This window comes from Uloborus diversus, chromosome 9, assembly GCF_026930045.1.
Source record: "Uloborus diversus isolate 005 chromosome 9, Udiv.v.3.1, whole genome shotgun sequence".
Lineage (NCBI taxonomy): Eukaryota > Metazoa > Arthropoda > Arachnida > Araneae > Uloboridae > Uloborus > Uloborus diversus.
Window position 1 is genome coordinate 87,876,553 of NC_072739.1, and position 72,089 is coordinate 87,948,641.

Here is a 72,089-nt window from a genome sequence, read left to right on the forward strand (position 1 = left end):
CAGTACTCTAGTAACTTTTTGTCATCTTTTCTGTATTGTTTCATGGCATCTAAATCCCTGGAAAGAGTAATTACAGTCATTTCGGCAATTCTTAAATTTTGTATAATTTTTTAACTATTAAGTGCCACAGTTACGAAGATAAGTGCCACAGTTAGGCGTTGATAAAATAGTTTTCTAAGCCTGGAACTGCTGTTCTTTAAAGAAAAAAATTGTAACAATTCATGCTGATTATAGCCCGAAAAGTAGGTGTCTACAGCAGATGTATGATTATTAAACTGGATTTAAGTTACGGCCATTATTTTTACGTATTGTTGACAGGGAACATCAAATGAGGCAGTAAGAAGTAAAGGGATTAAGTGACCATTTTAAACCTATGAGTGAGACGCCTTTAAAGTTTCGGTCTTAGGATTTCATTGAAAAGTTTTCCGAAATCAGCACCTACCAGTTCTACTCATACTTTTTCTGGCCCCAAGACAGAGGAGATGTTCACCTACCATTTGTACGAGTATCTATATTTTTTAAATTTTGACACTTACATCTCTTTGTTTCTCACTGCCTCATATGATGTCTTTTGATTACCACTCGTTATTTGCCAGAAACTTCATATGACGTCCTTCGATAACCGTATTTAATCAATGTGGTATTATATCTGTAGCAGGATGGCAAAATGTTACACACAACTCACATTTTCAAAGTTCAATGAACCAAGAAAACTCTGAAAATTTTCTTACTAACTTTCCAGCAGCAATTCAAAAGTTATTTGTAGCTGCAGATTATTTTGTATAAATAAAAGACTGACGTAAAAACTAAATTAAAAAATGACAACAGTTTGCCATTTGGCTACAGATTCATGTTGCCGTTATCGTTAATTTAACTTTGTTATCATTAAAGAAGTTGGCGTTCAATGACGAAAGAAGTTTGAGTTTCCAGTATGGGCGCTTTGAGTAGAACAATTTTGATTGTGTGATGACTACAGTCGTTCCAGGTTAACTGGGCGCTTTCGGTTAACATGTGCTGCCTCAAACTTTTTTAAATATATTTGATTAAAAAACGAGAAGACCTATGCTATAATACTCTCCTGGCAAGGTTACGAAATAAGTTTTCGACCTCTATTAGAAAAAAGTTTGCAATATTGCTCACAGAATCAAATAACTCTGAAGTTATTGCTTGGAAGCTATCATCGAAATTTTTGAAAGTGCTTTTCTTATCCTTATATATAAAATAGCCAAACTCACTGATCGAGTAATGCTCTGCTAGTGTCACCACACGAACAATGAAACTCTCGAGATAGCATGAGTGACGGCATTATTTCATTGTTAAATATTTTATTCCTATTTCTTCCCATTGACAAAGTTCAAGACTTTGAAGTTAGGTCACGATACTTTTTTAACTTATTAAATCGATCTTAACGCTTTGCTCTCCGAATTTTACTTCAATTTTGTCACCAGTAACTCTCAAAGCTTTGGAATGTTTGTTTGGATGGGAGTTCAAATGTGAAGCTTTTGAATATAATGTGTGGGGGAGAGCTATTGGCTTATACTTTGGGGGGGGGGGATTTACCAAGTCCTACTTGGCGAAAGGAGTTTCCGAAATAGAAAACGATATCGAAAGAGACTCGAAGGATCTCCTGAGATAAAACTGATGTCGAGTAAAATTCGACAAAGGAGTTACAGAGAAGAAAATTATGTTGAGTGAGACTCGATAAAGGAGCTCCTGAGAAAAAATCGATGTTGAGTGAGAGTACAAAAAAGAGCTAGAGCTTCCGGGGAAAACTGATGTCGAGAGAGACTACAAAGGAGCTTCCGAGAAAGAACTGAAGTTGAGTGAGAGTATAGAAAGGATCTGAGTTTCTGGGAAAAAAAATGATATCGAGGGTGACTACAAAGGAGCTCTCGAGAAAAAAACGAATAGCGAGTATGCGAGTCCTATACGACGTAGAAATTTAAGTTTCTGGGAGACATGCTTGTGTCTTCCTTGCTACACAGTTCTAAAACTATTGGTCATTTAAATTAAAATTTGATGATAGAAAAAACTAATTAGTTAAGTAAAAAAATAATTGAAAATTAATCAATATATAATGAAAATACAAGTTTTGCTTGGAATTCTTTTGAATTACTATAAATTTTGAAAACACTCACATTAGTTTGAACATTGCTTGAGCAGTTTTCGAAGTCCTATGAAGAAATGATTCACTTTTGGCCCTAAAAAAGAAATGAAAACACAAAAATTTTGCTAAAAACATCATTGAAATAATTGTTACCTGCACAAAGTTTAGTTTTCATCACCAATGCGTTAGTGGCGTAAAAACGATACATTCAATAGTAACACATCCTTGAAATTTCATAATCTGGAAAAATATTCGAACTACAAGTTTGCATTATTAATTTAGACAACAAACAAATCACCAAACACCTCATCGTAATTTTTTTGCGCTTATAGTAAAATGTTAGATTAAATCATTTTAAACTACCTTATTGCCTAAAACCAGGATTTTCTCCAAAGCTGTTTTTTTTTTAAATTTATTTTTTTTTTGCGTTTTGACACTTTAGTTGCCGGGGTGTGATACACTAACACATTGAATCAGATGAACAAGAAAATGAGTTTAAGTATTCTTTTTTCAAGCTGGGACAGGTTCTTATTAATCTGCATGAAGTACAAGGTACAAGCTGAAAGCCATTTTAAAAACACAAATGCATTATATTTCTTTTATTAAAAAAAAACACTTCATGTATAAACCAATTTAATATGAAGCAGACTTCACGCTATGCATTCTTTATAGAAATTCTACTTGTCGATATTCTTTATAGGATTACATCAGCTATTCTTAACCGGTGGTCTTGCGAATCTGTACCGGTCCGCCGAAAATGTTGACCGGTCCTCAGATTTGAGACCGAAAAAAAATTGCTTAAAAAAATAAAGGAAATAAAAACGAAAGGAACAAGAATGAAAACACCAACATAATCTTACGCCACATCTGTTACCTGAATTTTGTGATTATTTTCAGTAATTATGATTTTTCATAATTATGTTACGATAATTGCTTATTTTTTTCTTAAAATTTAAATATTTTCGGTACAGTTCTTTGACAAGTGAAGTCTTATTTTTCGTTTATTATTTGTAAAAAAAAAAGGAAAAGCCTCAGTCGTTCGAAAAAGAATTTCACAAGTGTTTAACGGTCCCCGAAATAAAAGTTTTTTTTCTGCAAAAAAAGTGTTCGAGGGGGAAAACCTTACCAGTTGGTAAAAAATCATGTTTTTAGCGGTCAGCGAATGGTTTTTTAACGAAAAAAACGAAAGAAAAAAAATAGAATTAGGAAAAACACCACAGGTCCGCGAGTTTTTTTCTAAAGCTCTTGCCGGTCGCGTGGATCCAAAAAAGGTTGAGAAACTCTGGATTACATGAAACTAGCTGACCCGTGTAAGCATCCACTCTCGACAAAAATTCAAAAACCCGGGTTTTAAGTTATTTTTCGACTGACATCAGAAACGGGACTTGTTTATTTTTCGCTGATAGCGGTGAAAAATACTTTAAACTGACTTATTACTTTTTAAGTTTGATGTAATATCGTACCCTTAAAAAACACCCTTAAGAAATATATAAAAAATGGTACTGTGATTTATCGTGCTCAAATATTTGTGTATTTGGAGTCAATATTATAGCCAGCCCTACTGCTGCGCCAGCGATGTCGATCCGTGAGGGTAACCGATCCTCACTTTGTCAATCCTGATCAGCCAAACGTTTTTTTTTCTCATTTTCATCAATTTTCTTTCATTTTTCTTTCTTAAATTTCTCTGATTATGCTGTCCAGAGACGATCATCAAGTGCTGATCGGGAATCCAGTATTAGGTCCATCCGCTGTTCTCTAATAATGTGCGAGAAAGCACTTTATGAACATTTGACACTGAACATGAGATCCGTTGTCGGGATTGGAACCCGAGGCCTATTGCGTGAGAGACGTCCCCTCTACCGACCATGCCGTGGGTGGCACAACTGAAATCATTTTTATATGTTTAAGCTTAACAATCGAACGAATGAACAGTGTAGGCAGCTGAATCAACAATATGTGAACAATTTTTCATTGTTGCGTTGGACAATGCGTCACAGAATTTCAGCCGAAAATTTTATTGTTCCTTATGCTGCCATCTAGCAGCTAGATATACAAAAAAGAGCTAATGAGACATATTACACGCAAAAATTAAAATATTAACTTCCATGCCTTAAAAAAAACCACGCCGAATAGAGGCTATGAAACCCTTTAGGTATCAATTTCAGGTTATTGCTTATGGTTACTTTCTATACAGTGTTATTTTGGGACAATCTTCGATAATATTAGGGGCCGGTGTTTTGAGAATTTATAAGAGAAAAAGTATCTGAAATCAGTCGCACCCTCCGTGAATACTTTCTGGATCCGCCCTTGATGCCCCTCCTCCTGTATCCACCCCTGGATACATGTCCCTTCTTTTAGAACACTTTTAACACATATGGGAGACTCCAGTCGTTTTTTTGCAGTTGATTTTATAGAAAATCTCGTGGCAGAAGCCAACCGCTGCCGGGCAATGGACGATAATTCAGCCAGGGTATTTTATCCTTTTTGACGACACTCGTGAGAAAGCAGTTGAAATTGCATTTATAAGAAAGTGAGACCGTTACGAATGTGCCCAAATGTGTTCCCTACCTGCTCTCCAATGTGCCTCAGTAGGTTCTCAAATGCGGTCCTAATTATAATTTGAAAATTTTGGGATACATTTGGAGCATATTTCAACAGAACTTTTTAAGGGAACATTTTGGAAAATATATTAGTGCACACTCGCGCAAAAAGGACAGATTTTCTTAATTTAAGTACAGTTAAACTCTTTGTACGAAATGTCAAAAATGCACGAGTTTTTTCGTATTAGCCGTTATTCGTAACAACCGTGAATGAGTGATACTGAGGAAAAACTAAGAAATGCTTATCTATATTTAAAAAATATTACTACCAATACACACATTGTAATCTAATGTTCAGAAAAAAAAATCACTTTTTTCTCATAAATGAATGTTTTTTGGAAAATATTGAAAAAGGATGATAGTCGAGTATCGCGGAATAAGTTTTATTCCACATTGGAAGTTGAACAGTTTTTTTTCTTTGAGTAAATTGAAATGTCCATAGGTAAGCAAATTTACGGGCTTTATTTTCTGTGAGCTGATTATACTTGGGGATGATTACACTTTTTTTAGACACGTTTTTGTGGTACTTGTTTTGAATTTTTTTTTTCTAGTTTAATGTATAACTTCAATAAATATAATGTTTTATTTTGCTGTTTTATACTCGCATGGTCTGATATTTATTGACTGGTATTCATTACAATTTATCTCTTTCAATACTTTTTTTTTTGGGCAGAGGGCGGCAATTCGAATTTTTGTCCGGGTCTGCAAAACTGTTAGAACCGGCCCTGATAAAGATCTCCCATTCTTTAAATAAAATTAGGTATATTAAATTGTTTTTACTATCATGTACCAAATGCTAGTTTTTAGTGATAAGGAAATTATAAAAATGAAATTGCGTTTTGGTAGATCCACCCTACACACTGAAGATGTTTTGAAGCTATCTGTAACTTATTAGTTACAGCACAAGTGCTTTTAGAAAATAAGCATTTTTAACATTTGTTATATGTACCTTTTGTCTGTTCAAAAATGTCTATTTGTTATTCCGTGACTTGAAAAAAAAATTTAGTGCTTAAACAGCAAGATCTTTTTACAAAACTTGAAAATATTTCATGATATTAAACAATTAAGGTTTTTATTTATTTTTTTCAAGTAAAGTCCAATATTGCCAAATGGTTGAACAGTTTAACCATAAACTATACTTATACTAAAGTGATTTAAGCAAGAAATAAAAGTCAAACAACATTTTTAAAAAAGCTTAAAGAGTCAGGTACTAAAGAAATAAGTCTGATCATGGTTTTGAGAAAGAAACTAAGTATTTTACCTTACATGTTTCAGTATTCGTTTACCAGAGCCAGGATCTGCTTCGACAGCTGGAAGATAGGACGTGATTTTAGCATTGCGAACTAAATGGATCGGAAAAATATTAGATAAATTTCAAGAGTGAGGAAATTTTTTTTTCTACCTTTTGGTGGTGGAGATTTTGTCGCAGTTTCGTACACAGCAGATTTCTTCACCGTCAATGTTGCAGATCTACAAATGAACTGTAATATTGAAAGATTAGGTTAATTAGTACTATGAGAGAGTAGCTACTCAATTACCTCATTAATCTCATCCCAGATAGAACGCACAACGTTTTATAAACGTTTTAAAATGTGGGCACAAGGTTAACCTTTTTACAACGTTTATGAAACGAATGTTGCTACCTAGGAATGATTGTGACATTGACAGAATTTTTAAATTGCGTTAAGAAGCTGTCTGTAAATGATGTCACTTTTTTGGGGCACTTTTTGACCTCTCATTGTGTCACAAAGTGTCACACTTAGCCTCATTTTCTTCCCCTTTGTAACATGTCACGGTTTTTTCACTTGCGTATTATGAAAAAGCGTGGGTGTCTTTTGTTATCCCCTCCCCTTGTCACAATTTCACCAATCCCATACCCTTCACTGCGTGACATCATTTGTGAACGTTCCCTGGTTATTTTTTTACTGTAATAACAATCTTTACTTTTCCATTCCAAAAGATCGTGGGTGTAACGAATCTGTCTCTGCATCTAGCCCCAGAAGATTTCATTGCGAGGTCTTTGTAAACATCAGGATCAAAAGCTGCTGACCTGAAAAATGAAACAGCAATATTAAAATCATCTATTAAAAAGGTGAGCTCCACAACAGATTCCCACTTCAACAGCAAACCAATGTTTGGCTTTCCTTGTATACATATTTTTTTCCAGAATATTTTCATTTCTTTACGATTATGATTTAATTTCTGGCGTTTCCAAATCAGTTGTTGACAAAATGAAAATGCGACTATAAATTTGAAAATTTCTTCAAGATGAAGTAAGCTTTTCTTTGGAGCAAGTGCCTTTGTGCTATCGAACGGTATTTCGTGTTCATTTTCATTACTATAACTCAAGAAGTAATGCTACGATTTAGATGAAATTTGGAAAAGTAACACTACATGACGGAAACTGACGTCGATTCAATTTTAGCGTTAATTGCTCTAGGGGGGAGGGGGTGATTTTTTTTAATCATTTCGTGAGCTTAACTATATGAAAAATGTAAAAGATGAATCACATAGAAATGTTTTCACATACGATTGCTTCCAGAAAGCTTTTCACGTGATTAATTTTGTTGGTAAATGATCGGAGAAATCTCAAGCAATTTTTTTTCTCTTGCGATCTTTTAACAAATTAAATTCGTTAAAATTTAAGCAAGACTTGAAATGATTTTCATTTTTTGATTCTGTTTTTACGAATAGAAAAAGCTTAGTAGGTACGATCATACATAAGAGATTAGAACTCATAAGAAAAATAACAAAGTTTTGGGATTGCCACAACATGCTAGTTCCATTTCAAATCATTGTCATAAAAGTTTACTAACATTAGCTTTTACGTTGCACTGTGAAATCTGCGTTGCTTTAAAAACTATTTCATAAAAGATGTTAAAAAATAAAATGTAATCGACTTACGAGTGAGAATGGTTTGAGTAAGGTACTATAATTCGTGCCGGATAATTTTTGCATAAGGTGCCACCTTCATTGTTTATAACCTGAAAAGGAAAACAAATCACAATGAAGCAATGAATCACGCTAAATTTTGAGGTGCTTATTGGCTACGAGTAAACCGATAAGATGACTGGTTAATGAGTGAAAATTTATGTTTGAAGCTCTTAGAAGCAAATGATTAAAATGAGAGCATTAAAATTTTGAAAATAACTGATACAAATAGATGAAACTACAGTTGGGGCAAACTTAACCTGGCAGCATTGATTCGCAGATTCTTAATGGTCAGCTTAAACGGGAAAATAGGATGATCCCGGGTAATCCCCAATTACTACGCGTCTGGAGTAAATAATTTAATTTTTATTTAAAAAAATAATAAAACGTGAAATATTGCTAGAAGTCTTACTAGTTAGAACGTTTCACTTCCGTACAACTACACTTACTGGATTGAAATATGCTGTCAGTTTATAAAATTAAACATTTTGAAACTTTCAACTAAACATGTAACGATGGGGTCCTAAATATTCATATATTTACAACGATTTTCGTCTCTTAAAACTGTGCTATTTGTTATTTTTTTAGTTTATACAAAAATAGTTTTTGATTAGCGTCTCCATATCCATTGCAAATATTAAAATTAGCTACAATGAGGTATGCGAAATGTTGCCCCTTATAGATAGATCCCTGGGGCAATTTTCGATCATGTTCATTTCTTGTTGAAAATATCATCAGAAAAAATCTGATGCGGACACCACATTTCCTTTGTGTTTTTAAAAATTCAAAAGAATGCGGAAGTGTACAATATACGCACGTTAGAAGCAATACTTATTAAATGAATGATTTTTAGACATTTTTCTACAAAAGCGTGCATAACCCTTCTTGATGAGACCAGAGTTTTTTAGGCCTTTAATTTCAGAATTTCTCCTGGGGAAATGTCCCCTACCCCCCAGGCACCACTTTATATATATAAACCAAAGATGACTGTCTTTCCGGGATTTCAATTTCAAGCAATTGTTTTTAGAAATCTTTCCTTTAGAAAATTCCAAATATTCATTTTTCTAACTAACTAACGAATAAATACCTTTGTGCTTGAAAATTGAATGAATTACCAACATTTTAATGCACAAAAAATTGCAAATTACTGCAGATACGTGTTTCGGGATTCCTTGCAACCCCAAAACACGTGTCTGCAATAATTTGCAATTTTTTTGCATTAAAACGTTGGCAATTCATTCCTTTAATTCTTTTTCCTCTTGATATTAGCCTCTTCCCCAGTATTTATGGTAGCAGTTGAAAAGTCAATTTCAACCTTTTAACGAGTGAGAATGCAAGTTCTGTTGAGAGCTATAGACCCATATCTTTGACATCCTTCATCTGCAAACGCTTGGAGGGACTTACCTTGGGCAGATTAAATATCTATATGTCCAGTAATGGACTGCTACCTAGAGAGCAATGCAGTTCTAGAAAAAGCCATAGGAGCAGCACTGGAAGGGGGGGGGGCTGTAATAGGAGCAGTTACTAATCCAAGAGCGTCTAAAACTAAATGGCCTAGCTCTGTCTGATGTCAATACACAGAAATGGAGAGTCGGATATAGAACTGAAGAATTTTTGAAAAATATGTTTCAATGTTTAATTTTTAAAGAAAATTTGTGTAAATTTAAGGGAATTAAGGCTATTGTTGAGAAAACCATTAGTTCTGTCTTCTAACTAAGAATGTATTTTAGTTGTATTACTCTTGCTAACACGTATAAATTGAGGTAATTTATCTTTTTTTAAAAATACCCAGAATTAAATATGAGAGTTTTAGTATTTTATAACTAATTATAAATTATGAATTGGAAATTATCAATAATTAGCGCAATAAATAATAAAGTCTAAAATTATTTAGCGACTTAATGAAAAATGTGAAAGGCTCTAGTGCAAGGACATGATCCCGCCCGAATCGGAATTCTGGCTACGGCATCTGTATTCGATATACCGAAACATCAGTATTGCAATCACTAAGACTAAGTTAGTACGGAATGTTTTAAAACATACTTCAAATAAACTCCTCAACACAAACTTCAGGATAGAATTGACCCTCCCATACCCAAACTCTTACTAATATTTACACTACACTTGTATAAACTTTTGCAAAAAAAGTATAAGACTATCTCGAGCCCAGAAAAGTCTCGGGAAAAAGAAAAACAAAGAACATAATGCATCTAAGTATCATGTCACACAACTAGAGCACCCGAAACTAATAATACGTGTACTGTAGGGTCTTATTTTTGTAGTAGATAAGTCCTTAACAAACCAGAGTTAACCAGTGAATGAATAGTTCGTAATTTAAGAAAGTAAAACAAAATGAGGTTTCAAGAGTTTTTTTTCTCAGATGGATTTTCAATAGCAAGTTTCTTATACATTTCCAAAAAGGAAAACTTACTAAGAAACGCTGCGTTTGTCCACTGTATGAGGTGTTCATTCATCGGGTTGGTACTTGTTTCGTTTCAGTCCTCTACAAAACTTGACGTAAAATATTAAAAGTACTTCCATTTCTTTACATTTATTAATTAAAATGTTTTCACTACTGTCACATGCTAGTTTTTCATGTCATGATTTTTTTAAAAATGAAATTACGCTTAAATGTTCATTTACTGGCCGGTCTACCCTATACAGAAATACGTTCAACTATATCGACATAATTTTTTTCAATTCAAAAAGCAATTGGTGCTAGATTGTATAGTTGCAGGAAAATAAAAATTGTTCCGAAAAAGATAGTTATAACAGCTAGGCAATATTTCCTGATAAAGATCAGTGCCCATAAACTTACGATATTTTGCTAGTGAAAGTTTAAATTTTCTGCACTAAGGAAAACAAAAATATTTAATTTTGCGACTAAAAATTTAAAAGGGGAACAAAACTGAGCACCCCTTTTCAGTGACATTTTTTGACTGACAGAACATAAACTTCAGATATCTTTTTAAATTGATTGAGCATCAGATTTAAAGATTAGAACTAAGATTCCCTTTCAGATGTACCATTAAAACGCGATTCATTTGTTCCTTTGAAGCTTTTATTTTTAGGGTACTATGTAGTCTTAACCCAATAACATTATCGGGAAACTGTCCAGTTTTGCTGTTTTACACGAGTGGTGAAATTTCTTGTATTATTGAGTTACTGTTAAATCGACTTTAACAAGCAATTATAAACTATTAAAATTCTTACTTCATACAAAAACATTTGCGATAGTTGTCATTTTACATCATAAGAAACGCTATTTAAAACAAAAATGATTCACTGCGAGTAAAATTATGCAAAGGAATACTTATTTACTTTAACTTAAACCTTTTGAGGACCACGGGTACATGTTACCTCTAACTTCAAAATTTTATGTCATTGAATATAAACCAAGAGATAATTTTTATTATTGCCTGATGCTCATGTTAATGTTGCGAAGTTTGCATTTTGTTTTCCTGAAAACAATATCTCAACATGGATTAAAATTTGCAATAGTGTGACTAATCGTAGTTTCCGTATTCCAACCAGGGGCGCTCAAAACTAAATGTTTTGGAAGAGTGGAAATTCTCAATTTGGCGAGTGGAAATCCAAACTTTGAAGTATTTTTAAGGAAACTGACATTCGAGAATTTTAAAACTGCAATTATATTCTCAAATTGGCCGATCGTCGAAAAAATTTGTGGAATAAGGAAATTTTGAAGATCACAGGGACTTTTCATCGGGCCGCTCTTTTTTGTAACATTGAGCTAAACGGGCCACAGGGGTCTGCTTCGCGGGCCGAATGTGGCGCACGAGCCATAGGATGGGCACCACTGAATTAGACGATTAATCTCTCAATAAATTATATTTTTTCCTTGTTGCAGAGACATTAGGACTTTAATAAAAAGAAAAATTTTAAAAATACACTATATTTTGGAACCATTGTAAATTAAATACATGTAATGAAAACATCGCATTCTTTGTCATTCTTCCATTTTTATTAAAGACACTAGAAAGTCGCCCGTCAAGGTATGACGGGTGAAATTTGCTTCTGCTCTTCTACATTTCAACGAAGCCATTGCCTATTTGGCGATATTTTGATAGTTGAAATCTTAACCCTAACATTAGTGGACTAACCCTAAACTCCAGAAGATAGCGTTAGTTGTTTTCGTTTCTTTATTCCCCTGAAATGACACAGTCTTACCAGTAAAAGAGTTAAGTTACCGGATCGAGTTCGGCCTTGCCACGATGAAGCCTTTCCCTGTATGTTAAACATTACCAAAACACATTATCAAACATGACGCGGTGCGAGTTTGTTAAACACGCTGGTTACTCGATCATCGGCTATTATTTATAATCACTGATGTCCAATTGAATGCAGTGCAACCTCATTTGTCCGGACTAACCGAGACCAAAGGCATTCGGATTATCGCAAATCCGGGTAGTATGGACAATAAGCAAAACAAATCCTTAAGTAGACTTGAATTTCATTACGATAAAAAAACCATATTTTGTAACAAAATTTCCTATTGTTTACAAGACATTAAAAAAATCAAAACAATTTTTCCAATAATCAACAAAGAATTGATCCAATGTCTTCTAGTTCAAACGCATGTGCCGTTTTATCGCTCAGCTGCATCATTATAGCTCAGCTGCAGTGGTGTTTGTTAAATTGCCGTTATTTATTTTACAAACTATGCAGAAGGTGCATATTTAATCAAAATGAAAAACCAATGTTCTTCGTACTCAGTTACCGCTTTGCTATTATAATTTAAAATTATGTATACGGACATAATTTTTTTAAAGCTACAAATTTGACTCGGATAATCCAAAGATCCAGATATAAGAGGACCGGACAAAGGAAGTTCTACCGTACTGTCATTAATTTTCGAAATTTTTCCATGTTAAAAAAGCTAATCAAATATTGGACATCTGTTGCAATTTTGTACCTCTAACGGACCACATAGACACAATGTCTAGTTAATGAATGAGACATTAACAGAATCTACTTAACAAAATTTACTATACCAATTTTCACAAAATATACAAGCTATTTAATACTTTTGACCATAATTTCTATACTCGCTATCATAACGCTTAGTCCTTAAAGGGCTAAGAAGATCGAGAATGATTCTGAAATCCATATAGATTGCCATTTTTATTTTGCAATTGAAATGTTCAATCCTTAAAAACCTTTTCTTAAAAACTAAAGGAAATGATTCACTTAAAACATTACGTTACAGATTAAAGTCTGAGAACTCACCTTTATTTTATAATCCTTTTCAAACAGGTATTTGCAGTAACTGTACATTTTTAGATCCTCCTGAAACACAAAAACAATTTTACTTAACACAGAGGTTTTTTTTTCCACCTTTCCAATTGGGCTTCATAACCTTATATACAGTGCAACTTAACTCGGCAAGCCTCCCCCCCCCCCGCTTCCCCTCCCCCATTATTTACAAATTCATTTTTTATATAATCCAAATAAATTGAATTAACGGTGGTAATCCATATATCAAGACAATATTTCTTGTCATTGAAGTGATTGGATCAATGCACTATGTATCAGAAGTTTAATTTTACAAAGGAACTAAGTTCCGTAATGCACTACAGTCGAGCTCTTATGACGAACCATGATTTAACGAGAACTGTGTTAATGAGGATCTCGATTTTAACGAGGAAACAAAAAGGTGTATGAGAGCAAAACCCGCTTGAAACGAGCAATGCTTTTGTGATTCATAAAATTTCTATTGATTTCCCGCAAAATGTATTTTTGTTGGCGTCAATGTTTTCACTTCCGATATACTTACATATTTCCGATTATATTGCGACTCAAATTCAAGCTAATTCAAACGAAAAAAAAAATCAATGACGGCGACATCAAAAATTGTGAAGAATTTGAAACTGATCTACCATCAACATACTTAATGTCTTATGATATGCAGAAAAACTTCAACCGTTTAAATCTGGGGTGAAAATGACGATGATATTGAGTCAATAAATAAGGATATGAGTCAATGAAATATCCTCGAAAGACATCAATAACGCAAGAAAGACAGTAAGACCTCTTCTCAATGATTAAGACAGTTAATATACGAATTAACCAACTTCTTTGCCACTGTAATGAAATTGAAAACAAGCAAAGCAAGTGTAAGAGTTTATGATTTTTTCAAGAGCCCGTTTTTTACGAGCACTTATAATGAGCAAATATCGTGTTCCGTTCTATCTCGTTATAGCCAGTTCGGCTGTGTATTAAAATTCAATTTTGATCAAAGATACTCAAAAAATGGAAAATTCTGAACGAAACGTAAACCGAAAACATTTCTTGAAAATTACAACCACCAGCTTAGTAGAACGTGGAGTTAATTGGATGGTTTTAATTATTGCGAGACAATTACAAGTAAATATCTTTTGGTACAAAATTAAGTTCTATTTTATACAGGGGCTTGGGATGCAGATTTTTTTCTTCTTGAAAGATATGTTCTGTTTAGGTTAAACTTTGATTAGTGAGGTGAATTTTCGTAATTTAAGCAAGAAGATGGGGTGTATAAAGCCCTAGCATTATTTTTCTTGTTCCCACCACAAAATTTTGGAAATTGAAGTAGAAAAATGTTCAATGATTTTTTGAATTAATATAAATCCACTCAAACAGTACTATAAGACACCTACGTATAGGGGGAGTTTGATCACGTTGGTCCGCTTTCCTACTTTGCATTTTTATCTCAAACAATTTAATGAGCAGATCAAATTCCTACAATAAGTTTCACTAAACATTTCTTATCCCTGATTTTTTGAAAATTAGGAGTTCTGACTTTTAGTAAATTAACTTTAACGGAACTTTGTAAAGTGGACCAGCGTGCCCCGTGCCTCGGATACGTTGAACCGCATTACGCAAACTATTTCTATTATTTAGAGGGACAGTATTGCATACTATTTATCAAACTTACTTTCTTTTGCGTGTAGAATGTAAAACAAAGTTTAAAGATTAATATAACATTAAATTGATTTTAATTGATAAACCATCTTGAAATAAAAACAGCAATAAGTATTCACCCATTTAGTATATGATCAGTTTTTAAAGATGAAAAGAAAGCCCTACAAAAAATGAAAAAAAAAAGAAAAAACTGCAGATAATGAACTAAAAGAACTTGCTTAAGAAAGGAGTTCAATTTATTCACTGCAATTTTGATGAAAACAGTTGGAAATAAAGTTGCAAAATTACATAGCACTACTGGAATAATACTTTCTGAAATAAAATTTGTTCAATATAACTGTACTATGATTTCGTTACAGGATTTGTAGGACCATGAATGTTAATTGTTGGTCATGAGTTGAAATGAAAAATTCCAACAGCATTAAAATAATCGAGATCGACCCAACGTGCCTGTGATCCAACGATCCCAGTCCCCCCTTCCCCACGTATAGGGCCATAAGTAAACCAGGGGTGACCCCCTAAGCCCAAAGGCGCACCCCTCCTAAATATCGAGAAGACCCCAAAGCAAGATCCCCCGAAAATGAGCAAAATACCCCTCAAAAACATCCCCTGCAAATTTCAACTGCGCAGTCTGCGCCATGACCCCCCCCCCCTCTAGGTGGGCACCCCTGAGTAATATAACATTAAAAAACATTTGAATGCTAAAGTTGCAATTCTTCTGAAATGCGAGATACTTCATCGCAGCAGTTATGGGTTTTTTTCTTATATGATTTATATAAACGTACATGGTGAAAGTTCTATTTTACGTGGCAAAAAAGAAAAAAATCCCCATAAGTTCTGTGAATGTTAAAGGAAAACACATAAAATGTGCTTGAAAAACTCGAATAGTATGCATTTAACCTAAATGAAATCAAAAAACACAAATTAAAAAATATCGGGAAAAATAATAGCAATGAAATCTTACTTCATTTCCTTCTGCTGTATAATGATTGCTACTCATTCTCTTCAAAACTTCAACAATATGAGGACTAGATATATTCACATTAAAAGACACTTCTTCATAATCCGATCCGTTATCGCTTGTAGTAATTTGCCTGACCTGATACCCATTCTTCTGATACGTAATATCACCAACATTAGCAACATTTAGTTCTTCAAGCGCTTCTCGAGCTTCTTCAATTGAAGATTCTAAACTTTTTCCGCTATCTGTAAACTTCGAGGATTTGACTTCAGTAAGTGCCACAGACGATGACCCAGGATTACTACACTCTTCCTTGCAAACTGTTGGATCTTTAATGAAACTCTTGCCATCGTCATTTCCAGAGGTAGTTTATAGCAGTTATAGGGTCGGAAATTTCATCTTCTAGACGTTCGGCAAATACTTTTTTCACTGTTGCTTCGGCAATATCCTTACTAGGATCTATTATATTTTGTGACACATTATCTATTTCTTCCCTTTTCTTGCGTACAATCTTTCAACTCTTGATTTTCTTGCTCATTATAACCAGTAATTGCAGCCGACAATAATGCGTCCTTCTTTCTAACAGATAATTCCGCACTTTCGTCCTGGGTATTGTCCAAAACTGTGCAACTTTCAGCAATTAGTTCTTTGCATTCCAAAAGATTTCCATCTTTAGAAATTACAAGGGAAGAGTTTTCGCTTTCCGTTAAGCAAACTTCTTGATGTTCAGCAAGTTGAATTTGTCGTTCATGCAGTCGCTGACTTGATGTCTCTGTAGAAGCGTCATTTGTTGATTCAAGCAAATTAGCTAAAGTTTCCAAATTTTGTTCGCAAAAAGAAGAGCACTCGGGCAATGAAGAACTTTCTGCGATGATTAGTGCATTGGGTTCAGAAGAACTCGATTCCACTCGACTAATGGAATGTTCCGGACTTTCCTGGCTTTGCGAATCATCAACTTCTTTCGTGATGCAAAGATCTGTTTCAGTATTTGTAGCACATTCACTAGACCTTTCAGAATAGTTATCGGTATTGGAAATTTGTCCTTCCTCCTTTGGAGCGCAAGCAGTTAAATTTCGTTGCTGATTAACTTCATCTTGTTCCATTTTATAATATAAAAAGTTAAAACCTTGCACTTTTAAAAACTGGATTTAAAAGGTTAAAAAATAAAAATCCCCTTTCTGCGATTAGCACTGCCCAACTGTCTAAGACTCGCATCTGCTTGGTCATATTTAAAACGTTCTGTACTTGCTGCCATCTGATAGATATGCTAATTTTTGTCACTTTTTTTAAAATTATTATTCTCTTCAGGGAACGTTCGGAACAAGGAACGGTTGCACCGATGACACAGCTAGCGTTCGGAAACTTAAAACTTTGACGTCATCTATACTTAACGTCACCTACCAGTGTTCGGAAATGCTTACAGTCATTCTCTGGCAGTGGGCCCGGTCGCAACCGCTCTCACCCTACTCTCAATACGTCTCACGCGGTTAGCGAGATCACATGATACTTTTTGGCAGATCCGGTCGTGTTTCAAGTTTTACGCTCTCTTTGATTGGAGCGACGTCTGCTGCTAAATTAGCATTCAAAACACAGCTCACCAGAAAAAACATCAGTGACGTCATAACCGCAACCTTACTAACCAAGCGGTGTAACCGGTGGATTGTTTCTGAACGCAGCCTTATTTATACCAGAAGCTAAGCCGCATCACACACACACAGGACCACTTACAAAGCGCTTTTGCCTCCAGACCAACACAGGAAAGATTTACAAGACAAAGAGAAGGAAATAATAGCTAGGGAAACGAACCCACGAAATCCGTTATACAAAGTAAAGCTTCTCCACGGAGCAGTTTAGATCCCTGTTTGTCACTTAAGCATACGGGAATACTTTAGGTACATCATCATCACCATCTTTATTATTATTATTATTATTATTATTATTATTATTATTATTATTATTGTTATTGTTGTTATCACTATTATTATTATGACTGGTAGCAAAAACAACGTGATGTTGCGGCGCCCGTCGTAGATACTTGAGGAGATTAGCAGAATAATTTTGGATTAGAAAGAGTTTTTTTTTTTTTTTTTTTGCTTTCTGCACAAATCTGTCGAGTTTAAAGCAGTTCAAAATAAAATATAATGAAAAAGTAAAAATGAAGAAGGCTTCTAAATCTATGCAGAAGTCCTTTGAGGTTGAGAGGCCAAGAGCACTTGCTCCGGCAGCTACTTGAGGCTTTGCATTTTATTTTGAAGCTTCAGAAACTCAATTCTTTAAGACCTGGAGCTAAAAAGCAAAATATTACTTCAGACCACGAATTTGAAAGCACTTTTCAGACGTACAAAACGACCGTTTTTCTATGTTAAGAAGGTACTTAAGCTGTGAAATTTGATAGAAGTTAATTTGAGTTTTAGGAGTGAAACGTTTAAAGCGTTTTTTATTTCTTTAAATTTGTTATACGTATTTGTATCAAGTTCTTTTAGTCTTCTGGTTAGAGTGAGATTTTAATGTTTTTTTCTAAATTTAATGTGCTCTTTACTGAAACTATTTTCTACTGGAAGTGGTGCGTTAGTTTTAATTTGTTCTAATCATAACGTGTATTTTATTTTGATTTTGCTTAACAGACGCTGTAAACCTTCGTGAATCAAATAAGATTGTGAGCAATCTTCGGAGGTAGTGAACGACAACGAGCAGAGAGAGAGGAGCTCCTAGTAAGTTCAGTGGAGTTGATACACACACACACACACACTAGTGGCGTTCCTAGCATGGATGACACCCGGGGTTATAATTTGTGGTGTCACCCTCCTCTCCAGAGGGCCTGACTAACTAAAAGTCAGACCCTAGGCCCACGTTAATTTGGAGGCCCCCTGAAGACTCAGCAGTGGTTGATTTACAGGTGTAGGGCCCGTTGGAATGTATTTTTGGGAGCACTTTGTCTATCACAGAACCATGTATAAGTTATTTATCATGTGCATTATAAATCTTCTTTGAGGCCCCTCATAAATGTGACGAAGTGAATTCGTTACTGGCTGATTGAATAAAAATTCCTCTATAAGAAAGTTTTTCCAATTAACAAGTCATAATTTTTTATTATTATTTTAAAAATACATGTATTATTCATATAGTTGTAATGCTAGCATAGTTCTTTGCAATTTGGGGCCCCTAGGCCGATGGGGCCCCAGGCCCAGGCCTAGTAGTCCTGTGCGATAATCAGGCCCTGCCTCCCCCTACAAACTCAAAAAAAAAAAATGTTCTATGCAAAAATGAAGACATGAAATTCAAACAATTTTCAAAAACACCTACATTTGTGTAAAACAAAATGTTAATTGGACTAATGCAGAAAAGACAAATAAAAATTATGAACGGTTTTCGTGTAACTTGCCCTACACTCAAATGTGCAAGCTACCCAGAGGTCAAAAAAGTAAGGGGGTGTATGAAATTGATCTCCCCTCAATTATTTCAAACTTATCTCAAACACAGGGAAAGATAATAGGGTTTAGTTTTTTGTGAAAAATGGAAGTCGCTAATAGATCTAAATATTGGCAATATGAACCTAATCCTGAGTAATTCACTCCATGGTGCGGGGTGGGAAAGAAATGCATCTTTACAAGTTCTTGGACTTTTGCCTTCGGAGCCGTACTTCAAATAAAACTGAATGGATGAAAGAATTCCAAAAAACTTACATTTTACTGCTGAGTCACACCTCAAATCTACAAATTCCAATTGAAGTTCATGTTATTTTCATGGAAGTTTGATGAATGATGATTTGCTTTCGAGTTCCATTCTCAAAGTTGAAATACAGTGTGTACCTAACTATTCATCCTTGTTCTTTATGCTTCTTGGTATGAATGAAAAATCTAAAAAGGTAGACTTAAATTTAATCAAAATCATAACTTTTAGGAACACGGTGAAATCACCTGGTTGCAGTTAATTCTTGATTGCAAAAAAATAGAATTTGTCAGAAACAAACTCAAGTCGTGTATTTCTTCTGATTATTTTTATTTAATTTTCTGGCGCAATATACAGTGTAGAGATTTTTTTGAAAATGTAGGAAGACTTCTGTGAGATAAAGTTTTTGATACTTTTTCCTTACTGATTTCTTAAAAATAAAATGTTTCTATATTTTTTAACAACTCTTATGCTAGTTTTGTTAAGAATAGAATATGGATCTTGTTGGTAAAATACCCATACCGAAACATTAATTTTAATTAATTAATAGATCCCTATTTCATAAAAAAATCGAAAGTGTAAGAGCATTCCTGGCAGCCGATGAATGAAAATTTTGATTTTTCAATCTCAATTCTGTTTCAAAATGCTTTTTTTTTTTTTTTTCAGTATTTAAAAAATTAAAATAAAATTGAGTAACTTTAGTTTTCAATCAAAAAGAAGTAAATGTCAAGGGTTTCAAACAAACTGCAAAAAAGTTGATCTGTGAATCATTATGGCATGAGTAAGAATAAGATCGATTCCTCTATTTTTGTATCACCACGTTATCTCTGAATCTCTACAAAAGTCGTGTGATTTGCAAACTCAATTATGAGCACAACGCACTTTTTAGGTCTCCCAATAACTGGTTATTCCCGCCTACGCAGACAGAACGAAAGCTTCGCAAAGAACTGGAAAGTCTAGTAAAGTTGTGGCAAAATGGTGGCAACATGTCGGATTTACAAGAAAATGTCCCCCAATGGAAAGGTACTTATGTTACTGATGATTTTTTTTTTTCTTTTTTGTTTTCGTCTTATATTCTTGAACGAAGTTATGCTGTGTAGAGAGCAATTTTTAACGCTCTTACAAATGTATTTTATGCATTGAAAATCGGCGCCTCAAAATTTTAGTCAAAGTATATTCACACTTTTTATTTAAATATAATTTAGCATCGTGAAAGATGAGAGAAAAAAAGCAATTAGAATTGTAAAAATATTATGTTAGAGTGCTTTTACTTTTTTTAAATTCAAAATATCCCACATTCTAAAGATTAAAACGATCTAAGTATCGTTCACATCTTTTCTTTCCCTGCCGTCTTTCGTCTTCGGCTAAGAAAGTTTGTTTTAAAAAAATGGAATTACTATGGAATTAACTATTTTGCACCCCCCCCCCCCCCCACTGCTTCCGTACATTTCACTCCAACGAAATGAATTTTCTTCCTCGCAAAAATGTCAAGGGATATTTTCACGATTTGAAAAAGAAAAACTAGCAATTTCTCTGCCTGTGTATCCATATTCTTAAGAATCGGAGATTTAAAAAAATATATTTTGTACAACCCATGATTGTTTTATATAATGCGCACACACACACCAAACAAATAAAATTGCTAATTTAGGTCTGATGAGGACAGAAAAAACGATTATGTTGCTATCCCCCGGAATTTTTCCGAACTAAAGTGCTGAAATTGTAATTTTAGATTATTTTTGTTTACATTTGGAGAGAGCTTACCAGTCAGAGTTTCTCTTCTAAGGAGGGGCAGTCGCCCCTCCCTGCCCGATCTGGCTACGTCCATGAATCAGTATAAGGCTTACTATTTGGAGGAAAATAAAAGTCTTAATTTAGAAACACTGAAAATGAATATTAAGTTAAACTAATACCTTTCGCGCTGAATCCGATGCAAAATAATGCAAGTTCTATAAAGGTACTGAAGGAGAAAAAAAATTCTGCTTACTAAAATAAATAAATATTTATTTACTTCATTATTTTAGATCAGAATGGTTTTGAATATTTCGTTTTAAACATTTACTGCTCTTTGTTTCAGTTAAACAAAACAACTCTACTCTATATGATTAAACTACTTTTGCTACAGATTTTTCCAAAGCTCACACGCTTCTGGCGGAAGGTCGCATGCATCTTTTGGTTCTGGAAAGCGTCATATTAAAAAATTACCACAGAACAGACCATTCATTGGGGGGGGGGGGGGGGTCAACTGCTTTGAAAAATTAGTGCTTTTATGTATAAGTAAGCGTGGTTTTTGTTGCTTTAAGGAGGGTCGTAAATGAAATATTGTAATCACAAATAGAGGCTCTTGAACTCTCCAATGGTAATTTCTCAGTCTGAAGTCCCCAAAACGCAGACTTAGTCGTTTTAATGGGAGGTCATGCCCCCCTCCCTCCCATACAAATTCGAAGACATAGTTGCACTAATGATTTTGTACCTTTTTGAATGTTTATTGAACGGGAATAAATATATTGAACTTCAATAAGTATAAATTTTAAATCGGAATAAAAGTATTTTTCAAACCTAAAAAAAAAAAAAAAAAAAAAAAAAAAAAAAAAAAAAAAACGTGCTTTTTGAGCAAGAACAATTATAAGTTAGTGTGCGTAAAATAAATAGAACATCCTTTCAAAGTAAGCCCTAGCGTATGTTTTGCAACAAAAATTAATAAAAACCTGGTTCTTATTTTCTAGAAAACAACTTTGAATACCTGTAGTCTCAAAGAGTTAATGCACACCAGCACGCCAAATGCCCAAAGCAAAAATTAGATCAAGAATTTATTTTTAACCGACTTTAAAAAAGGAGGTTATGATTTCGTATTGCGGCTTTTTATGTGTGTTTTCGAATTATTCCAATACTACTGGATTAATTTGAATTTTTTTTTTTTTTGTTCGGAAGGGTATACTTCCCAGATGATCCCATTGTAATTTGGTCTGGTTCTGATAAGGCGTCTAATCACGAGAAATCCAAGAAACTTTAAATTTCATACGTCATGATCACGTGGTGTTGCTGTGATCGGTGTATTTGCACACCTAAGTTTTTGGCTTTCTCTTAAACGATATTTAATTCTCGCGGCACATGGATGATTAATTTTCTCATTGCTGCGCCGCATGGTATTTTTTTTATTATAGGTGTTACTAATGCATTTATTACTGCGTAACAAAGCAGTAAATTAAATATATTTTGCTACTTTAATAGTTGAATCAATTAACTTAATATTTTATTTACTAATAAATAACTTTATTTAGGCACTAAAATATAAAGTTCTTTATTTAATATTCGAATTTTTAAATATATTTAGTGCTCAATTGAGGGGGAATTGAATACAGAACACCCCTCCACCACGATTTAATTTATATTTTTTAATAATATACATTATAACTGTGTATGATTTCTGAAGTTTGACCAATATTCTGGATTTACTATTTCACGATGCCGCCAGTTCAATTTGAAATTAGGGTTATATTAATTAGCAGGCTTCAAAAAAAGGAGGAGGTTCTGAACTCGTCGGATTTGTTTTTTCTTTGTACAATGTTCCATAAATACTCGAAGACACCTGTTCCCAGGGGCGTGCACAGGGAGGGGGGACGGACACCTGTTGACCCGGACCCGAGCCTAGAGGGGGGCCGATATTTTTGTAACTAACGGTGAAATATAGAGGTATACAATATGGTGAGGGGCCCGGAAAAGTCATTTGTGATGGGCTCCAAAATTTCTGTGCACGTCCCTGCCTGTACCGATAAGGTAAAATCTTTTTTTGTTTGAAACAGCATAGTTCCTCGGCGGTCTAATGTTAATCAAATTCAGGTTTGATGAAATTGAAGGAACTCTTCAAATATCATACTCACATTTAAATCGATTTTTACTTTAATAACTTTGTATATCGTCTCACTTAGTGAACCGGTTTTTATGCTTTTTTTTTTGTTTAGTGGTGGTTTTGTTTAGGGGTGGTCTAACTTAGGTTCCAAATCTTTGATTTACCCTATTTGTTCTTTAGGGAAAAGTTAAGGGTAAACAATACATTTCATGCAATTTCCCTCACAAACGATTAAATATAAAACCCATTGATAAACAAAGGCCATAAAGCAAAGGTTTATACTTTCTTTACCTATAGTTAAAGAAAGTACTAAAAATATATATTATTAAGAGTAATGATAATGAAAATTTTGAATTAAGGCTTCTCTGAAGCAAACATAAAATTCATCTAGTAGAATTTTCAATCTTCATCTATAGTGGGGCCATGTGAAGAAACATGCGACTTTTATCACGAGTTACATGACACTGATTGCGAAACATAAATTACAATTTACAATATTACAATTCTAAAATTTACAATTTTACAAATTTAAACTTAAAGCGAGTTCGTTTATTTTTATAAACTACTACCTAACGTAACTGAGTAGGTTTAGTTTGAAAGATTAATTTCGCATATAGTTAAATTAGTGTTTAATTCAGGATTCGGTGGGATGTCAGTTACGTTATGTAGTTGTTTATAGGAGGCCCTGACTTCAAAAGGTTATTAAAAATTAAGAGATCGTATATAATTAGTTAGGTATTTAAAATAATTCATCGTATAGTAATTTAAACCAGTGTTTATTTTATAATTCTGTGTTTAGTTTAGTTGATTTTTGTACTGGAATCGTAAAATAAATTTCATTTCTATGTTTGGGTAGGAAATTGAATGTAGTAAGTGTAATCAGTTATTTTTTGCTTTTTAGTTCCTGGGTATTTTTTGAAGGCGGTTTTTTTTAAATTTAAAAGTAATTTATTTACTTTAAATGTTTTGACCCTTTTGAAATATTTTCAAGCGCTGTTTCTAGTTAGCTTAGATTTTGATGAAGGTAGAAAAAAATTTCTATCGCTTTTGCAATAAGCAGTTGCGCGCGCTTATAATGCTGTTTATAGTGCAGCTCTGATAAGCTGAGGCTTGACCTCGGCAGTGTTTACTTCTTTTCGGAGTAATACGGAACATTGATTGGCGGTTTAAGTTTGGTTACTTTCGTAGTAGTTTCGCGAAGATATTCCAGTTTAAATCCGAACTAATGACACTTCCCTTTTCATTAAACTCATAAAAAGGAGGTAAATATTGTCAAAGTCAAGCCACAACTTATATGAGCCACACAATACCTTCTAACAAAAATATGACTTATAAATTATTCATATACGATAATTTGTAAAATAAGTATTGAACTTAGGAGAAAGATTTTTCATATATTTCTTAGCGGGATAAATAATATTTGAAATGTATTGTCAAATTTTTTGCTCTCTTTTTTGCGTATTTTACCTTCAACCAGTTTAGTCTAAAATCAAAACTGAAACAATGTCTTTTTATGCAATTGTTTATAAAAAGAACATCTCAATTGAAAAATAAATTGTTTTTATGTGTGTACATTTTTTTTTTTCAATTTAAATATCCTATTCTAATTTCATGAAGTTTATTAATCCTTTTACTTCGCAGGTGACGTTATACTTACCCAAGAGAGAATACGTGGATCATATAACAAGCGTTGATCCTATTGGTAAGAAAAACAAGCAGTTTATTTTTACGGAATAACATTTATTAGTACGCTGCACACTTGTGGAAAAAAAAACTCTAAACTTATACGAGCTGCTGATTAGGCCATCATTTTAAGATCTAGAATCTATACTTATGTCTTCGAAGATTGGAAACATCTAAGTTTGATTGCATTTGTCACTTGCTATGTCTCTCTCTCTCTCTCTCCTTCTTTATTAATGAACTGTATTTTGTGATTTTATTTTAAATATTGTTTTGTTATTTTCTCAAAGATTTCCTCGATCATGTATTCTGCTATGTATGCATCTTCGTATACATCACACAGAGTCGTAGAGTAGCTGTTACGGCCTATGCAACGCATTGTGAGAATACAATATCAGACCCTTTTTCGGTGATATCTATTTTGATATCTTATTTCTAACTTTCAGAAGTTTAGTTCGTCCGAATTCCCAACAATAAGTTTAGCTCTTACTTTGAGAGCCAGAGTGAAATCCCCTCTTAGGTTGAACACTGACACAGCTGAAGTCGAAGTCATCGAATATCACGAAATAAACAAAGGAGAGTCAAAAATTATTTTCCACCGCTCTCGATCACTACCAACTTGAAACCAACTCTCTAGGTTCTTTTTTCTTTTTTTTTTCTTGATAAGTAAATAAAAATCATACTGGAGAACCCTTCTCCTTTTGTCTGATTTTTGTTGTTGCGGATTGTGAGCAGCAAATACGATTATGTTGCAGACTGTAGGGGCATTGAGTCTGGTATAATGTTGCAGACAGTGAGTCCGGTATTATGTTGCAGATTGAAGACAGCCTACCTGTAGGTTTTAGGTAACTTGTTTGATTCTGTTGCAGATTTTGGAGGGTGAGTTTGATTCTGTTCATTTACGGTAGCAAATTTGATTCTGCCGCAGACTCTGGACAGTTATCCTGTATATTTCTCTAAGACCGTGGTGGCCTGCTTGGTAAGGCATCGGACTTATGACCGGAGGGTCCCGGGTTCAATCCTAGCCTGTCGAAGATCCAATGTCTCCATTAATGGTGACTGGGGGACGTTAAACAGGTTCATAGTCACAAAGTTCTCCAAGTAAAACGATACTTCTGGGGGTGATGGATCAGGGATTGCTCAGCTTCTGGTCTGGACCAAAAAATCAGAGCTGTCTTCAGGGTCCCATCCAACTGGTTAAACTACAAATAGTGGTAGGTACGGGGGACCCTGGAGTGTAAAGTGCACATTTCTCTACATTTTCTTAGACACTCACACGTTATGCATTCAAGGACGGTTGTAATCAAATTTGTCAGCAGGTTCGCCCCGATGGCAGGTCACGGGAAGTCATTGTGACCTTCCAAAAATACCCTTATTCGGCAATTTTTTTTCTGACAATTCGGCAAAATTTGGAGTTCCTTTCGGAAAATTGAGAATTTCCAAACTCCCAAACATTTAAGTTTGGGGCGCGCCTGTTTGTCAGACCAAATAAAATAATCTAAAGTTGAATCATTTTGATAGCTGAATTTACTTAAAATACACTAGTCTGCGGTGTGCAAGTTGTAAAAATAATGTATAATTCGTAATAGAAATGTTAAGGGTACTGTGTTGTTCACTGATGCTACGCCACTGGATGCTACTACACTGGATTGCACTCGTTCCACCTAAGCTAATGGGAAAATGTAATATATTTGAAGAGCGCAGGGAAGAAAGGTAATGTCAATCTTCCCAGTTTTAAGATAAAATATCGTTTGAAAGTTCAAAATCTTCGTCTTTCTTCATTCTACGGTAAATTTTTGGATGACTTTCCTCATTATCCTTCTCCTTTCTTACCTGCTTACTAGAGCCTGTACAGTGTACAGTGTACATGCAAAATTAATATTCTTTCAGGACAATTCCAGGGGTAACTGACATTTTTAAAGCAAAACAGTATGTATTTCGTGACATTCAATGCAGAATATACATTATACAGAAGCGCTATTCACCTGGATTACTGTATTTTTTTAAGCAGAATATAATGGTATTATGGAATTCCTAAAGACAAGTTGGATTATGTTTTTTAAAATGTTAAAACATGGTAACTGACTCACAATAATGAAAGTAGAATGTCAGTCAGTTACTATGTTTTTATCACTTTTTTTTTTAAATCATCCAACTTGTATTTTTGAAAATCAAGGGTCTCCAAACTACGACCCATGGGCCAACAGTGGCCCGCGAGATTCTAAAATCTGGCTTCTAAAATATTTCAGCGTCAATAAGAGACTAAATAAAGTTATACAAATTTTTCTAACATGTGATGAATCGAATTTATTCCCGAATAATAACAAATGATGATAAATTACGAAAATTTCATTAGCGTTAATAGCTAGTGAAATTTTGGAATCGATAATTTTGATGATTTAGTGCTTTAAAGCAGTAGTTAATGTTCTAACGATAAGAGGGAAAATCGTTTTACTTCCGGTGTTGTTATTTTGTATCAGCTGTTGGCAATTTGTGGTGCGTTGCTTCACTTTTCCATCTGTACCATAATTTTGGTGTGAAGTCCGACTTCCAGAGTACACACAAGGATCCGTTCTTAGATAGGTAACCTTTCACAGCATAACAGCACGTTCACACACAGAAAAGACAAGGACAGGAGAGAGAAAGTACATCCATTCCGAGCCAGGATTTGAACGCGGAACCTCCCCATCTGCTCTCAGACTTCTCTATCCACTAGACAAGGTGGCCGGCTGCGATTAATCGGACATCTGGAGGACAAAGACTGAAGATTTGTTGTAAAATTTGAGACCTGTTTTTGAATTCTGGGAATACCACAACAACGCTTTTAATTAAATAATAATAATAACAATAATGATAATTTTTCATGTTCCCATTAGTTTGAAAACACAAGTTTGCCTGTGGTTCTGAAGGACATTTTGTATGATGAGATGTCTCTGTTTTGGTATTGGCCCGCGACTCTCAAGAAAATTTTCAAAATGGTCCTTCGGGTAAAAAGTTTGGAGACCATTGAACTATACCTAGCATTCATCTTAAAAAATACAACAATCCAGGGGAAACAGATTTTTTGTACAATGTATATTTATCGTTGAATGTTACAAAATACTTATTGTTTTACTTTAAAACTGTTAGTCAATAACCCGTGGAATTACCTTTCAGTAATATTTTAGCTACATTTGTTGATAATTTTGCAGAAGGGATTGTGCTTCTGGACGATGAGTACTTGAAGCATCGTCAAGTTTATGGTCATGTCATTGCAATATTTCGATATGGAAGAGAAGATGACGAGGTAATGGGACTGAAATTCGTAAAGGAGTTGTATTTGGCTTCTGAGCAGATTTACCCGTCGCCTCACGAAACAGAAACCAACAGACGTCCGAATTCCAGAATGCAAGAGCGACTGATGAACAAGCTGGGTGCGAATGCATATCCGTTTCAAATAAAGGTAATTTTGTTCAATTACATTTTGGAAAGCTATTTGTTTGAGATGTCCAGGGAACCACATGTGTCCCAAAGTGTTCCCAGCACAGTGCTTCTTTCCTTCAGAGGAAAAAAAAATGAAATGAAAGCTAGGAAAAAGAAAATGCACATCTTTTAATACAAAAGTAGAATAAATCAGGGAAACCGGCACCATAATAGTACGAATAGCTAAAATAAATTTATTGCAGTCACGTATTTCGAGTTCATAAAGAGCTCTTTTACCTGAGTATAAAGTCATGAGCTTCCAGGTGCTAGTCGAATTAAAAAAAAAAAAATGCCTAGTATAGTTGCAATTTTATTTAAAGATCATGCAGTTTTAGCGACATATTGGCATTTTCAACTTCTTCAACATGATTTCAAAGGAGGATTTTCTTCAAACATTTTTTCCCCAAATTAAAGGGAGAACCTGTCATTTGACAGAAAGAAAATTCCACAATTATGGAACATCAAGAAATTTAGCCCAACAGATGGTCCATATCAAACTGGTGATGTGAAAAAACGCAACCCAGCAAAGCAGAAACAAATTGTCAAGATATTTTTAAGGGTGTATTTAGGGGAGGGGATCGAAAGAGCCCAACGTCCCCGAAATAAACTTAAAACTACTCATTATAAATATTCCTTTTTACTTACAGTTGGAAAGTACTCATAATATTTGGCTTGGAACCCTCCAGAAATAAATAAATTCCTATATACGTTGTTGAACAATTTTATGAGTTTTTCGAAGCACTGCAAAAATTGTCTGCTATGCAAATTCATTACATTTCGATCATATTTGCAATCATGTGGCAATGTTTGCAAGCACATTTAACATGTGTGTCAAATATGTCATTGCAGAACATAATACATTTCGCAATGTTGCAAAGTGTGTTGAACTCAGGACCACGGAGTCAAAGAAGAAATTAAAAATTCCGACTCCGGGAATTTTAAAGTTTTCAGTTTCGAATCCGACTCCGACTCTTTTGCCTCAAAATCAGTCCAACTCCGACTCTGACTCCGACAACGCAAGTACTGGGAGAGTTGCAGATTTGAGGGAAAATGATCGACTCCTCCCTGAATTCTTTACCTCAAAATCAGTCCGACTCCGACTACACTGCCCTGGTTGTACGCTCACCAGAAATATTAGTAGCCCCCCCCCCCCAAACAAGGTTATTTTATGGATTGAGAATCGGAATCACGTGTCAAAAACTTAGCCCAGCATATTTTTAGACTTTGAATTCAAGATATACAAATTCAGCATCGTTGAAGCGAAATAATTAAAATATATATATATACTAGTTTACATTTGTATGCGTGAATGTTTTTCTATTTCTTTAACTTGAATTTTTTGAACACTTACTACTAAATCAAAATAGTGCATATCTCTTTTTTCTCCCAGACATCTTCCCGATACAGACTAGCTCTTTAGGGGGGGGGGGGGGAGTGGGATCACGTTGCAAAATATAGAGTTTAGGGTACGAAGAAGTTCTGGAATTGTTTGGGTGTCAATCAAAAGCACCAAATCGGATAGGAATAAGGTACTTTACAGGGTGCAAACTTTATTAATTAATTTCAGAAGCAATGAATGGAAGAATAATTTCAAATATTTAGTAAATCAAACTATTAATGAAGGAAAAAGTTCATTGAAAACACCTAAATTGTATTCATTGATTATTTAAACAGAATGCGTAATAATATATTTGCATGATATTTTACACCCATTTATCTTGTATTCAATTACACTCAAATCTTTTTATGTGCGGTCTCTTTTTGTGCGATTTTTTTTTTTTTTTGTGCGGTATGTGAAAATTGCAATCAGATTGAGACTCAATTGACAAAATTCTATATAAAACGGACAGTTTTTTTATATAAAATGAACGGTTTTTTAATGCGATTTTTTATGTTGTCCCTATCCACCGCACAAAAACAGGTTTGAGTGTATTAAATTTTGATCACATAAAACAATGATGAATGGATGAAATTGTCGATGGTTAAGGGGGGGGGGAGAGAGTCATGACCCCATAACCTTCCCCTTGTTTCCACCCCTTATCCTCCATTTCATCCTTTAAAAGTTAGCTTTTACAGAATTGTTCACTATTGTGGTATTTACTGTTTTTGCACGTTTCACTCCCACAAAATAAATTTCCCTCCTTAAAAAAAAATGTCAAAGAAAATGTCCATGCCTTGAAAAAAGTAATCCTAGCTATATCTAATGACCGCCACGCACAAGACGACTAGTACCTAATTAAACCCTGAAGTATGTACAAAATTAAAATAATATTAAGCAACAAAGAAATAAATGTTTATCATGATTGAAATACTGATTGAATGAACTGCAATCCTGTTGTGTTCCTTGGAAGGTTGGAAGACAGTCGAAGCTCACAAAATCTTTTGCACATTTTTAGCTCCCAAACAACGCTCCCCATTCCGTCATCTTACAACCAGCGTCAGCTGATACCGGGCAACCTTGCGGAGTGTATTACGAAATAAGAATCACAGTTGGTGCAACACAGCACGATCAAGGTCATAAGAGGTAAAACGACCTATGTCTTCTTTATATGTTTCGAAACATTTTTCTTTTTCATTTTTTAGAGAATTAAGAAGTCTTTTTACACTCTGGTCAATGAATTAGAAACCTTTGAGAGAAACTTCTTGCCTTACTCGCACTGTGCAAGGGTCTGGAGGGAGCATCATCATATGCAGCATGTTCTACTGGCATGGAAGTGGTGCCCTGGTGTTCCTCGAGGGTAAACAAACAACCATGTGATACCTAGATATACTGGCAGATTAAGTGCACCCTGCAGTGTTGCATTTTTATCCTCTTGGCGACGGATACTTCATAGACGATAATGCACGACGTCGTCCAGATATACGTCGTGCCAGAAGTGCTGAAAATTGGTTTGCTGAGCATCAGTATGACTTCTCTCCTGGCCACCTTCCTTAGCCACCGTATAGCCTGGGTCTTAACCCCATAGAAAATGTGTGGGATATGGTGGAAATACGCATCCGACAGCACGCTCCTCTTCCATCTTATTTACAAGATCTAAAAAGCTGCATACCCAATGCATAGTATTCTCTGGATGTAAATGCACTCCAGAAGCTTGTAGACTCGATTAACAAACGAATCAGAACAGTTATCCGTGCAAAAGGAGGTCCAATAAAATATTGATCTTGGGTATCTAATTCATTGGCCAGTTAGTGTAGCAGTGACTAAAATGCGACCTGCGACCTTTATGTGATATTTTTTTTCTCAAAAATTTTTCTTGTTTTGTTAGGAGTTCTGTGACCATGGGCATCAGAAAAGTGCAGCGTGCCCACCTAGTTGGCAGCAGACAACCTTGCAGTGTGATCAAAAAGGATTTTCTGCTCAGTCCTGGACATTTAGAATTGGAAGTCACGTTAGATCGTCAAGTTTTCTGCCACGGAGATCCAGTAGCTGTAAATATTGCCGTTAGAAATTACTCTAATAAGACGGTGAAAAGGATTAAAGTGTACGGTAAGAAACGTTCACTGTCTATTCTTATTCGATGGAGATTTGAAGAACCGTGCTTCCTATATTTGTTTTTCATCCAAACGTGGTGTAAATCAGAAACAGAGCATTCCCAAGAATGAGATCAAAAACCTCTAAAATTCCCTTCTCCCTTCTCGGCCCTAAATTTTTCAGTGGCGCAGTTTGTGCCTTGAATCCCTCCGAGACTCAGTACTCCAAGCGAAAGGTTGAAAAATGCACCCCCCCCCCCCCCGAAATTTATTGCTTTACTATTTTTTGAAGTTCAATTTTTGTTCTCTTTCATAGCTGCGTCATGATTCAAATTTCAAGGTCGCACGCAATGATAACCAAGGTGTTCTATTTGAAGAGGAAGAAATTAAAGCAGCTCTGATTTCATGAAATATTAAAAAAAATCTCAGGCATACTACGTTTGATAGATTATCCTATTTTTAAGTTAATGTAAAAAACAAATTCCCATTTTCCACATTGCTTCGGTCACTTGTCTGGTCTGTGCTAATTTTATATTAGCTACCAGTTTGTTTGGCACTCTTGGCTTCCTTAAGAGGTTTTCCACCTCCAGCTCAGTCATTTCCTACGCCGGGCTAATGAGTGCTAAGAGCATGAAACTGCAGTCCTCGGCTGGAATGACTGAACTGGCGGTCTATTTCATGTATTTCTGCCTTAGCCATGGCTATAGGGCGGTAACTTACAGAAAATTCCCATTTATTAAGCACATTCTTTAAAGAAATCCCTTTTTAGCTTACTTTCATCACAATATATTTTCAAAAAAAAAAACTTTATTCTAATTTTTTTTCGCAAAAGCAAAACGTTTTAAATTATCGCAATTCTTAAGAAAATTTATAATTCAAGCAATCCTTCAATTTTGATTTAGGTAATTCAGTTTTAAATCTCCAGAAAAGTTTGCTTCTATGCTATTAGATTTTGCTGCTTATATTGGTGCTTATTTCTATTTTTGAGCATATTAAAATCCATAATATCTGGAATTGTTAAGAATTTTTTGTAAAATGTATTTTTTATGTCGTTACTTTTTTTCTTTATTTATTTCTTTCTTTACTTTATTTTTTATTTTTTGAGATAAAATGTAGGGGAGGGTGGGCCAAAGCGGGTAGGCCTTCGTATGCCCCCCTCCCCCACCATGATGTGTAAGCGGCGATGCATACGTATGGCTTGTTTATATGAACACCCCTGAATTTTATTAGTCCTAGCGAAGCAGCAGTAAAGCGGCATGGCGCAACCAGGTTTAAAATTAAAAAAAAAAAGAAAGATCCATTTCTAAAAAAAAAAAAGTGAAGTTTTGTAACTTTTGATTAGTCGAAGCCCATCTTTTTTTTTTTGATTGTCAATAATATTACTTTATTCTGACATCATCCACCTACAAACTACGATTGTCATTTCGTTTGTTTCTTTTTTAAATTTAAGGTTATAATTATTGAAATAAAAAACGTGCTTTTGGGCAAAGCGGGTCGGGCAAAGCGGGGTATAGGATTTAATCATATATTTAATTATAATTTCTTAACTCGTGTGCTGACTTAGATTTTCTAATTTAATAGGAAAAGTATAACTTTAAAAAGTTATTTTTTAGGATGGCAATTAATTTGTCTATTATTAATTTAATCAGTTATTTCTTTATGTTTTATAAACAAATGTGCTGACTTTAAATTGGATAAGTACAACTGTTTTACATTTTTTTAGTATAATGTCAGGTAGCTAGTCAACTATTTTAATCATTTATAACTTCATATTTGATTGGCAAATGTACCAAACCACAGTTAAGCTTACCCGCTTTGGGCTCCCAGGTAGGGCGAGCGGGTTTTTCAAATGTTTGTAAAAATTGATAATAAATAAATATTAGGTTTGAAATGATACAAAAATCACTTTTTATTCTGAAGTCCAAGAGAACCCTGCTAGGAAATAAAACCTAAAGTGTTGCGATAAAAGTCCAAAAACTACAATATTCGAATTTTCCTCAAAAACGTACCCGCTTTGGGACACCCTCCCCTACGCATCAAATTGTCTGAATGTAGAAAGTAAATTTACTTAGGGTCAATTGGGGTAAAGGAAACATTGGGTAAACAGAAATAAACTCTAATTTCTACACTAGTGGTAATTCTTGAAACTAAACTGCAGGCGAATGAAGACGAGGTAATAATATAGAAGACTATTCTGAGAGTTCCTTGTTTTCAACCAATATATATATATATATATACGTATATATATATATATATATATATATATATATATATATATATATATATATATATATATATATATATATATATATATATATATATATATATATATATATATATATAGATATATATATATATAGAGAGAGAGAGAGATACTTGTCACGTGGAGGATTACTAAACATTGCACTTTTCCAGCTACTTTTGGTGGCTACAATTTATGTGTTTCCATTTACTCCATACTTTATGTACTCTGGAGTAAATAGAAAAAACTAAGCTTGTCTTTCTTCCTGCTTTTTGGAAGATCAAACTTTGATGTGTAGTTTACATAAATTTAGAGAGTAATTTAAAATGTTATGCAATTCTTATTTTAAAATGATTTCAGAGTACAATTTCTGGAATCATTTTAAAATAAGAATTGCATCCTTTTCACCATTTGTAGGATTCATCGGGATCCATGCGACCTATGGACCGTAGATTGGGTATTGTTGATGTTGAACTTCTTAAGTTACGAACTGATTATATGTATATTGTGATCTTCTACCGCTTTCAACCACATGGGGAAGAAATGACTGCTTCCATTTGCCCCCTAGTCTCTGCGGTAAATGAAAACACGTTGTCATCCGCTAACAAATAGTCATGAAGTCACATTTTTCATGCCCAGTCACTCCCACAGAGTGTAGTCTTGGACAAAATGCAAAAAAATTTATGTCTCAATTCATAAAAAAGAAAGGGGGAGGATCTCAAGTTGAAATATTGATTTTTTTTCTATCTACTCTAATTCAGGCAGTGAGAAGCAATGGGGTGTAAGTGGACTATTTAAAGTTCCAAGCAAATCGCGTTTAAAGTTCAGATCCTCGGTAGGCTTTCATTAGAAAATTTTTCTAAATCATGCTGTAAAGCAGCACCTACTAGGGCTACTATCTCATGCCCCAAGACAGAGGAGAGGCCCACCTACCATTTGTACTGGTATCTCAAAATTTTCAATTTTGTCACTTATATCACTTTGCTTCTCATTGCCTCAATTGACCCTACTTTAAGCTGAATGAACAGCGCTGGATTCGAGTTTTAAAATAACTTCATCTCAAACTTCTTTCTCTTCTCCAAGTCATTTGCTTATGATTTAAACTGTCTTATTTTCTTTTAGGTATGCAGAATGTTGATATCTGTATGTTTGCAAGTGGACACTGCAGAACTGTAATAGCATGCATGGACACGGAGTAAGCATCAATTGCATGGTCTCTCTTTCTGAAAAATGTATAAGTAAATAATAAACAAAACCCTAAATTTTATTAATTGCTATGAACCAGATTTTAAATAATATACGAGTTATATAATTAATTTTTCAAAAAGAGCAAATTATTATTATTTTTCTGAGCTTATGTTGTTGTTGTTTGTGTCACTTTAGAAACCGAGCACAATGTACTAACCCAGTGGTGCCCAACCTTTCTTTACACGAGCGCCGCACCTCACATTAAGATGAACCTCATTGGCATAAAACGTATAAATTTTCATTTAACTTAATTTTTTTCTAGATAACAGCAGAAAACAGAAAAGGAACGAAAATTTAAAAAAAGGGGGGGGGGGATTCCCTTTTTTTCTAGTCACTGAAATTGATAGAAAAAGCAATAATAACAATAATAATAATAATAATAATAATAATAATAAACATGGATCCCCCCCCCCGAAAAAAAAATACCAATAGTTTTTTTTTTTTTTTTTTTTTAAATTTTTTTACTGTCTGATTTTGGAAATCAGGCGTGATCTTTACGACGTCAGAAGTAATGTATTTAGGCTTCCTGAATGTTTACGCATTGTTTTAAAAAAAAGTTATATTAATAGCAATCATAATGAGAATTTTGAATGAAGGCTTTTCTGAAGCAAACATGAAATACATCAGTATTATTGCGCTATAATATTTTTTATCTTTATCTGATACCAAAATATTGCACTCTATGCTGATGGCATCAGTGAATGGCATTTCATCACTTGTGATGTCATGAGCAGAAGCGTACAAATTAAATTGAATCTGCGCACCAATTAAAATATATTTTTTTAAATACTAAACTTTGTCAAATTATTTTAAAAATGATTAAAACCTAGGATTTGGTAGGGTAAAGTGGTCATAAAATCGTAGGTTTTCAACTTAGGTGGATAATAAATACAATAAATTATTTAAACAATTCAACTTTTTTTCTTGTTATTTTACATTGCATTATTAAAGAACACGGTACATTAAATTTCATGGAAAAAATAGTGATTCAAGTAATTTTATAACACTTTCATTTCCCTATCTATTTATGACCACTTTCCCCCATGGGGTGGGGGAAAGTGGTCATAGCATGGGGTAAAGTTATCATAGTTAGAAATAGATGCAAAACCGTTACAAATAGCCTTAATATTTGTATATTTCGGTTTTTTTATAGTTACAAGTATATGCACGAGTATATGCGAGTATATACGTGTCGTGTAAGCATGAGTAAACACGTTCATATATGAGTTGATATAAATTTACATCAGATAGATGCATGCACGTGCCTACACAAGTATATTTGTGTATACACGAGTATATAAGCATGTATACGTGATTACCTATAAACGTGTATGCGTGTCTACACGAGTATATACGTGTCACGTATATACACGAATATATACGCGTATAAACGAACATCACATGCGTGTATGCACTTGTATCTCGAGTATATACGCACATATCAGAGTATATACGTGTATAGTAGACGTATGTATACACGCATTGTATAAGTGTACATACATACATGTATACACGAGTTAAATCGTGGATACATCCAGTGCGTGTTTGTACGTGTCTACTCACGTATGCATAGAAAAATGGAAGCACGACTATATACGTATGTTTACGTGTAAAAAGAATACATATCTGTCTATACATACATTTACGTGCATACACCAGTACATGTATGTATACACGAGTATATCCGCTAATATACATGTATGCTTACAGAAAAAATCCAAGCTCTTGGGCAAAAATCTAAGAGGTGTGAGAGGGGAGGATAAGAAGCAAAAATCATAAGTAACTTACAGTCACTGACGCGCTACATGCACACAAAGCCAGAAACTGATGGCTGCAAAACAGGCCACACATTTGTTACACAAAAATGATTTTACCCAACATTTTAGTTTTTCAGAAATATTTAGAGCAGTTGTTAAAAGTTACGGCCTGAAGTAGCTCTAATACACGCATCGCAACAAAGGAGCAGCGATTGATGCAAGTTTTTCAAAAGTCTCGTTATTGCAACAGAAAGTGCTTTGTGATTGCGATGCATGATGTATAACAGCTGCCCCCCCCCCCCCCCAGGCCGCAAATCATTAATCACTTTAAAACTTTCTGAAGACCTAATAAGTTGTGTAAAATTGTGTTTGTGTAATAAATTTGTTACCTGTTTTGCATCCATCAGTTTCAGGTTTTGCGTGCATGTCACGCGTCAGCATTGTGTTTGTGACCATATGTTCCTTATGTTTCTTACTTCTTATCCTCCCCTCTAACACCTTTTAATAATTTGCCCAAGTGTTTAAACTCACCCTGTAAACATGTTCATCATATGCTTGTATATAAGTGTCTACTCGAGTATGTACGCCTGAGTATATAAGTGTTCGTCTGTATACGAGCATAAGCGGGTGTATACGTGTATAGTCGAATGTATATCTGTGTAGATAAAAAAATATTTGCAGATACCTATGTACGTGTTTATTGGTGCATTTATGTGAATAAGTATATGTACGTGCTTACATGAGTATATGCGCATGCGTACGCATATCCTCGTATATTTAACGCCGTTTACTGTAAAAACAATACATATTAAGTGAAAATAATTTTTTATTTATATCTACCTCATACTTAAAGATTAAGTGACATTAAAAGGACAATATTCGCTAAGCCTAATATTATGACCACTTTACCCCATTTTACTTAGACTGTTCTAAAAAATTATCTGAAATAGATTCAACTAACTGCTAATGAGTAAGAGTTCTTGAGACATGTAGGAAGCTTCCTGTACAGTCAGTCAGTTCATAATTTTAACAAACAAAATTTCCCAAGGAAGTTAAAAAAGGTGCTTAGATTTTAAAATTTATCATTTTCACACAACATATATTTTTACCAACTAAAATTTTTTCAGTAGTAAAATTTTGTATTTCAAATGTAGTTTCTAACTGCTTTACTCTAAAATAAAATTTTCAAATTCATTCGAAAATTTATTTCTAAGCTATTGTCATTTATTTGACGTATGACTACTTTACCCCATTGATCACTTTCCCTCACCAGACCCTATGTTTTTAAGCATGCTCTTTCAGAAAAAAAAACTTTTAAACTTTCGGAAACAACCCGATTGTTGTTATCATCGCTAAATGCTTTTTATACGAAGTTTCCATCTGTTTTTGGTTACTAATATTTGACGATTATTTGGTTCCAAATTTGAAACAAGCATTATAATACAGAAAAAGATGCTTTGTTGATTTGGAAAGTTCCAGAAATAGCTTTCGCTTCGTAACATTGAACAAAACAATGGGCATATCCATGCTGTATTTCTCGGATTTTTTTAAATAAAAATTTCACAACATGAAAATTGTTTCGAACATGGGGTTTATAATTGGATACTCTGGTTTTACACTGAAAAACAAATGAAAAAATTGTGAAACAAACCTCTAAAAAAGATCGTTTTTGACGTTTTTTTAGATGTTTTAAGTGGAAATATACGCATGAGAGTTCCAACTTGCTACAAATGCTCATTGTTTTGCACTTTGCGCCTCGTTAGCTTTTCAGAAGAATGTTGATATTTAAAATAATTTGCCCTTCCCTTCTAAATAATAATAGCCATGAAATTGTCAAAAACCGAAATGAAAGTTGGGGGTTTCATTTCATAGAAGTGGGTAATGATGAGTTTAAACGGTGGTCATATTTGTATTCAGGGGGTCATTTTACATAAGAATCAGCAAGCGTGGTGTTAGTTACATGATCTTGGATTTTCTTGCCTCGATCTTGGGAGTTTTTCATCCCAATCGGGTTTAAGTGGCGCTAGGTACAGAGTACTTGAGATATTCCCCCTCTTTCAGTTCTTTGATAAGTTGTGGAGGTGGCGATAGATAGCGCTGCCATCTAATGGTCAAAGTTAAAAGACGGACTCCCGACTCCCGACTGCCCTTTACAGGAGTCATTTTCTTCCTTCTTAATTCTTTTGAAAAGGCTTGGGTCTCGCAAGTACCTTGAGTAAGGGCAACAACCAGGGCTGCGGAGTCGTGGAATCGAACTGATTTTGAGATAAAGAAGTCTCCGTCTGGAGTGGAAGGTCTTAAATTCGAAAAGTCGGAATCGGTCATTTTATCCACAATTCTGTCAGGACCAGGGCCGCGCCGCCACTATGTGGAAAGTCGTGCGGAGCACGACGGCGCCAGAGTCGAAAAGGCGCCGAGCTCTAACAGTCAAAAATGCTCCAAATGAGTGGAAAAAATCTCCAACCAAAAAAATAAAATGGAACTTTTCATTATATCTAATAGTGATGGCAAAATTATACTGCTCATTAAAACAAGCAATCCTTTTCGCTGTCTTTCTAAAAGGAAAAAATTGCCTTGTTGTGTCCAAATATGCTATTTAAAAGCGCAACCTTTTACACTGAAAACGCATGATTTTAATTTATGCAAACATGAGCATTTTTCTTCATATGTGGAGCCGTGAATGCTGTTTCGGTATGTCTATAACTTCACAAGGTTGAGTATACGAAGCGCAAGAAATTTGCTATTCCCCATTTTGGTTCTTGCAGTGAATATGTTGTATTATAATTTATGCACCTCCAGAATGCTGAGTTGAATGTTTTTCAAAAATATTCTTTGTTATTAAAGACAAAAAAAAAAAAAAAAAAAAACACGTTTTAGGGAAAACAAAGTGATTTCCATAAGAAAAAAATAATGATGTTGGGGAAAACTTAAGTTTCTTTCAAAAATAAATCTTTGAATTAAAAATTTTCAGTAGTTACAGCTAATTGTCCAGCTAGCTCCGCCCTCCGTCCTATCTCTTTTCTTTTTTCCTTATAATTTTTTTTTCTAGTTCGTCTGAAAGTAAGATTGTCTTCAAAATGCTACTCCTCCGATTCTCTCTCTCTCTCTCTCGCCACCAAAAGAATTACGGAGCATTTCAAATTTCGTTTCCAGATCTTCAGTTTCGTAAACTGTCCAGGGAAAGTCCTCGAATACCAAACAACATCGCTTGAAGCTACTTTCGAAAATCACCTAAAATTGTGTTTTTAGAGCTTTAATTTCGAAAGATTGCTGGCCCTAATATTACTAAATATGGTCTTACAATCGCGTTTTTAAGACTTCAATTTCAGGAAACATTCGGCAACGGCGTCCGAACCGCCTTCCTTCAATATCATTATTTAAGTGAAATACCATATGAACTTCCTCTCCTAATATCATAGAATATTGCTCAAGTTTTTAAAGCTTTAATTTTGAAAAATTTTCCAAGGGAAGCTACAAAATCTCCTTCCCGTAAAAATCTTCAAAGTTGTCTGGAATTGCGTTTTGGGAAGTAAATTTTCAAAAAATGGAGGGGAGAGGAGGAATTGATTTCTATCTGTTTTTTAAAAAAATAACAAAAAATAGGGTAGAACCCCAGAGTTCCATCTCTTATTCTAACATCAATAAATATTGCCTATTAATCGCGTTTTAAGGCTTCAACTTCTACAAATTTCCGCGGAGCCCCTTGTACCGTTTTCTCCCATACCGTCTAAAAGACGTCTAAATAGACCGTCTAAAATTGCGTTTTTTAAAACTACAAATTTCAAAGATTTTAAAAGAGAATTTTTTTTTCTTTTTTTTTTTGCAATGTACCCATCTAAAACTATTTTCTAGTTGCGCCACTCCTCCTGTTGTCATGTTTTGACAGGCATAACTGTTTTATTAATTACTAGTGGTGCCCGCGCGGCTTTCCCCGTAATAGAAAAATCAAAAGGTCTTTTAGTTCGCTTGTATATTTACAAATAATGTATGGTGAATTTTCTCGCCAATTGCCTTGTACCCATGTTACGGTTCCACGTTATGATAATTTCGTATCTCGCCAATTGGTTTGTGCCCATGTTACGGTTCCACGTTATGATAATTTCGTAATTTACTCGTCCATCTTATGATATTTTTGTTCTTAAAATTGGAATAGAAAAAGAACCACATCGGAATTTTTGAAAAATCGCTTCGAGGTGCACACTCCCATGCTACAAACTTTGTGCCAAATTTCATGAAAATCGGCCGAACGGTCTAGCCGCTATGCGCGTCACAGAGATCCTGACATCCAGACATCCTACAGACACTCGGAGATCCTCCGGACAGAAAGACTTTCAGCTTTATTATTAGTAAAGATTTATCACTTAAAGATTAGATAGATACTCACAGTGGCGTGAACTTTGATATTTGAAACATTTTCCTTTTTCGGAAAGTCATTATTAAAATATCAGAGGAGCTGCTGAACTCTAAATAATTTCGAGACATGAAGTAAAAACGTACACCATATTTCAAAATTAAATATTCACATATTTTTTAAAAATAAATTAAATGCCAAACGCATTTTTTCCATTTTATATTTGTTTACAAAACCTCTTTCCAGATATAAACGATATTTTCTCCGAACGTCAGAGCATAAAATCGCACAAAAGATATTTGCACGACGGCGCCGTTCAGTCTTGACGCGGCCCTCCCTGGTCAGGGCTGTCGAGTCAGGTCAGAGTCGTGGAGTAGATTGGTTTTGTGGTAAAGGAGTCGGAGTCGGATCTGAAATCATCCATTTTCCCTCCGACTTCGCAGCCCTGACGATAACAGCACAGTTAAATGTAATTGGATTTGGATGACTTTTCGAGAAGCATAAGAGCTGGAAAAAGTGACAGGAAATGTAATTACTTTTTGAATTTTTTTGTTTTCCAGATCCGGTTGTCCTATTGGGCCAGGTGGTACCCTTCATAAAATAATGGAGATCTATCCAACGAATCTCGAATCGAAAGGAACACGAGGCATCGCCTTGGATGCTCCAGTCGGGGACGAAACTGTTGAAATAGCGTCTTCTACCATGTAAGATATTTTGAATTATGTCCCTTAAAAATTAAATCAATGTGTTCGTTGAACGTCGAGAAAGTTTTGATATGATATATCGAATATTATAAGATAGTCATGTTAATTATATATACAGCGTGTCCTCGTTTTACCTGCAAGCCTACTATTTTCGCAACCGGTTGCAAAAATGGTCAAAATTTGATGCAGCGTTAAGATATTAAAAGTTTGAAGTGAAAAAAAAAGTGAAAAAGTACAAAATCTAACTTTTTATATGGTCCCCAGCTTCCCTGTATTGCATTTAGGGACATCACAAGCATGAAAACATTATCAATTTGACAATAGTACGATCAATATTCACCGAAATGTGAAACGTAGCGTTTTGTGAATTATACATCTGTACACTCGTGCTCATTTACATCTTTTTGGGAGAAATAATGTTGCTAATAAGAGTGTAAAATTTTGCATATACACAGTGTGTTTTTTCAAACTGAACGAGATTTGTGGAGTTTTTTACGTATCATAGCATAGCATAACATTTGCATTAATTTTTTAATAGGGAAAAGGATAACTATTTTGGTTTTCTACTTCCACAATATGTCAATCTTCTGAAAGGGTCATTTGTTCCAATGTCATTTTCTGCACGGTCCCTACTAATATTTAAGTCAAATATCTCTTGAGTTTTAATTGCAAATGGAGATTATTTAAATGGAAATTGTTTCATTAAATATAATTTTAAAGACTTAGGGGTCGTAAAAAAGTTAGACATCGTAGTTTTTCACTTTTCTTTTTCTTTTTTTGCTTCAAACTTTTAATATCTTTAGACTGCATCTTATTTTGACTATTGAAGTATGCATCTAGGACCAACGGTTGAAAAAATAAAGATCTTGCAGGCTTAACGGGGACATATGTCTTATGTCAGTTTTGTACTGACCATTATTTTCATTTAAGACTTCCGGAAGATCAAGAGAAGGATCCCTTTGGAATCATTGTATCCTATTCCATCAAAGTGAAGTTGATTTTGGGAGCTTTAGGAGGGTAAGTACGGGGTTTATTTAAATATTTAGAAATTCAGTAGCATTAAAAGAAAAAGATACATTTATGCTAGGGGGTGCTCCGATAATTAAATTGGCCGACTACCAATTAATCGGTTGCTGATAATCAGCAGATTAATCGACAGGGGCGCTTAATGATTATATTTTTTTTAAATGCTACAATATCTCCATTACTTTCTTTTATTTTTTTTTCAAAACTGTGTTTCAAAATTTCATTTAATTTCTTTTCAATGTGAAATCCCACAAATTTACATTTACAGCGAGCGTGTACACGTGTTTCGGGGTTACATGGAATACCCTTTTCAACTCAAAATAGTTGAATTTAAGGATGAAATGTGCTTTTTAAAACAAGCTTAACTCTTTTGCATTGAAAACAGTGTTCCTTATAACCAAGAAATGCGTGTATGCAGCTCGCTGCAAATTTACGTGATTTAATGTTATATTTTCCTTATTTCTTTTCTGCACAGATTTAATTCTTTACTTCTTACAAATGAAAATATTTTCTGATAAAACTACTTAAAACTAATGCTACTAAAACAAAGTTATTCATTTCAAATATGTCATTTTTCAATTGGAATGTTCAATTATTTAATAGGATTGTGACCACAAGATTAGGCGGTAAGAGTCAACTTTAGTAGGTTAAAAATATTAACAGGTGTTCTGTTGATATTTCAGGGAAGTTGTTGCCGAGTTGCCGTTTGTGCTGATGAATCCAGGTGCAGGAGCTATAAAAGCAGTGGATGAAAACGGACAGTAAGTATGTTAATAGATTAGAATAATGTTTTTACAGGAGGATAAATGTTTGAAGAGAAAGATATGTTGGGCTTGAAAACGCCGTCACATTAATAAATACAATTGTGACGACCAGCAGCAGGCTATGGCTCAGCTAAGCTGGTTCTAGTCAATTTATTAGCCCCTAATAAGGATCAATGACCCTCTTAAACTTAAAGTTATCTATACCCTTACTCATTACAACCTCATCCGATAAGCTATTCCAAGTGCCCAATACCCTTCTAAATTAGTCATGTTTCCTAATTTCCGGGATAGTCTGATATTTGAACTGCTAAAAACAATGATCCCTCACCCTGCTTTCCGCGCAAAAATTTAGCCCATTATCATCTTTCATTTTAATAAAACTTAGACTATTGAGTCATATCCCCACTGATTCTTCTTTGCTCCAGGCCATACATATTTATCCTTTTAAGTCTGGTATCATAATCTAAACATGAAATTCCCTTTACTAGTCTAGGAACCATTTTTAGAACCCTTTTTAATAAAGAAAATTTTTCCTGAGATAAGGAGACCAAAACTTAACAGCATACTCCAAGTGATTATTGACTCATAGAGGAACAAAAGGGTTCGAAGGTTCTCCCAGTTTTTTTTTTTTTTTTTTTTTTTTTTGAACTGATGAAATCCTAGGATTGAACTTCCTGTGGGGACTTCAGAAAAAAAAACTCCGGATTTTTTTTTTTTGAGCAATCACGATTGCTTATTGCTTTCATTTGACTGTTTTGATGTGCTATCATTTTATTTTCCCGCCAGCACCCTCTGCAGCATCACCGTCGACCGGCTCCTCACGATGCTGCTCCTCTAGTGAAAGCCATCTCCAGGTTGTGTCAATATCCTACACTTACACGATACATACACGCACGTACACACACACACACATACATACACATACACACACATACACAAACACACACTCAAACACATACACACACACGCATACATACAGACACTTACACATACACACACGCCTTCACACAACTACCCACACACTCATGCCTGCACACAGACACAAACACATATGCCTACACACACATACACATTCCCCCCCCCCCACACACAAACACTCATACACACAACTACCCACACACTCATACCTGCACGCAGGCACAAACACACATACACCACACACATACACATACCCCCTACACACAAACACACATAAACACACACACACTCGTGACTGCGAAAAACATAATTTGAATTCAAGATGTCAAAATTCAAATTAATTTTCCTTTCTTTCTTTTTTTTTTCCCCTAAATGGGAGTCTTCCTCAATTTTTATCCTCAAACTGGAGTCTTTATAACGCAAATTTAGGTTATCTTTGAATTTAAAGGAAAGAGAGAGTGCGTACGGGGATTTTCTTCCGGAAAATTTTTGAAATTGAAGTTTTAAAACTGAAATTTTAAACAATATTTGGTAATGTTAATGTTCGGGTAATCTCACCTAGAATGTTTTGAAATTAAAATCTTAACGCTGAGGGAATCTTTGATGATGAAAAAAGTGAGGGGACAGTCGTCCCCTTTGCCCCCCCCCCGAATCGCCGCCACTGCTACTGTATACAATAGCTAGAAAATATGAATAACACTAACACACACATTTAAATAACAGCTAAAAACATTGCTACACTGCATCTACTAATATTAAAAGTAAAAATGTATGCAAAAGGTAAAAACAAACAATAACACAATCATAAGTTTAACAAACATTTACTGACAGTTTAAAAAAAAATGAAAAGACCCGCGCGGATAATCCGAACCGCCGATAATCGGGAGTTTATTCTATGTGGATCTAAAGATTGATTAAGAACACGGTCAAAATGTATTTTTCAATCTTTGAAAAAATATTTTTATTGAATCAACACTAATGAAAATAAAAGAAAAGGGAAATATTTCAAGGTCAAATCACACAAATTTGCAGCGTAATTTGTACTGATTACCCAGATAAAAGTTTAAAACTCGGAACATTAGCGATATTCAGTGCACATTAGGGTACGACATCGATATTTTGGAAACTTCAATATTTTTGTTAAGACATCGATGGTTTTTGCCATCGATGTTCGAGCGTGCTTTTTCTTTTTTTTTCTAACATTGACGTTTTTCGTTCGATTTTGTTTTCGATATCGATGTTTTATATTTGAACTAAAAATATCCTTAAGAAATGTGAATATGTTTACAATACAGATTAAAGTTTTATTATTAATTATTTATTGATAGATCATCACAACGGAAAGAATTTTCTACTATGTCAATAGAAATAGATTTATATTTCAAAAAAAGTTAACAATCCTTTTTTCCTGCGCAATGTTTGTTATAAAAAGAATATTGAGTGTTTCTAAAGTTTCCCCCAAAGATAAACATGCGTTTTTTTCACCAGTTTTCCTTTTAAGATATATAACATTTGAATCCATATAACTGCCTCCCCGCTCTCTCTCAGTAAGTTGCTGATATAAAAATCTGTAATTTTGCTCAAATTACTCGTGTGTAGGTACTTATTATGCATTTCAAGTCGCTATAAATATTTATTATATTGAATAAAGTTTGAATTGTAATTTTACTTTGCACAATTCTTCCATGTAATTCCGTTGGAAGTAAGGTACTAGAACAGCGATTCCCAACCTTTCCCCCCTTGCAAACCCCTTCCAAACTCCGAAAGAAGTTGGTGAACTCCTTGGGTACTAGGTAATAAGTAGCAAAAAGAAAAAAAAGAGCGCGCATGCACACACACACAAGACAGTAAAATTTGGGAGATTTTTTTTTTTAATTTGATACTGCTCCATAATTTATAGCAAGAACGAAAACATAATTGCAAAATATACAGTGCCGGCAAAAAAAAAAAAAAAAAAAAAAAAAAACTGAATAATTGGTTGCCAATTAAAAACTTTACATGCAAACTTCCTTGTCATGATTTTATTACATGCTCCCTAGTGATTTGGCCGAATAATGAATATTCCGGTACAATCTAGGCCGAAAGTTCGGTATTCGGCCAAATCACTAGAGAGTATGCCAATAAAATTATGATAAGAAGTTTGCATGTAAAGTTTTTCATTGCCAACCAAATGTAAAGGTTTTTTTTTTTTTTTTTTTTGCCGGCACTGCAGAATTGCAAATATTGGTAAGAACTAAAATGATCGCTAAAAAGTGAATGCAAAACAAATTCAGCAAAAAATAGACACAATGATTATTCTGTGTTGAGCTTCAATCAACTTTAAAAACATTTCGAAAATGGGATATTTGTGGAACAAAGAAGCTCAAAAAGTTTGATTGAAAATTTTCGGAATCAATGGTATACATTTATCTCAATCACTAAATCAGAAGTCAATTAAAGAACGATCTTTAAATTATCACTCAGGGAACTGCCTCAGATTAACTAGATTAACTTTTTTCCTTCAGTAAAATGAGAAAGATCTCTAGGTTTAAACCTTCTTGAAAAGGACTACGAGCCTAGTTGTTTGATAAAGATATACTGCTTTCACTGATCGCTTGATTGCTGAAGACTTTTCTTGTAATTATGCTAAAAGAGCGGAGTAAAATGCGCAGATTGAAAAATAATACAGGCGTCTATATTTGCTTGAAACCGCTTGAAGATGAGCTTCAGCAGAATCAGGCATGTTAAAACTCCGCCATTACAATATATTTCTCGCGAACCCCCTGAAAACCTCTCACAACCCCCAGGGGTTCGCGAACCACCGGTTGGTAACCGCTGTAGTACAATCATTTATTACACACGTTATACTTCTTTTTCTCTTTTTGTATGTGTATGAGCATGTTATCAACGCTGAATTTTTTTTAAACTTCTCTAATGACTTCGCAGTAATTATTGTTAAAGAAATTACTTTCAATGTTTGTTTTATTACGGAGGAAATTTGGACGATGTCACGAAATTGTTAGAATTTAATTTTTATTGATGCTTTAATATTTTGTATTTTAAATGTATAAGTTATATATTCCTTTACATTGCTTAATTTGGAATATTAATAATTAATTATCACGAGTTTTGAGCAAATTGTATTTAATTTCCTCTTTTCATTGTATTTTTTTAAAACACTCACGCCTCCCCGAAATTCTTCTACGCTCCCCCCCCCTAGGAGGTGCCTTCCCCAGGTTGAAAACCGCTGTTCTGAATCATTCTTCAGGGATAATTGTAACCCCAATTCAAAAATATACAAAACTGCACTTCACACAAACGCAATTTATTTATCTCTTATATTTATCGAAGTCCAGCCCGAAAAGCTTGGTGAAAACTGCCTATTTGGAAAATTCTAGATTCTTTTTATCTAGAACTATTAAGAATTTGTTGTGAAATTCGCCAATCCACAAACTTGGCGACACCAAGCTTCTTGAGTGTGCTTTCTTCAAAAAAAAAAAAAAAAAGTTTAATCTCTGTGAAACTAGTTTCACTGACAGTGCTGTGTCGTAGCAGGGAAAACAGCCACACTATCCTACTCGTGGGCTTATTTTTTTTGCATTATGAAAGCAAAATTTAGTGATTGCGATAAAAATTCTCTCTCACACACGAATTTTAAAAATGAAAGGGAAAGAGATATTTAAATCACTTTATTATTATTAAAGACTATTTTTCAGTTTACTTTCTCCGTCATAATGCCTGCGTTTTACTTCCGGTTGTTAAACGCACTTAACTTAATCTGTCCATGGCCGCAACGGATATTATGCAAAAACATATATGGAAAAGGAGCATACCATATCCAGTACGCCCACCATCTGTCATAATACCTACGTTTTACTTCCGGTTGTTAAACGCACTTAAACTTTATCTGTCCATAGCCGCAATGGATATTATACAAAAGTATATAATATGGTAAAGGTGAGTATCATATCCAATACGGTCACCATCTGTCATAATGCCTACGTTTTACTTCCGGTTGCCAGAAAGAATGAAAAGTAATAGAAATCATAAACTTAAAATACTTTCACTTTTAAATTGTTGCTAATAACAATGAAAATTGATAGATAGTTATAAAGTTAAAGTTTTGTTAATAAATTCAGCAAATTAATTGCAAGGCAAGCAAATTTTGAGCACTTTATTTTGCGAAAAATGGAGGATTTCAAGTTTTCTTTGATTCAAGGCAAGTCATTAGTTAAAAAGCGTTTTTAAAGGGTTTTATTTTCCACTACATTTGTTCATAATTGCTTTTAAATTCTAGCATACAAGCTTGAAATATTTAGAGCAGATTATGATAAATGTAAGCTATTCTCTCTTTATGTGTTTACATTAAAACGAATGTCATTACAGTTTTTTGTTTTCTAAGTAAGGATACGCAATAAATAAATATGTTTTAAATTTCAAACGTTTCACCTTAAATACATTTTAAAACAAAAATTTTAAAATAAAACTTAAAAAAAAATGTGTGTGTGCGGGTTTTTTTTTTTTTTTTTTTTTTTTTTTTTCAAGACTATTTCCGTAAGTTTGGTTCGCGCTAAAAAGTATTAACTAAAATAAGTATATGATTTCTTGATTACAACACTCAAAAATTGCAGTTAATAATTTATATCCGAATATTTTGCGAAATTCTAATGCAGTGGTTTCCAACCTTTTTGCGCCCATCTTCTCCCTTTAGAAGTTAACTGGCGTCTAACGCCACACCCCTCTCCTCCTTCTTCCTTGAAAAAAAAAAAAATCGGCGTAAGATAACATTATTGAAAATATAAATACCTAGTTTTAATTTGAAGTAATATTTCTTCAAGTAGTTTTATCCAGTTGGCTCTTAAACTTAAAAAAAAAAGTTAAATGACCTTTTTAAAGTGTTTTTTCTTTCCAAAACGAACGGATAGGTATTTGAAGGGAAATACTTAACCAAAAGCATTAACGTACTTTTCAAAAACAGAAATACATATATTGAGAAACTGTCTTTTTCAAATTGGAATCTGGTGAAATTAAAAAGGTCGACACTTAAAATTAAAGGGAAAAAAAGGAAAGAGAAGAAAATTCGTAAACTTTTCGATGAATAGGGAAGTTGTAACCTATTAAATGTTCATATTTTATCTATTGGATATTGTTAATTGACCCTCAAAACTAAAAAATTCACCATCGCCGAATTTTAAAACACCGTGGTTGATTTTTAATGAATTTTTAAAAATCCACGCGCAAAAGTGCGCTCTTCTGAAACGTCACGAGCCTACGTCACAGGGCGCGAATGGGCAGCCTTCTGCCGAAGATCCCTTGTTTTCGCTAGAGACATTTTGAGCGCGATGATATTTTTATTCGTTAGAAATTCAATAATCCTTTTGAACACACTGTGGAGACCGGATTCGTTAAACACAGTCTAAATAATCTTCCTCATGTAACATCAATGATGATATTCGAATATTTCCGAGAGGAAGAGAGGTTTAATGTTCCAGAAACGCGAGGAGTTAAATGCGAGGAGATAAGCCTTTCACATTTCGTCTTCGAAGTCGAATGCGTGACTTTCGGCTTCTCCCCTATCGGAAGAGCGCATGACGTCACTTCCTATGCCATTTGACGTCACAAGCGCTTGAACTTTAAAAATTAATTTAAAAAAAACTACTTATCGTATCGCAAAAATTTTTTCACCTATGATGTTCATACATGTTACTCTATCATATAAAAATAAAATTGAAAAATCGAAAACTTCCCTACTATAAAATAACTCCTTAAGGTTCCACAGAGATGTGAGGAAGAAGCCCCTGAACTTTAATTTGTTTTTTGACTTGAGATTCCCTGTCCCAACTCTTTTAACAATCGATTCCGCATACGTTTGCAATTTTGATGTTTGCTGGGTATTTATTATTGTTGTATTTCAATATTCATCCCCGCCTATTGCCCTCACAAGTTTATTGCCGTCTTGAGGACACAAATCGGCTTTAAGGGGCGATCGCCCTTGCCCCCATGTTGGGAACCAGTTCTGAAGCAACCAATAAAATGTGAACTAAAAATTTCAGAGAAGAAATAAGAAGTATACTGCTATGGGCAGGTAAAAGGCTATGTCTACCGAAATGAGTTTTCGAGACATTTGAAGAAACACGTTTTGGATTCAATATTAACAAAAGAGAAATGCTGAATATCGACATTTTTTTGTTCGCAGCAGAAACCAAATAAGCTTGTACAATAAAGCGAACGTGCAATAGATGACAAAAATGCAAACATTTGCAGCTACTGCCATTTACCTGCCCACGTCAGTATACAGCTTTGTACGAAAAGTTTTTACAGGTTGTCAAGATATAACTTGGACACACATGATACATTATAATTTTAATGGGGTCATTTCCAAAATTTTAAAAGTATTTTTTTCTGAAAGAGCATGCTTAAGAACATAGGATCTGACCATTTTTGAATAATTTGTTTAAGTTTAATATTTTTAAAAAATTACTTAAATCGGTGTGCTTTCATTGTTTATGCTTCCACCGATGACATCACAAATGATGAAATGCCATTCACAGAGCAAAATATTTTATTCGAATCTTTACTCACGTGTATTGGCAACGATATGGTTGATAGCAAGCGTAAAGCGCAGTTTTAATTCGCCTCTTGATTATCACAACGTGGAAACGTGGTAGAAAGATGCGCCAAAGAGCATCATTTGTGACGTCATCAAGACCACGCCTTGTTTGAAAAATCGGACATTTTGAAAAATTAATTAAAAAATAACTGTTGGGAAAATTAAAGTATTTTTTGGGTCCATGTTATTTGTTTTTTTGCTTATTCTATCAATATCAGTGACTAAAAGTACTACTTTTGACTGAAGGAAAAAATCCCATTATAATGAAAATATTGCACCAAATTCATTATTTCGTCTAATATATTTACAAATTTTCAAAGTGACCACCTTTGGTTTTCATACGGAGCTTTAAACGTGTCACAAAGTTTTCAGCAGTTGATCGCAACTCACTTCTGATATTTTATCCCGTTCCTTGCATAAGGATTTCTTTAGGGCTGCCAAAGTTTTATGAGGTTTAGCCACATTCTTGTCTCCACGATGGACCAAACATAATAATCCATTGGGTTGAAATCTGGGTGCTACAGCGGCCATTCTTGAGCTCCAATGAAGTTCAGAAAATGTGTTTTGCACTAATTTTGAGTGCCTTTAGCTCTGTGGCCAGGTGCGGATTACTGTTGGGTTGGAGGGTCCATCTTTTGTTTTCAGAGAACTTTTACGACCAAAGTAAGACAACAACTTCCAAAACTAGCTTGCGACATGTTTCTTGGTTGATCTTTTTCACTTAATCAACAAAAACAAGTAGTGTTTTCCCACTAGCACATATCCTACGTCCCCTAACCATTACAAATTGGGGTTGTTGATGCCGTTTGAAAATATAAAAAGGTCTTGGAGACATGGGAGTGAGCTAAACCTCAAAAAACTTTGGAATACCTGAAGAAATCCTTATCCAAGGAATGGGATAAAATATCAGCAAGTGAGTTATGGCCCATAGTCGAAAATTTTGTGACACGTTTACAGCTCTGTGTTAAGGCTAAAGGTAGCCACTTTGAAAATTTGTAAATACATTAGACGAAATAATGTATTCATATTTGTTTTGAAATTAGTCGTAATATTTTCATTAACATTAAAATTATAATGTATCATGTGCAGGGAGGGGTCCAGGGGTCCCGAGCCCTCTTATAGGTCTTGCTTTTTTTTCCCGATTGATTATGATTTTATGTATTTTGTACGTACTTAGAATAATTTCAAAGATAACAATAATTTCAGTTCTAATAAGCGAAAAAAAAAATCCTCATGTTAAAAGATTTTTAAAAATATTGTATATTTTTCTTATAACGAATTGTCTATAAAAAGCAGAATGGTGATTAAAAATGCATGCACTGCATGCATGTTTTTAGTTTTGTAATTACAGATTAAAATGAGATTCTATGAACTTGAATCCATTTTTTAAGTGTGAGAAAAAAAAAAGAGTGAATTCCTTTGCTTACAGGTTACTTATTTAAGTATATTTAATTAAATATTGCTAATTATTTATTCAATAGTTCTTTTTTTTTTTTTTTTTTTACTGTTTTTCGTTCTCGGGAATCGATAAAATCAATTCAATATGTTTGACCCTCCCCTTGCAAAATTCCTGTGTGCGCCACTGATCATGTGTGTCCAAGTTATTTCTTGTCACCTTGTACTATACCTATATTTCTTCTTCTCTTAATTTTATTGGTTGCTTCAGAATTAACCTAAATATGTAGATCCAGTCGAACTTGCTAATAGCGAGTGCAAAGGGACGGTGATATTTGCTCTTTGTAACCGAGTGCTCGTAAAAAACGAGTTCGTATGAAGAATCACGAAAATTCACTCCCTTATAAACTAAACTCATAACTCACTTACTAAAATCAATTACTTTTTTTTCTCTTTACAGTACCAAAGAATTTGGCTAATTTGCTTTGAACTGTCTTATTGTCTCTTTCTTGTGTGCTTTTATTCTCGAGAAATACTTATGACCCGAAAAAGATGGTCATTTGCACCTTGTCTTCGAAATCAGTTTGAAATATGTCTGCAGGTCATAAGCCATTGAGTGAGTTGAGACTTGTCGAGCTTTGAATTCTTCACACTTCTAAAGGGTGTTTTTTTTAGAGGTATAGAACTTTAGGTTCAAGTAAAACACCATTAAATGATATAAATCGCCATGAATTTGGCTTTATTCGAAAGATGATTCTTTGTCATTTTTATATAAATGTGATTTCTGGTATAGGGTCACTTCGGCTGGCTTGGAGAACGTCTAATCGGAAAGTCCAATTTTCTATCACTTTTTGCAGCAATGGGGGCCGTATGTGAGTGATATGTGGCGAATGTTCTTGTCCATGACGTCAATCGTCTGTGGTTTATCGGTGTAGACCTGAGACTTCACACAGCCCCACAAAAAAATAGTCCAGCGTAGTTAAATCGCATGTTCTCGCAGGTCAATTCACGGGTCCATTAAGCGCAATTATTCATTCACTGAAAGTTTCTTTCAATAAATCAATTGTGACACGCGCTATGTGGTGTGTTGCACCGTCCTGTTATCTATTCATGATGAAATGGCAAACCAAACTAAACACAGAATAAGTGACAACCATCAAAATGGCCCACAGATCAAACAGTGTTCCCGACTTAAAGTTCTATACCTCTAAAAAAAGAACACCCTTTAGTTGCAGCTTTCGTTATTTTGTTCAGCATTTGCTTGAATTTGGAACATCAATGCCCTCGGAAGCATGCTTTAGATGCAATAGCACAGGGGTGAACAATTATGTAAATTTCAAATACTTATCTACTACTACAAATTAAAACAAGAAGACCGGCTTCACTTGTTCTCACGATTTATGATTCAAAATTTACTTCCGGTTGACTTCAGAATGTTGAAAGAAATTTTCTAAACAAGAAGTTCCGTCTAGAACTAGACGAGCCTACTTTCCCGTATACCCATACTACTTTCTAGTACCTGATCAATATTCTCAAAAAGAGCTAAAATCGCAAATTTTTTCAAACATATATTTTTTAATATTTTAAGCTGATTTCTAGGAATAAAATATTCCTTACTTTTCTTCAAAAAAACGAACAAATAAAATAGCAGCACCTTTTAAACAAAGCAGCTAATACACTTCTTTCCATTAAAAAAAATTTTTTAACAGCTTTCAAAACGAAAAAATAATAATAAGTTCATTAAAATAAATACATAATTTAAAAAAAAATCGCTTCTTTTTCCCCTGTTGCCGAAAATAATTTTTTAAACGAATTAATGCACTTACCAAAATAAAAAAAAACAATAAAATGTCAACTTAAAGAAATAATTTTCATTGTCAAAAAAAAAAAAAAAATCGTCTGCGCATATTTTACGAGTTTATTCACCGAAAACTAAATACCTAAATTAAAACTTTAGCGTGAAAATAAAAACAAATCATATCAAAAATAATTATTTCACAGTTAAAACCACAGCAGCGGAGTCGGAGTCGGAGTCAATCTCATTTTGGGATAAAAGAGTCGGAGTCAAATATCCAAGAATCGGAGTCAGTCATTTGTCCTCCGTGTATAAATGTTTGCCAAAGCTACGAAGTCAGAGTCGAAGTCGGGGAGTCGGAGTCCGATTAACTGTCGGGAACAGGAGTCAGAGTCAGTGTCAGGTCCCCCTAAATTCTCGGAGTCGGAGTCGGGAGTTGGTCGTCAAGAGCTATTTCCAACAAAGTTTGTTTGAAGTAAATCCGCCTTCAAGTACGGAATCTACATTGACTTTCAGTTTCCCCGTAGGCGCTAATGTTAAGGGATTTGAACTGTTCAAAATTGAACGGAAAATTGTTCAAATCAAAAAGATATCTTATATACAAGTTTTTTATCAAAAGCTTTTTCCTACAAAGTTTGTTTGAAGCAAATTCGCCTCACAGTTCGGAATTGCTTTGAATTTCCCCGTAGGCGCTAATGTTAAGTTTTTTTGAACTGTTCAAAATTGAACAAAAAATAGTTCAAATCAAAAAGTGAAATATGGGAATGAGGTGTCCTCGCCGAGATCTTTCGAACAAAAAAAAGTTTGTTCGAATCGGACTATTCATTCAAAAGTTATTAGGGGGGACAGACAGACAGACCGACAGACAGACCGACAGACAGACAGACCGACAGACAGACAGACAGACAGACCGACAGACATTTTTCCCCATCTCAATACCCTACTTTCCAATTTTTAATTTTTCAATATTCATTTAATTATTTTATTTATTTTTGACTTTTTTTTTGTTTTTCACGATATTTTTAAGATGCATTAAGCCTTCTTTCATGCTTTTTTCTTCTTTTTCTGACTTTTACTGGGAAAGTAGGCTAAAAAGGAAAAGCTGAGGTAGAGGGCAACAAAAATTTTATGAATCACAAAAATATTGCTCGCTCTAAGCGGGGTTTGTTCGTTAAATGTGAGTTACGCTCCCGTAGACTTAACATTGTATCAACCAAATTTTTATGATTTCTTCGCTAAATTCGGGTTCTCGTTAAATAAGAGCTTGTCATAGGCGAGTTCGAATGCATTAAGATTAACTTCAATTTTTAAGTATTGTAATCAAGAAATCATATCTACTTGTTTTATTTCATATTTTTTAGTCTGAACTTAGTTTGAACTTTTTAGTCTTTTGGAAATAAACTTAAGAATAAAACCTTTTTTTGATATTTTATTTAACCTTTGATTATTTTGCCATTTTTGAATGAACTCCGCAGTACCATTCTAATTACCAAAACTAATCTGTATGATGTCATGGTCGCCAAGAAAACCAAATACCTACAACCAAGGAAACCAAACGTCAGCAGCCAACAAAAGCAAATCCACCGCCAAGAAAGACGAAAGAAAATAAACGCCACTAAGAACAGTTTACACAACAGAACAAGGTGGGGTTTTCTGAGCTTTTCACCCCTCAGTATCTCAGTTCCATGAAGCCCCCGAAGTTGACTTTTTGTATACTCAATCTCTTGTGGCCCCTGACGACGTAAACCAAAACACAATCCCCAGGACCATCCGGAGATTTAAGTTAGAAAATCGCTGTTCAAAAACGTTTTTTCGCTTTCTTTGACAGGGCTACAGCCGAGATGAATAAATAGAGGGATCGAGCTGAAATTTTGCACACTCATTCCTTGTGCCCTACTGATGTGCCTTTTGACCCCTCTCCACTCGTTTTTACCCACCCCCAAATCATACCTTCCCGGAGGTCTGTAGCAGCCCCCCGGGGAGCTGTGGAAATGTTTTTTTGTATAAAGATTCTTCGAGGGCAATTGAGTACATATACAAAACTTCAACCCCCAGGGACATCATGGGTCGGAGTAATTAAAATTTGAAAATCACTAAGTTCCCCTAAATTCTTATGTACTTACTCTCAGCTCATAGGGTTTGTTAATCTCTGACTGCAATTGCAAAGCTCTAGAACAGATCTAACAGTTGTCTCATGAAATGAAATTCAATCAAAACTAAAACAGATCATGGCCCCACTAGATGCTTGGCGGGAAGCTTTGTAAAGTGAGGTAGTTGCTTGGTGAGCAAAAAACTTCCCACCAAACAACACTGAAAACAATTTAAAGGGTCTATCCTCACTGGTGAGGAGTTGGAGGTGGGAGCAGGTTCTAACGAAAGTAGTTGTGATGAAAGAGCAAAACATACGGAGGATGGTAGTTTGTCAGATACTTGGCGGGAAAACTAGATGTTATAACTTTTCAAGGCTGAGGGTTTTTGGGTTTAGGATGAAGACTTTATTTTTTGTGAGGAAGATAAAGGTTTTCTTGGAAGGGAAATTTTTATAACCGGGTTATTTTTGATGAGATAATATTTGACCAGATAAATATCTCTTCATGTACTTAAAAGCGCCTCGAACTATATAATATCGATCGGGAAGTTGTTTCTTAAGCCAGTAATAATACGGGAAGCATAAAAATAATTAATTCTGAAAGAGTAAATTGTTACCAGATGGAAGCCGCAAGTTCTTCGAAAGGAAAAGAAAATATGGTTTTAAAAATTTTTAAATTGTACTTTCTTTCCAGGTTGTTGCCAGGAAATAAAGAAGTTGACTTGGAGTGCACTAAACCATTAAACAAGAAGGATGCCTGATGAGAATACTCTTTTAAAAGCTGTGTAATATGATTTAGTTTAGTATCTTCAGGCACCAAGATCAAAGAGCTATTGTATTTGAACACTCTAAATAAAAACAATGAACTACAAAGAACTATCATTTTAATGTCATCCCCCCTCCCCGAGAAATATTGCTTTACATGCTATGAGAGGTTTTCTTTTTTGAATGAAAAAAAAGGTAAATAATAGAAAATTCTGATATCTATCTGGAGGCTTAGACCATTGAGAGGTCTAAGTCTGGAGGAGGAAGGGGTGGGGGGGGGGGGGAGTTGGCTTGTGTGGTCTTCATTCTATCATTGTCAATGAAAAGTCCCTCTCTGTCAACAAACTGCTGGATAATAACGAAGTTGGAGGCAGATGTCATCTCATTGAAGCTGAGAATACCTACAAACTGGTAGATAAAGTAAATTTATCTCACCAGCAAGCGTCCGCAGCATGGTGCGGTTCCACTCGTGAGTTGAAGGCAAAGCAAAAAACCCAAACTTTGCCTTCAATTCACGAGTTGAACCGCACCATGCTGCGAACGCTTGCTGGTGAGATAAATTTACTTTATCTACCAGTTTTTAGGCATTCTCAGCTTCAATGAGATGACCTCTGCCTCCAGCCTGGTTACTCACTAATACAGACTGATGAGATCTAAAATAAAAACGAAACTGCAGTCTCTGGATGTGATAACTGTACTGTTTGGTACATTGCAAAAAAAAAAAATAGTTTGAGAATAACTAGAAAAATCATCAGTGGGTCTGAAACTAAATGTCTAATAAGCTGTTTTACGAGGAATACGACGCTTAGAAATGGTTCGTAACTAGAGATGAAAACAGTCGGAAAAAAAGCAGAAATTTTCGGGGGAAAAACGAAAAAAAAAACGTTTTTTTTTTCGAAGAAGTTTATTTCCACTTCGGAAAAATTGAAAAACTGAAATGTTTTAACTTTACTGGAAGTTTTAATTGAAATTTTCAGCAAAAAGTGATTAGAATTTTTTTATACTTATATTCTGATGCAATTTCCTCCCCCAACGACCCCTTTGTATGTTAAAATACTGTCTAACTTTGATAATGCAAGTTGTTGTATGATAATATAATTTGCATATTGATGAAAAAACATTTAATACTTTTTGCAAAAAAATAAAAATAAATAAATAAATAAAATAAATAAATAAATATCCTTAGTGAAGAATTTATTGTCCTTCTTCATAAAATAAGCAAGCATAATCACAGAACTATGTTTCTGCTGACTGTGTGAACCAAATGTGCAGTTGCGTACTGGACCGCCGGGATACCGGGAAAATTCCCGGTGCGCCGGTGCCTTAGTGCGCCAGCGCCTCAGTCTTTTTTTTTTAATGAATTTTGTACCGGATATTGCGGCGCCTGGTACCATAAGATTTATCGTACGAGATGAACGAATAAGACAACTTAACATCATAAAACTACGTACCATCCCTTTTAGCCTACTTTCCCAGTAAAAGTCAGAAAAAGAAGAAAAAAGCATGAAAGAAGGCTTAATGCATCTTAAATATATCGTGAAAAACAAAAAAAAGTCAAAAATAAATAAAATAATTAAATAAATATTGAAAAATTAAAAATTGGAAAGTAGGGTATTGAGATGGGGGAAAATGTCTGTCGGTCTGTCTGTCGGTCTGTCTGTCCCCCCCTAATAACTTTTGAATGAATAGTCCGATTCGAACAAACTTTTTTTTGTTCAAAAGATTTCGGCGAGGACACCTCATTCCTATATTTCACTTTTTGATTTGAACTATTTTTTGTTCAATTTTGAACAGTTCAAAAAAACTTATCATTAGCGCCTACGGGGAAATTCAAAGCAATTCCGAACTTTGAGGCGAATTTGCTTCAAACAAACTTTGTAGGAAAAAGCTTTTGATAAAAAACTTGTATATAAGATATCTTTTTGATTTGAACAGTTTTCCGTTCAATTTTGAACAGTTCAAATCCCTTAACATTAGCGCCTACGGGGAAACTGAAAGTCAATGTAGATTCCGTACTTGAAGGCGGATTTACTTCAAACAAACTTTGTTGGAAATAGCTCTTGACGACCTACTCCCGACTCCGACTCCGAGAATTTAGGGGGACCTGACACCGACTCTGACTCCTGTTCCCGACAATTAATCGGACTCCGACTCCCCGACTTCGACTCTGACTTCGTAGCTTTGGCAAACATTTATACACGGAGGACAAATGACTGACTCCGATTCTTGGATATTCGACTCCGACTCTTTTATCCCAAAATGAGATTGACTCCGGCTCCGACTCCGCTGCTGTGGTTTTAACTGTGAAATAATTATTGTTGATATGATTTGTTTTTATTTTCACGCTAAAGTTTTAATTTAGGTATTTAGTTTTCGGTGAATAAACTCGAAAAATATGCGCAGACGATTTTTTTTTTTTTTTTTGACAATGAAAATTATTTCTTTAAGTTGACATTTTATTGTTTTTTTTTTTATTTCGGTAAGTGCATTAATTCGTTTAAAAAAATTATTTTCGGCAACAGGGGAAAAAGAAACGATTTTTTTTTATATGATGTATTTATTTTAATGAACTTATTATTATTTTTTCGTTTTGAAAGCTGTTAAAAAAATTTTTTAATGGAAAGAAGTGTATTAGCTGCTTTGTTTAAAAGGTGCTGCTATTTTATTTGTTCGTTTTTTTGAAGAAAAGTAAGGAATATTTTATTCCTAGAAATCAGCTTAAAATATTAAAAAATATATGTTTGAAAACATTTGCGATTTTAGCTATTTTTGAGAATATTGATCAGGTACTAGAAAGTAGTATGGGTATACGGGAAAGTAGGCTCGTCTAGTTCTAGACGGAACTTCTTGTTTAAAATCAGTTACCTCCATCCATCCGTTTAATCAAAATCGTTAATGTAAAATGCTTTTTTCATTCCCATCCAAATCTACCTCTTTCATGATTTTTTTTTTTTTTGTTAAAACGTAGCTATACCATATTGCAATTGAAAACACTCTCCCTCTCCTCCTCCTCTTAATTCCGTTTCGGAAGAAAAATGCGAAAGCTGATACGAATGCTTAACTATTAATCATCCAGTTTTCGCCACTAAAACTTAAAATTTTCAGGGGAGCTTTTCTACAGGGTTTGTATCTTACTCTGCGGACTCTTCTTGGGGGTTGCTCCATAGCATTTGAAGGGATGCGCAGGGCCGTTGCTAGGTCAAAAAACTGGGAGGGGGGGGGGGGGGTTCGCATTTTGCTGCTCCTTAATTATTTCAAACGCATGTTTCAGATTTGTAGAGAGAGAGAGAAATTTACAGCTTTTCTGATTTAGCAGGGAGTCATATTACTCGACTTGAGTACAAACAAATGCAATTGTACATTATATTCAATTATGTCCAGGAAAGAGGTACACAGGCCCGGATCTGTGTACCCCACAGTGCTGCTGGAGGGCCCGTGTTTTTAAAGGGCTCAACAGTCCAAGAAATTGGAAACAAAAATTTTAAAAACTAGCACTAATACAAATGTGATGACCATAGCAACAGGCTCTTGGCTCAGCTAGGCTGGTCCTAGTCAATTTATAAGTCCCCAATGAAGATCGATGGTCCTCTTAAAAATGTGAGGTAAATTTTAAGAAGTTATCAGTATAAAAAATAAGGTGAGTTGGGGGAAGTGCAGCCCTTAAATTGTACAGTTCGATTTTATTAAGGCCTAGACATTACAAGACTTGATACAAATTTTTACTTTCTTCTATATCTAATATATAGAAGAAAGTATTGGATTCGTGCAAATTTTCGAAGGATTCGAACGTTTTGAGGTGTGCTGAGTCCATTTCGACTATTTTTGGAAAATGTCTGTCTGTGTGTATGTATGTCACGTCTGTGTGTGACCAGTTTTTTGTGGCCGCTCTACAGCAAAAACTACCGCATGAAATCGAACGAAATTTGGTACACATATGTGCCCCTATGTGAACTTGTGCCCAATGGTTTTTGGCGCGAATTCCTCCAAAAGGGGTTCAGCAATGGGACGTTTTTTGAGTTACGCGTGCTTGCTATTCCTCTGGAAGTAACTGGCGGAATCAAACAAAATTTGGTCCATATGTTGCCATTAACAGGAAAAGGTGCTGATTCAATTTTGGTGTCAATAACTCAAACGGGGGTTGAGCTATAGAACGTTTTTTGTCGTCAATTGTGACTGCTGTATCTCAAGAAATAATGAACGGAATGAAAGAAAAATTTATCGGCAAGTAGCCCTTAGTGGGTATAAGAGCTGATTTTATTTTGGTGTCAACAGCTAAAAAGGGGGGTAGCGCAATCGACCGTTCTTTTTTTCCATTGTGAGTGCCCTATCTCAAGAAGTAATGCTACGTTCTGGTTGAAATTTGGAATATATGTGAATCCATATGTAAACAGGCTTTGGTTCAATTTTGACGCCAATCGCTCCAAGAGGTGTTGATTTTTTTTGAGCAATCACGATTGCTTATTGTTCTCATTTGACCGTCTTTGGTGTCCGTGCCCTTTTCAACCCCCACCGTCACCTGCAGGCGCGACTACTTCCCCCGGTAGCCGCTCCTAGTCGATGGCATCCATGTTGTACACACATGCACGCTCATACGCATACGCACTCACACACATACACACACGCCAACGTACATACACACAGGTCTACGCACACACACAAGCCTACACATACACAGCTGTATACACGTAACCGCCCAAGAGGAGGGACAGGAGCCGTTTCTAGATACAAGTGAGTTGGGTAGTTAGTTACCAATAAGTAGGATCCTGTCGCAACTCGTGATTGCGAAAAACATAATTTGAATCAAAATTTCGGAATTCAAATTAATTATAAACTTAAAAGTTTTTTTTTTTTTTTTTTTTTTGCGAATAAAAATAGCTTTATTAATGCAACAATAAGAAAGATAAATCGTAATAGATTATCGTCTGCGTATTTCTCGTGATTTTAATTGTACGGAAATGATCGGAAATATTTCTATTCTATTTCTATTCAAGAGTCACAACTGACTTCAACTGTATTTATGTCGAGGTCTGCATACTAGTGCCTTGCCTCCATTATTTTATATACCGATAGATGGCAGCACCATCACCGGATCGAACAGTTAATGAGAATTTAGAACTAGTCCAAGAGCTAATAGCTACCTGGTACTAGCACCCCCAGAGGTATCGTTTCACTTGGAGGACATTGAGACCACGAGCATATTTAACGTCGCCCAGTCCCCTTTAATGACGACGGTGGGTCTTCGACCAGCGGGGATCGAACCCGAGCCCCTCCGGCCCCGAGTCCAATGCCCTACCGATCAGGCAACCACAGCCCCATCGGAAATATTATCTCAATGATTTAAAATTTTTAACTGTTGCCATCTTATGTTTGTTAACAAATAAAATATTTGTAATTAATTCAAGCAAGGCTTTTAAAATAACTTTCAATTTTCGCTCTTTGCTTTGCTTTTGCAATAATTCAGACATTGGGATGGTCGTCAAGTTTTTGCATGTGTAATTTTGTTTTTGTTGGGAATATTGCTTCCTCGTCAAGCATGGGGAGGGATCAGAAAAAAAAAAAAAATATATAGAAGAAAGTTTCGTAATGGCCACAACATACTAGTTTAATTTTTATTTCGTATGTTACCTGTTTTAGTGTGTTTCCCAAGACATGAGCCTGTTAAAATCATTGCAGGTAAAAAAAATGAAAAAAAAAAAAAAAAAAAACACTATTATGCTCTAGGGCCGCACTTTCTCAATAAAAGTGGGGCAAGAGCATCACATATCTGAATTTTTTTTTTAAACCGTTTGAGAAAATAAGGGGCAAGTGCAATCAATAGAATATTTTTTCCTAATTAAAAACGATTTTTTTATTTTTATTTTCACCTATTCATTGGGAAGAAATTACATTTTTCCTAACGAAACCTGTCAATGTAAAATGAAGAACGTTCAAGGAACAATGGATTATTAAACAAAATTATGAAGTTTTTATTTTAAATTAAACAAGGAACATGAAAGATAACTTTTATTATGCTAATAAGCTTAAAAAAAACAAAAATAAAACTTGCATATCAAGGAATAATCTTTAAAACTTGAATATCAACGAACTTATAAAATATTAACTTAATAATACAAAAGGTAACTATACAACTGACAAAAGGTAACATGTCTTTGGCGAACTTGAACATATTTTTTTTTTTTCTATAAGTACACTTAGTATAGTAAATAACAATTTAATTTATATTTTATTCTGAAAATGTTACTTGGAATATCAAATTTCCTCTACGAGGGAGTACTTTCCTCTCTGAAGAGGGATGTGGAAGGATTGATACAATGTCGTCGTCTTGGATCTCGCTAACGTCAGTGCCTCAGATTGTCGGCAATCATGTCTTCTATTGCAACAGATATTGCAGGTGGCCGGCCCATCGTTTTGGACTTCACTCCACGCCGAACTTTCAGATGACCCTGTAATGTTGCCCGCGATATTTTGAAATGCCGGCTCGCACCTTTACAGGTTAGGGTACCTGAACGTATCGCTTCTAAGGCAGCAGAAAGTTCCTCCCGACGGCATGAGCCAGCTTTTGTTGTTATTCTTTTGTAATTCCGCACCATTTTTACTAAAAATATCAAAAAAATTGGAGCAATATAGACTAGTGACACTTATTGTTAGTTAGACAATGATGCAGGGTTTAAAAATGAATTACACTGCTTCATTAAATCATTGCAAGCAAATTATATCTGTCATAAAAGAACATTGCCAGATTAATGGGAAAGTACAGCCCCAAAAAATGTGAGGCTGCACTTGCCCCTTTTTTTTTGGGCCGCACTTTCCCAGTCGTATAATTTTCTGGGGCAAGTGCAACCCTAAAATTAATTGATTTTAAAGTAAAAAATAATGAATATCAGCTTTAAAAATACGAAAAGTAGACATGAAATAGCTGTACTTACGTTTTGGAAGCATGAAAAAGTGAGAACTGAAGAAACGATGATTTCTCGAACCATAACAACATGGCACTGTAGTGGGAATGAGAAAAGTTAGGAAACGAGGGAGGGAATAGAGTTACCATTCAAGTAGCGCGATCTAACTCACAGTGCAAAGTAATAACGTTTACCAAGCTACCCAGATGGCAGCAGCCTTGCAGATATTCCCGGTGTTTGATGATTAACTTAAGCCGCACTTGCCCCAAGACCGCACTTACCCCAACTGACCTTATAAACAATAAAGTCGATAATAGGGTTAAATAGCAAATTTTGCTCTCTTGCGATATTTAAATCTCCCACATGGTACTCAAAATATGGATCTTTTCAATTTTAATTTCAATTTTTCATTTTAAATATATTATTTTTGAATTATTCATTTGCAAATGCTGATTTAAATGCAAACATGTTTAAATGTGTTCGCTAATAATTTTTGAACTTGATATTTTATTTTTTAAATGTGTAATTTTTTAAAATGTAAATAAAAAAAAATCAATTTTTTGAAGAAAATTATAAATTTTAGGCCTCCAGACGGACAACTATTTTTTAATTTGGATAAATATTTTTGTGGTACATGTGGGGCTATAGAGGCAATGCTTTTTATCAACATGAAATTTCGTACTTCCAAAAAAAAAAAAAAAAAAAAAAATCTTATTCGGCCTAGTACACAGCCTGGTTTACACTTTCAGATGCAAGTTGGCCATTTTTTAAATAATATGAAACTTTTTTATAGTTGTTTTGATCTAAAAGGAAAAATGTAAGAGGGTGTGCCACTTGGAAAAACACTTTTATTTTTTAGGACACTCTAATAAATAAATAAATACATAGTTGGTATATTCTGGAAAACATTTCATTTTTTTGCAAAAAGTATTAAATGTTTTTTGATCAAAAAATGCATATTTTATTATCATACAACTTGCATTATCAAAGTTACACAGTATTTTAACATACAAGGACGGGATGGGTGGGGGAGAAGGAAATAGCATCAGAATTTAAATATGAGATCTAGTAATTTTATCACTTTTTGCTGAAAATTTCAGTTAAAACTTCCTGAAAGTAGAAAAAATTCAATTTTTCCAAATCAAAAATAAACTCCTTCGGATAAAAAATGTTTTTTTCCCTGAAATTTTCTGTTTTTTTCGGACTGTTTTCATCTCTAATTGTGTGTATTTTTTTTTTCCTTTAATTTATAGCTTCCTGTAATTTTTTTCTGAGAGACAATAGTTTTCCAATATCAACATTATTTTATCTTGAGCAGGAGAGATTTGCGTTTGCTTTTTATTATTAGCCGTCTGGTTTGAAATGTACGATAAATTTGACTAAATTTGATCTTGTTAGTTTCGGTTAGTTTTCTTTTCGAAAATTATAATTATGTAAATATCTGAAAACATGTTTCAACTGATTATGCTTAACTTCTATGCAAATTTTCAAGGCACTATATAATTTTAAAATATCGTCATGCAAGTATAAAGCCAAATAGCCAGACAAGACAACAAACCAATACTGGTGACAACGACAACAAATTACTATTCGTTATGCTAACAAGAAAAATTTCTGGTCAAAATTTAGAACAGCAGAGACAAATAATTAAAAAAGAAATCATAAAGTATTACTGCAACTGATGGTTGGAATAAATTGTTCCTAACAAGTGTACATGCAAAATTACTTGAAATTAACTTTCACAAAAGAGAAAGTGAGTGATCAGGGAAATAGAAAAACATGTTCACAAAAATGCGATTCATCTCACCATCTATTAATGAAAATATCATGCTGCAATCTTTCTGCTACTTTTGTTGAATAATACTCTATTTCGTTTTTTTGAAGCCAAATTTTTACATCAATAGTTTGGTTTTGGTTCTGTATCATGGGAAAAGAAAAGTACCTACATTTAAAATATAATTAGATATTTAATAAGTTAAATTAAATATTTTAAAATTAAAACTATATTTATTATTTTCAGTTAATACCGAAAAAGTACTGGTATTTCACCTCAGCAAGTACCGCTATTACAAAATTGCAAAATTTCTCCAAATTCCGGTATTGCAATCACTAGCGGCGACTATTAACACTAGAATAACAAGCAACGATAAAATTAAAAATTTTAACCCCCCCCCCCGACTGAGTTGTAACTGTAGAATCAAGAGGAAATATTGAAAATCCTTTTAAAAGCCTTACATTATTAACTAGTATGTTGTGGCCATCACGAAACTTTCTTCTATATTTTTCCTTTTTCTGATCCCTCCCCATGCTTGACGAGGAAGCAATATTCCCAACAAAAGCAAAATTACACATGCAAAAACTTGACGACCATCCCGATGTCTGAATTATTGCAAAAGCAAAGCAAAGAGCGAAAATTGAAAGTTATTTTAAAAGCCTTGCTTGAATTAATTACAAATATTTTATTTGTTAACAAACATAAGATGGCAACAGTTAAAAATTTTAAATCATTGAGATAATATTTCCGATCATTTCCATACAATTAAAATCACGAGAAATACGCAGACGACGATCTATTACGATTTATCTTTCTTATTGTTGCATTAATAAAGCTATTTTTATTCGCAAAAAAAAAAAAAAAATCAACACCTCTTGGAGCGATTGGCGTCAAAATTGAACCAAAGCCTGTTTACATATGGATTAACATATATTCCAAATTTCAACCAGAACGTAGCATTGCTTCTTGAGATAGGGCACTCACAATGGAAAAAAAGAACGGCGATTGCGCTACCCCCTTTTTAGCTGTTGACACCAAAATAAAATCAGCTCTTATACCCACTAAGGGCTACTTGTCGATAAATTTTTCTTTCACTCCGTTCATTATTTCTTGAGATACAGCAGTCACAATTGACGACAAAAAAACGTTCTATAGCTCAACCCCCCTTTGAGTTATTGACACCAAAATTGAATCAGCACCTGCTCCTGTTAATGGCAACATATGGACCAAATTTTGTTTGATTCCGCCAGTTACTTCCTGAGGAATAGCAAGCACGCGTAACTCAAAAAACGTCCCATTGCTCCACCCCCCTTGGAGGAATTCGCGCCAAAAACCAATGGGCACAAGTTCACATAGGGGCACATATGTGTACCAAATTTCGTTCGATTTCATGCGGTAGTTTTTGCTGTAGAGCGGCCACAAAAAACTGGTCACACACAGACGTGACACACACATACACACACACACACAGACAGACAGACATTTTCCAAAAATAGTCGAAATGGACTCAGCACACCTCAAAACGTTCGAATCCGTCAAAATTCGAAATTCGAAAATTTGCACGAATCCAATACTTTCTTCTATATATTAGATATAGAAGAAAGTAAAAATCAATGTCAAGTATTTTATTTGTTATTAAATAGAATATGGCAACATAAAAATTTCAAATCATTGCTTTTAATTTTTTTGTCAGCCAACAATGAATTTGGTTATCAATCACGTGAGTAAAGGCTAAGCCATTATTAAAATCTGCTTTTAAAAAACGTTATAATTTGAATTCTATGAAACGTGGAAGTTCCAAACACATTCTATCAGACGCAGAAAAAAATTCTCTTAATTCGGTATTAATGTTTTAATTTTTAACTATGCTTTTACTGCAAAAATGGCAAAAAGCCTTTTAGAGGTTTTTAATTAATATCCTCATTAATTAATGTCATCCAAAGATACAACCTGGCTAAGAACACTATCAACTCTCCTTTCGAACATATTTTTTCTCAAAATCGGTTCATCCATTTAGGCGCTAGAGTGCCACAGACAGATACACAGACACGTCAAACTTATAACCCTTTTCCTTTGTGTGTCCGGGGTTAAAAAGGATCAGCTTCACATGTTCGGCATGTCAAGGCCTTTCCAAAAAAATGCAATTTTTGAGATGTGCCCTCTTCATTCTACCTGTGCGATTTATCACACAAAAAATATAAAATAAAAACACACAACTATAGATTAGAATCTATTTTATTCAATTTTATAATCTACCACTAGATGCTAGAATTAGTCCTAAGTAAGGTGGAGAAGGTTTTAGTGGTCGAGATATATATTCTGGATGAAATTGTACTCCAACAAAATAAGGATGATCTGAAAGAAAAAAATATATATAAACAGTAGGTAAAATTCATTAATTTTAAGAAACTACAAACTAATTTTATTTTCAAACATACTAAAAATTGAAACATTCAGACATTGAAGATGAAAAGTTCAAACTCACATAAATAAAAATATTCACATTGATACAAAGAGAGAGAAATATAGAAAAGATTGAAAGAAATAGTACCAAGAAAACATATCAACATGAAGTCAAACTTTTCATTTGTACAAGACAGCTATAAAACAAAAAAGTTGCTAAAAGCAATATTTTAATATATAAAAATCTTCTGTGCGGACGTTTGTCACCATAAGGCTTTTAAACGGCTGGACCGATTTTGATCAAACTTTTTGTGTGTAATTTAGTTGTGGCAAGCATGGTTTCGAAGAGCGATGGATCAAATCGGAAACGTTTTTGTTCGTTAATTAATTTAAACATTGGATGGTTATATCTCCCAAATGATTAATATTTATTTTAACCTATTGTTGAGCCAGAACTGAAATAAATATTTAACCCGTTGCCAAAGGAGAATAAGAAAGCCAGCTCTGCTTTTTTTAATGAAATTTCCTACTGTGATATGTCAATTGAGAATAGATAAGACGTAGAGAGAGAGTGAAGCCTTCATTTCTTGAAACAACGATTTAGGTCCCGTAATACATTTTAAAGTAAGTACTGGAAGGGGTTCACGCAAAACGTGTGTTTTGTCGTCGTAGTTGAACCATGTGACTGGATCGGTGCTTTAGGTTTTCCAAACCAAATGATCAAAAAGTACCGTACCTAACAACATTTGTTTCTCGGCTGAAATCCATCTGAGTTCTGGCAACAATGTCAAGAATACTTTAAGGATTATCTAACTAATCAGTACATTATTAAAGAAAAAGATGATAGAATTTAAAGATGAAACAAATTTTATTTTCGTCCAGATAAATTACAACAAGGTAGTTTTGTACACAAAAGATCAGTGCAGTGGAAGATTTTGATCTTTGGTGGAAAGAACAAAGTAGGCAAATTATTTATGAAGTTTTAAAAGTTTTCGTTCAAAATATCGGACTGCTAATTGGTCGGAGTTGGCTTCGCTCACTGATCGGTTGAATTACAGTAACGTGGTTGCTTGGCGACATTGGCTATAACTAATAGAGTTGCGTCATCATTTGTTTACATTTTAAAGCTACTGTTAATGTAATTTATTGTATTTTTTGTTTATTTCGGCAAAATATTTCAAATTTCAAAGAATTGTTTTACGTATTTAAAGCGTTTTTAGTCTTTTTAGTTGAAGAATGTGTTTATTTTACATAGGGAGGGGGGAGGGATGAGTGATTTTCCCTTATTCAAAGAACCGTTTTTACCTTTATCATTTTTTTAAACGATATCCTTTCGATTATTTTTTTCTTTTTCATATGGGGGATGTTGCAGCCGGATTTTCCGTTTGTTCTAGATTAGTAGTTAGTTTTTTACACTTAATATCTGAGGACGCTTTTTATTCTTTGAGTATGGTTGAAAGAACAAACCATCAAGTACGGGAGAAAAAATAGTTTATTAAACAACTGCTCAGTGGGCATTAGATAATTCAAGTTGCAATAAATATACGCATTCTGACACCAAGCAGCTTAAAACATTTTCTTTTTACTTACTTTCTTCAACAAAACGGTTCAAACACTTGATAGTTTATTGAAATTTTTTAACTTTTCAATTTGCAAAGTTTGAACAGAACAACGTCTGTCGGGTCCTCTAGTACCTATATATATATATATATATATATATATATATATATATATATATATATATATATATATATATATATATAAACCCTCTCAATTGAATAGCCAAACAATCAAGATTTGAGAATGTAATAATTTTTTTTTTTTAATCATTACCTTAATATAAATTTATTTCAATCTCCAGAACTGTCCTGTGAATTAAATGACTTTTTCCCAAAACTTTAATTGTTTGGTTCAATGAACACTAATATTCTCAAAACACTATTATCCATTGTTCGTCTTTAACAATAATTATGAATACTACCCTCAGTTTGCTTTTCAAATTATTATTAGTAGACATTTGCAGCTGTTTTCAGCTTAAACTAGACAACCATTAGGTAAGTTTATTGAAAGTTCTTCATTGTAGATGCATTTTTGAAGTCTTTTCATTTTCCCCAAAACATCTCACTTACCTTTTGTCCCTAGTTAAAAGGAATGTATTTAAAAAAGTTATGACTATACTGTTTTGATGCATCACTTTGCATTCGGTATAAGAAATCAGAAAATTAGGCAAATTTTGAATCAATATAGGAGATAACAAGATTTTCATTTCGTTCAAAATAAATTGAAAATTAACAGAACAGAATGAAAAATTATATTCTGGTATGATAGATAAGAAATAGTGCTCCCTGCTTTGGGATTTCACAGAACCTGTTAAGTCAAGAGAGCCAAGGGCAGGTGAATCAAACATGGTAAATAAACCATTAAAGATTTTTAAAATTGCGAGTCTAGATTTACATGGAATCAGTAAGTAAAGCACCTGAAGTTTGCTTTTATGGCAAAAGATAAGCAGAAGCTTAGAGAGGTTACTTGAGGCTTCTTCTTAAACTACCAAAACCTTGAAAAACAACCACCACTGGTGGCTTGTCACAGTGGGCTGGACTCTTCCGGATAAATTTAAATACATTACATTATTAAAACAAAATAGTTTTGTGTTTCAATTTTTAAAAAAAATAATAAATTGGGGCATAAAATAGATTTTAAATTGCGAGCACTCAAAATATTGCTAATACAATACTAAAAAAAGTACTCAATTTCTGCAGTGAGAATTTGCATGGTTTTGAGAATGATTCTTGAGTATATTTGACAAGTGCTCTTGTCCAATCCTGACTCCCCTCCAGTTTAAATGAATAAAAAATTAACCTAAAGCTGTGTTTTGGGGACTTACATTCAGAAAACAACAGTCTCAGAAGTATTCCCGTAGTTTATCTGAATTTTACTTATGACCTCCCCCTCCCCTCTCCACAAATGACCCCCTCTAAAAGCAGGAGCTGGATCCGCCTTTGCCCTTGTCACGCCTCCACTCCTAACCATTTGTAACAGCTAATCAAAATGAAAAAAATGACTAGTTATGGCACACCAAAAGAATTAAATGCAACTTCCTCAAGAACTTACAAACAACCATACACAGACAGTCTTTAGTATGTATAAATTTTTATAAACAAATAGCAGGATTATTTCACAGAAAAAGCATTTGATATAAAATAGAAATATACCTTCAACTTCTAAAATTTCTAATCTTTCACCACTTTCATCTTCTGCAACAAATTTCATCCCTGCTCTTTCCATTTCTGGCACAAAAGCTTTATTTACTTCATACCTATGTCGATGCCTTTCTTCTATGAACTGTTTTTTATCATATAACTTCCCTAAAAGAAAATCACAAAATTTAAGGCATTAATAAAAACTGCAAATAGCATATTTCCTACGGTCATTAAATATCAGCACCTCTTTTACGATAAGGGCTGAGTAGTTACTATTTCACCATCAAAGATGCACCTATTATATGTTACGTTACAGCTAACTCCTGATTATTGGCAGTCGAATTATATGCAGGTCTTTTCACTTTTATTTAAACCATATGTGCTAATATTATAGTCCTTAAATGTTTTTTAAACTTATGATTGTTATTGTTGGTTTTTAGCTTTTATATACAGTGGCTCCCAAAAGTGTTCGTACACCTACGACTTTCAATGAAAAAGGTCCTTATGCATTGGTTAGAATTAAT

At 34.3% G+C, this 72,089-nt stretch overlaps 2 protein-coding genes across 4 annotated transcripts in view; one reads left to right on the top strand and one right to left on the bottom strand.

The window, feature by feature from the left end:
• The first annotated feature begins 20,081 nt into the window (after window positions 1-20,081).
• Window positions 20,082-57,416, top strand: LOC129229622 (arrestin homolog). Its single transcript, XM_054863971.1, has 10 exons — window positions 20,082-20,209; window positions 24,678-24,738; window positions 27,908-28,158; window positions 30,575-30,702; window positions 31,445-31,665; window positions 35,014-35,086; window positions 41,808-41,951; window positions 42,882-42,968; window positions 43,661-43,738; window positions 57,222-57,416. Exons 1-10 carry the CDS (start codon window positions 20,162-20,164, stop codon window positions 57,286-57,288), a joined length of 1,158 nt encoding a protein of 385 aa, XP_054719946.1. The 5' UTR covers window positions 20,082-20,161; the 3' UTR covers window positions 57,289-57,416.
• A 10,763-nt stretch (window positions 57,417-68,179) lies between these two features.
• Window positions 68,180-72,089, bottom strand: part of LOC129230108 (CTP synthase 1-A-like) — a 40,773-nt gene continuing 36,863 nt past the window's right edge. For all 3 annotated transcript variants that reach the window (XM_054864511.1, XM_054864509.1, XM_054864510.1), the window contains exons 13-14: window positions 71,578-71,730; window positions 68,180-68,317 (exon numbers count right to left, since the gene is read on the bottom strand). In XM_054864511.1, the coding sequence (XP_054720486.1) occupies window positions 68,208-68,317; window positions 71,578-71,730 (263 nt within the window). In that variant the 3' untranslated portion in view covers window positions 68,180-68,207. The remainder of the gene's footprint in view (window positions 68,318-71,577; window positions 71,731-72,089) is intronic.

Bases quoted from the DNA above. Each gene is read 5' to 3' on its own strand.
- LOC129229622 (XM_054863971.1), top strand. From the start codon at position 20,162: ATGGTGGCAACATGTCGGATTTACAAGAAAATGTCCCCCAATGGAAAG. The intron at 35,087-41,807 runs GTAAGCATCAAT...TTTGTTTTCCAG, and splicing joins ATAGCATGCATGGACACGGA to ATCCGGTTGTCCTATTGGGC. The intron at 41,952-42,881 runs GTAAGATATTTT...TTTTCATTTAAG, and splicing joins GAAATAGCGTCTTCTACCAT to ACTTCCGGAAGATCAAGAGA.